The sequence below is a fragment of the Scyliorhinus canicula genome, chromosome 6, assembly GCF_902713615.1.
Source record: "Scyliorhinus canicula chromosome 6, sScyCan1.1, whole genome shotgun sequence".
NCBI lineage: Eukaryota > Metazoa > Chordata > Chondrichthyes > Carcharhiniformes > Scyliorhinidae > Scyliorhinus > Scyliorhinus canicula.
The window spans coordinates 88103430-88175518 of NC_052151.1; positions in this window are offsets into that span (position 1 = coordinate 88103430).

Here is a 72089-nt window from a genome sequence, read left to right on the forward strand (position 1 = left end):
GAAACATTGGCTTTTAAATCAGGCCACCAGCAGAGAGGTCTGAGGTGGGCTAGGGTGGCTTCTATGCCTTGATTTCCATGGTTGTCATGGAACTGACAAATAATCTGATTCCTGGCCTAGCTGGGGACGATATAAATTCCGTCTTTTAAAATAACACCGCCATGTGTGGTTAACTTGTTTTTGTATTTATCATAGGGGGCTGGGAAGTTGCCTTTTAAAACTTCCCTGAGCTTCTCATCTTCCTTTTGGGCCTTCTCTAGATCTTGAAGTTTGGTCTGTGGCACCTGAACCGCGTGTACTGGGACGCTCTCAGGGGGGTTCCAAAAGTGACCGGATCTGGAACCTGCCTTTGCTAGGGCGTCTGCCTTAAATTTACCAGGGGGGAAGAACGATGATGGCTGCGAACTTTGATAATGCCATATTTCTTGTCTTTGGCCGTTTTCAGACTATGCCTGAGTAATAGGGCTGAGGGTAGGGGTGTTCTGTCTGCGGAAACAAATCGTCTAGATTCCCACAGGGGTAGGAATTCAGTTCAACTGTTACAGACATATAAACAGTCAGAATATATGTCGGCTGGTGTCGGGAATGAGTCGGGGTGTTCTACAATGTACGCTATGGCTGCCAGTTCTGCTGCCTGCGAGCCTAAATGTCCTGGAAATTTTAACGAAATCTCTTCCTGGACGCATCCCTGCGTGTCCTTTACATAGATACTGCAACCAGTAATCCTTTTGCTGTTTAAAACTGTGGGGGAACCATCGATGTAGATTCTAAGGGGTGTGTCTGTGGGCTGGGGTCTCTAGGGTGAAGTACCTGGTTTCGGGGGAGTTGACTTAGGTATAAAAGTCCTGTATTGTGCTTAGTGGATATTATTTCACATTCATGTGGGGTGCCTGCATATTGTAAACTACCAGCGAGGAAAATGTGGGTCTTTATCCTCTTAACTGTAATGTCCCGTCCCTGTAAGAGAAAGTTCCAATGGGTTGCGCGGATTTGGTTGACTGTGTCATCCTTAAGTCTACCGTTGAGTAGGAGTTGTGTTGGGGTGTGTTCAGTTAGAATGGCGATGGGGTTGAGTCCTATAATGTATGAGAAGTACTGTACTGCCCAAAAAACTGCTAGCAGGTTCCTTTCGCAGGCAGAAAATCCTTACTCGACTGGATCTAATACACGTGAGGTGTATGCCAAGCTTTATCCAATGGATGGACCAAAAGCCGTTGCTAATGTCCAAAACCGAACAAAACCGTTTGAGCATGGTGTCGGGACCTGTGGCTACGGTGGGGGCTGCTACTGGGGTTACTTTGTTTAGTGCCCAATAATCAGTGGTCAGTCGCCATGATCCATCAGGTTTCCTGACAGGCCAAATTGGGGCATTGTTCGTGGAGGCTACTGATCGGAGTATGCCTTGATCAAGCAGACTTTGTATAACTTTTGTGATTTCTCCCTCTGCTTCTTGGGGAAAACTGTACTGCTTTTGGGGTCTGGGGTCGAGACCTGTAATGTTCACTAAGTCAGCTATCGTGCCACAGTCGTGTTTGTGCTGTGCTAATGCTGATTTGTGTCGCTGCAGGACTTACCTAACCTGTTTGGCCTGACTAATGGCTCGAGGGTCGAGCCAGAAGTCTCCAACTGCGCTAATCCTATTTTCATTGTCTCCAACTGTGAGTGTGGCGGGGGCTCGTGAGGCCTTTGCCATTTTCCACACACATCTATTTACCGGATCGAATGATAGATTGTGGGAGCTCATAAAGTCAATTCCTAAAATGTGTTCGGCTGTCTGGGGTAGATCGACTAGAACTATGGGGTGTTTGGTTTTAATGTTCCCTATCTGAATCGCTACATGGACTGTGACGTGTCCCTGCTGCAAGTGTCCTGTAAAACCGCTGAGAGTAATGGTGTCTGTGGTGGGCCATGTGTCTCGTTGAAACATTGTGGAGAAATTTATCGTGGTACTGGACCCTCCTGCGTCCCAAAGAAATTCCACGGGGTGTCCCCGGACTGTGCCTGCCATTACCGGTCTCCTGGACTTGTCCCAAAGGGTGTCGCAGACCCAAGTTGGGGAGGCCGAACACCATCAATCGGTGCCGTTCATATCTGGGGTATCAGAACGGGCGCTAACACTGTGAATTGGCTTTGCCCTATTCCTATTTAGGGTGCCTGTCTGCTGGTTTCTCTACTGCTTCTGGGGCGCATTGCACTCTCGTGCGAAGTGTCCTAATTGGCCGCAATTATAACACTCCTGGAATTTCGTCTGCTGTGGTCTGTTCCTTCCCTCATTTACCCATGCGGGGTTCTGGTGCTTCCTAACTGGGTGCATATCTGCCTGTTCTTCCTCTGCTCTACCGTCCGCTGATTTTCCCTGCATAGACTGCTCCCAAGCGTGGGACAATCTTTTCAAAACCCATTTCTCGTCGTGGGCCTCTTCTGAGGGGTCGTAATTTGCGCAAGTTCTCTGTCCTGCCTCTGTCGCATGAGAGACTAGGACGCGGGTCCATTTGGCCATATTATCTGGGGACAAATGGGCGCGTGCTAACTCTCCAAACACCGCAGTAAAATGTATCCACAAGCGACCGGCAAATGCTGTGGGGTGCTCTGTCTTCTTTTGCTTACATTTGTTTAGGCCTTCTACCTGGTCTCCTTTGTTATAGCCGATCACGTCCAGGATCGCTGTGTGCATTTCTTGGAGTGTGCCTCCTCCTACATTTCGTGGGTCGGGAAGGGCTGCCACGACTGAAGGGTCGAGGCTTAAAACTGTGAGCTTCATTTGCTCTCTTTCATCCAGGCCGTACATGGTCGCCTGCTGTTTCACTTATTGCAATGAACTGGTGGGGGTCCAATGTGGGTCGGAACGGTGTAATCTTCTCACACACGTCCCTTAATTGAGTGATGGTTAATGGGGTCGTGTACAGGAAATCGGGGTCTCCGTCTGTTGTGGCCCTGCGCTGTGTGGTGACAGGGTTCATGGGGTTGTGCTCTGCCTGTGCAGTCGGGGGTTGGGGTGCTTTTCGTTTCTGAGGTTTTTCCTGTGTACATGTGCCACATCATATCTATGGGCTGTCTCATTGAACTCCTGTCAGTTGGGGCCGTTTTCCTGGTCTAATTGGGGTCCAAACGTGCTCTGAAACCCATTCTGAACAGAAAGCAGGGATTGCTGTTCTGCAATTTGCTTCTGGCACTTTGTGTGGTCTACCGAGCTCTGCCTTTGTTCCGTCGTGAAAGTATGGAGTGCTCGTAGGGCTGCTTTTAAGTCGTTACACTGTTTCTGCAACTGCTCAACCTGTTGTTCGGTTTCCTGTCTTACCAAGACCGCGTGTTGCGTGTCTTGGTAGGCTTTGTCATATTGGGACTGAAAACAACTCAAATGGGCGAGACAAGATTGGTGTGCCCGCTTGGCATCATCCACACCTTTGTCCCTCGCCTCTAACTGCTCTCTCAGTTCCCTGTTCTATTTCTCATACTACCTCACATCTCCTTCAATATTCCTGTCTCTCTCCTCAATCTCTCTACGGAGCATCCTAACAACCTTCTCTGTGCCTTGCAATTGTGCCAAGCAGGACACGATTGCCATCGGCTTGCGAGCTTTCCTAAAGTTCTTCTTATGGATCTCTGTCAGGTTCTCCCACCAAGTATGCCCTACACTTCCGGGACCTGTTTCATCATTCGTGCAGAATTCGCTCCAAAGGGGCCATCCTTTCCCTTTGAGATACTTTCTGATATCCTCTTCCCGTACAGGACACTATCTACTTGACTGGTTGCTGCGACCTCGAATTCCTGGGGGTTCATAAAGCGTTCCATTGCCTTCATTGTCATTGTTCTCTCTATCTCTGGGGTCTCTACTGAATTTGGAACAGGGGGTGATAAAGTGGTAATGTAGACACGGGTACGGCTTACGCTAATTTCCGGCCTACAAAACTCCCGACAGTTTTACGCAACAAAATCTCTCATGTTTAACTTATATCCCTGTTAGTACGCATTCAAATAACACACTTCTGAATCTTGATGGTTTGTTCAGTATTGGTCTTACACGTGGTTTTTCTTTTCCAATTGGATATCTAATTCAAATTTTGGGTTCTCTCGGAGTGACTAGGTCACTTCTAGGTCGAGTCCCGTCAGATGTCGCCAGTAAATGTTGCTATATTTATCTGGTTATAAATACAGCGGTCAATATGGTCGCCTTCCTTAATCCTAATTCTGTTTGCTCTAGAGTCGTCAGGTATCTTTCGATACCGCCACAAGGTTCAAACCCGAATACTGATCAAAGAGCCAATACACCAGTTAGTTCAAAGTCAATACTATTTATTTACACACACAGTAATATCTACTCATGCACAAAATACCATAAACTAAACTATCTCTAATGCTGACGCCTATACTTAACTTCGGGTGCCCACTCAGTCAGAGGAACAATGGCCGTTGTTCGGATCTGAGGCTGTTGGGTACGAAGAGGTAACAGGAGAACAGCTAAGGTCGTCCGTCTGATGGCGAGTGTTGACTTTGGACTTACTTGCTTATGGTACAGCTGGTGGACGGGTCTCTCCGCTTCGAGAGCCGAGTCCAAGAGAGCGATTCTGTCTCGGGGCCTTCTTCTTATACCTGAAGGGGCTTCGCGCGCTTTTGGGTGGGCCTTGAACTTGGCCCCAATTAATTGGGCTGTCTCTTGATCACTCGTATTGATCTTGACCAATAAAGGGGCGGGTGCCCTGATTGCTGGGCGCGTCTTTGGTGGCCGTTGGCCTTGCTTTGTTTGTGTCTTTCTGGCGCCGGGATGTCTGGAATAGTATCGCTTACTTGAGTGTCATTCCTTTGTTCCCGGAGATGTGCCATAAATATGTTAATTGACCGACAGTTTCAGTCTTGTCTGGGAGTTGCCTTCTCAATACACATACAGGCTCTGTGCCTGTTTGTTTTCCTAACATTGTCCATATTTCCCTACAATCGTTGCAATCATCCATTTTGTATTCTGGAAGTGGCCATCCCAGATGGCTACACCCCCTAATCAGCGGCACAACTGTCAGTAAACTATGGCAATGTTGGACACTTTCCATTCCCCCTCACTTTCCCTCAGCAGCCACGAAACCGGTTTCCCAATTTTTAAAAGCACAAGTGAACCGTCGGGAACCCGGACCATCGAAGGCGGGGCATCGTGGAGACCCTGGAGAATACTTGGCGAGCCTGCTAATGACATGCAAATGATGTGTACTGTGTGTACTGGACTGCATTGTCGCCGCTGTCAAGGTGACGGAGAATTGCGATTTTGCGTCAAATCGGCGCCAGCTGCGATTTTGGCGTCGGAACCTATTATCCACCCAATCGTGCTTCCACACTCACTGACTCTCACTGGGTTAGAGCTTCCACACACACTGGGCGCGATTCTCCGCACCCGCGGAAAATCGCAATGTTGGCCGTGAAAAGGGCCGGGTTTTGCGACGGCCCGACATGACCCATTTCCTGAGGTATTCACGTCCGGGAAATGGGCTAGGATCGGGGCCGCGTCAATCACGTGCGCGATGACGCCGGAACGCGGCGACGATACAAACACGCCCACGTGACGCCGCCCGATGCCGTAAAAAGGCGCGGGCGAGCACAGAAACTGTAGGCCAAGATGTCGGATCTGAGGAGAGCAGCCCTGCGATTTGTGGAGGCTGACGTGGAGATGCTGCTCGATGGAATCGAGCAGAGGAGGGGCATCATCTGCCCGCGTAGAGGGCATCGCCACCCTGCCAGCGCGGTGCACCAGGCCTGGCGTGAGGTTGCTGCTGCCGTCAGTGCTGTGGGGCAGACCCCTCGCTCTGCTGACCAATGTCGGATAAAGATGCACAACCTCAGCAGGGCTGCCAGGGTAAGTGCCAAGAGGGTGCCCCCGGGTCACAACCATCCCTCCCCCCCTTTAGTTAATCACCCACCTCCCCCCCTGGCATAGGGGGTGGAGGGGGATTGTGGCAGAGTGAGTTGAGGGTGGTTCACAAAGCTGTCACAGACCCAGCGCTCTGGCCCCCGTGGAGAGATGCAATCATCTTATTACAACTTGACCCCCAAACTGTGCCAGTATCTGAATGGCCTGCTGATACCTGCCGTATTGTAATGATCTACCTATGCCCCCTCCCCCAACAGGACAAGACCGTTCACAACACCCGTGAGCGGAACAAGACGGGAGGGGTTCGCCCATCCTGCGGCCCCTCAACACTTTTGAGCAGAGGGCACTGGACCTTGTTGGTGGATCTGCTACTCGGGAGATCGCGCAATGCGAGGTTGGCGGAGCTGCAACAAGTGAGACAACCCTGCATGACAAACACCCCCCCTCCCCCATCCTCTGTCCCTTCACACACCCTGCCCACTTGGACACCTCCCCCATCCTCTGTCCCTTCACACACCCTGCCCACTTGGACACCTCCCCCATCCTCTGTCCCTTCACACACCCTGCCCACTTGGACACCTCCCCCATCCTCTGTCCCTTCACACACCCTGCCCACTGGGACACCTCCCCCATCCTCTGTCCCTTCACACTCTGCCCACTGGGACCGTCCAGGGCCCGGCTGAGCGTCTCTAAATAACCCGTTTCATTCTCTTCCCTAGGACGTGATGCCGAACAACCAGGGCCGTCTGGCTCCAGACGGACACAGGCATCTGCCCCCACCTCACCCGGGGCCGCACGACAGAGGGTGCCCGATCAGCGGGGAGTCCCATCCTCCCCAACCGAATCTGTGGAGCAGGACGCCCAGAGGGCGGCGACACCGCTAGATAAAGAAATGGCCCGCGAACGCCCTGCGGCCTCTCAGCGGGCCGATGACATCGAGGAGGCGTCCACCCAAGACGACCTCGAGATTGCGGCACAGCTTTCTCCCACACCATCCACCATCCCAGAGACTCTCACCCCGGCTGGCCTATTTAGTGATGAGGCTCCTGGGTCACAGTCTGGGTCGCACATCACAGCTGAGCAGGTACAGCAGGTGGAGGTCGGAGCAGCCAAGGGCCCGGACTGGCGGAGGCCAGGCCAGGCCCAGCATGCAGCTGGCTCCCAGACGTTTTCCGAGTTCCTGGACGTTCTCAACCCACCCGCACAGCCGATGCATCAAGAAACCCAGGGACACAATGACGGGATGAGGGCTGTCTTCCAGACTCTGCAGACGCAGTTAGAGGATCGAACCGCGTCCACGAGCAGGGAGTGGTGCCGCTCATGGCAGAAACCCAGGCCGACACCGCACGGGTGGCATCCGCGGTGGAGGCAATGGGTGAAACAGTTTCGGCCATGGGTTGCCCTCTCACAGGCAGCAATGCGCCAGACCCAAAACGACATTGCCGGCGCGCTGCGGGCCTTGGCCGAGTCTCAGCAGGTCATGGCCCAGTCGCAGCAGTCAGTCGCGGAGAGCATCAACCGCCTGACACACATGCTGGATGGCGTCGTGCACTCACAGGTTGAGGTCGCACAGTCCCTGGCGGGAATGTCTAACTCCCTGGACTCCGTCTCTGCAAACATTCGGATCTTGGTGAATACCGTTGCAGGCCTCCAGGACTGGCAGCGCCAGGTGTCAGTGGCGCGACGGGGCACCTCCCCGCTCGCACCTCTGTCCCAAAGTGAGGCCCGGGGGCCACCGGGCTCCTCGAGGGAGGAGGAGGTTTCAGGGCCCGTCCCATTAACTCCATCACGGGACGTCCCGGAATTCTCGGCCTCCCCCCCGTCCCATCCCTGGTGCATTGGGCAGCAGGCAGAGCAGGGTGGCACAACATCACCCGAGACGCCCGCAGAGCAGCCTGGCCCATCAAGGCCGGGTCGCCCCAGGAAACGCTTGCCGAAGGAGAAACTAGTCGAAGGGGGCGATTCGCAGCAGTCCTCCTCCACTCCTGCTGTATCATCTGGGGAATCACTTAGACGTAGTGGTAGGGCCCGTAAGGCAACAAAGATAGACACTGAGTAAGTTGGCACGGGTGAAGGGCACAGTTTAGTTGTAGGGGCTAGGGCACCTGTAAATTTTTGTTCACATTAAACGCACTGTTCCACCTTACTTGTAATACCGTGTGATTGTTCCACAGCCACAGGATTCGTGATGGTGACCGAGTGTCGCTGGGGTTGACGAGCGGTGAAACTTCAGTGCTGGGTGTGCAGTCCCTTCCCCCCCACCCCCTCCCACAGCTAGCCCACGCGGGCATGTGATAGAGTGTCCGTGACGATCTCAGCGGCCACCAAGGTGGATGGTTCAGCTATTGCCATGGGTCAGACTCTCTCTAACGATTCTGAGCTCGCAGATCTTCTCATCATTCCACATGGCACTGATCACACCCGCTGACACAGCCAGCGATGTTGTACCATACCGTCTGGACCCAGTGGTAAGAGTGATGTCTAAGTGGAGCAGTGTACACTGAGAGGGGGTGGGGGGGTTTGTGGTGGTGGAAGTTGTGTGTTGACCCTCTGCACCACTAGCGATGCAGGTGGTGGTTTGGTGTTCAGCGGGGACGTCACATGCGACGCGTGAACCGTGCTGTCACCAAGGCGTCGGGTGCCTGCCGTCCTCGCCGGGTCCGTCGTGCCGCCTCCTGGACATCACCAGCACCTGGGTCGTGTCTGCATGCTGCGCCCGCCACTCCACCAGCCTCCTCCTCCTCCTCCTCCTCCTCCTCCTCCTCCTCTGTTGCTGGCACCACTGCCACTGGCTTCTCCCTCTGCCTCCTGCAGCAGGGCATCTCCCCTCTGCATCGCGATATTGTGCAGCGCACAGCAGACCACAACAATGCGAGCGACCCTGTCGGGCTGGTACTGCATGGCCCCTCCGGAGCGGTCCAGGCACCTGAATCTCATCTTCAGGAGGCCAAGGCAGCGCTCCACCACACCCCTGGTTGCTGCATGGGCCTCGTTGTATCGTGTTTCCGCATTGGTCTGAGGCCTCCGTATAGGCGTCATCAGCCAAGACCTCAGCGGATAACCCCTGTCGCCTAGCAACCAGCCCCTCAGCCGGGGGGGGGACGTCCCTCAAACATCGCAGTGATGAACGACTGCGCCAGTATGTAGGAGTCATGCACACTCCCTGGGAACCTTGCAGAGACGTTCATGATCCTCATGTGGGGGTCGCATACCACCTGGATATTCATGGAGTATGTCCCCCTTCTGTTTGTGAACACCTCCCTGTCCCCTGCAGGCGGGCGCATGGGGACGTGAACACAATCGATTGCCCCCTGCACCATCGGTATCCCGGCCACGCTGGCAAATCCACGAGCTCGTGAGTCTTGACTTGCTTGGTCCTCGGGAAAGGTGATGTAGCGGTCCGCGATGGCATAGAGGGCGTCGGTCACATCCCGGATACACCTGTGGACCGATGACTGGGAGATCCCGGAGAGGTCCCCGCTCGGAGACTGGAAGGAGCCGGTCGTATAAAAGTTAAGAGCGACCGTCACCTTGATGGCAACCGGGATCGCGTGTCTTCCCCCGTTCCACGTGGGGCGAGGTGCGCCACGAGGTGACAGATATGTATCACCGTCTGCCTACGCACCCGGAGTCTCCTCCTGCAGGTGATGTCCGTCATTGTTAGGAAAGAGATCCGGGCACGGTACACACTCAGCCTTGGTCGTCGCCTCTGGTGCCGTGGCTGCACCCTCACTCTCTCCTCCTCCCCCTCCTCCTCCTCCTCCCCCCCATGCTGCTCGACGACTGGCAACTCCTCGGCCCTTCCCTCTGCTGCTGCAGCTGGCCCTGCATCCACTGCGGGTTGTGGCTGTGGATGCTGCTGCATCTCCAAAAGCACTGCAGCGGCCCCAACCACTGCGCAGAACATAGCCATTCTGTTCGCAGACATTGTGCTAACCTACAGAAGGGTGGTGGGGGGCAGAGAAACGGGACATGTTAGACGGAGGTTAATCGACACCTTGGCAGCTGCCTGCCACGGGATACCTGTGTGTCCCGGTGGCCTGGTCGCGCTGCTGACACGCGGGCAGCCTAACCCCGGTCACTTTCTGCATCCAACGGGCAGTTAACTACGTCCTCTTCACCGGTGCGTCAGTGGCCTGTGTCTGTAAGCCACAGGGCAACCAGCGGCCGTGTACTCGTGATCGGCACGCCATGGCATGGTGGCAGACATTTTGTAACCGGGGTTGGATGGGTCACTCGCTCACTCTCTCCCTACCCCCCCCCACTCCCACTCCCCCCCTCCGTCTCCCCCACTCCCCCCTCCATCTCCCCCACTCCCCCCTCCGTCTGCCCCACTCCCCCCTTATTAGTGGGGGGCCAATAAGTAGAGATTCTGGTCGTGTCGGGGGCGCGTTCGAGGCCTTTGCCGGGAATGCCGACATGTAGTTTGTCCGGGGTTCGGAGAATAGCGGGAGGGCGTCGGACCAGTGTCGCCGTGAAAATTTGCGCGACACGCTATTCTCCGAACTGGCGTGAGTGCAGAGAATCGCACCCACTGACTCTCACTGGGTTAGAGTTTCCACACGCACTGCCTCTCACTGGGTTAGAGCTTCCACACTCACTGACTCTCACTGGGTTAGAGCTTCCACACTCACTGACTCTCACTGGGTTAGAGCTTCCACACACACTGACTCTCACTGGGTTAGAGCTTCCACACACACTGACTCTCACTGGGTTAGAGCTTCCACACACACTGACTCTCACTGGGTTAGAGCTTCCACACACACTGACTCTCACTGGGTTAGAGTTTCCACACACACTGACTCTCACTGGGTTAGAGCTTCCACACACACTGACTCTCACTGGGTTAGAGCTTCCACACACACTGACTCTCACTGGGTTAGAGTTTCCACACTCACTGACTCTCACTGGGTTAGAGTTTCCACACACACTGACTCTCACTGGGTTAGAGCTTCCACACACACTGACTCTCACTGGGTTAGAGCTTCCACACGCACTGCCTCTCACTGGGTTAGAGCTTCCACACGCACTGCCTCTCACTGGGTTAGAGCTTCCCCACACACTGACTCTCACTGGGTTAGAGTTTCCACACGCACTGACTCTCACTGGGTTAGAGTTTCCACACACACTGACACTGGGTTAGAGCTTCCACACACACTGACTCTCACTGGGTTAGAGCATCCACACACACTGACTCTCACTGTGTTAGAGCTTCCACACACACTGACTCTCACTGGGTTAGAGCTTCCACACACACTGACTCTCACTGGGTTAGAGCTTCCACACCCACTGACTCTCACTGTGTTAGAGCTTCCACACTCACTGACTCTCACTGGGTTAGAGTTTCCACACACACTGTCTCTCACTGTTAGAGCTTCCACACTCACTGTCTCTCACTGTTAGAGCTTCCACACACACTGACTCTCACTGGGTTAGAGCTTCCCCACACACTGACTCTCACTGGGTTAGAGTTTCCACACACACTGACTCTCACTGGGTTAGAGCTTCCACACACACTGACTCTCACTGGGTTAGAGCTTCCCCACACACTGACTCTCACTGGGTTAGAGTTTCCACACACACTGACTCTCACTGGGTTAGAGCTTCCCCACACACTGACTCTCACTGGGTTAGAGCTTCCACACACACTGACTCTCACTGGGTTAGAGCTTCCACACCCACTGACTCTCATTGGGTTAGAGTTTCCACACACACTGACTCTCACTGTGTTAGAGTTTCCACACTCACTGACTCTCACTGGGTTAGAGTTTCCACACACACTGTCTCTCACTGTTAGAGCTTCCACACACACTGACTCTCACTGGGTTAGAGCTTCCCCACACACTGACTCTCACTGGGTTAGAGTTTCCACACACACTGACTCTCACTGGGTTAGAGCTTCCCCACACACTGACTCTCACTGGGTTAGAGCTTCCACACTCACTGACTCTCACTGGGTTAGAGCTTCCACACACACTGACTCTCACTGGGTTAGAGCTTCCACACCCACTGACTCTCATTGGGTTAGAGTTTCCACACACACTGACTCTCACTGTGTTAGAGTTTCCACACTCACTGACTCTCACTGGGTTAGAGCTTCCCCACACACTGACTCTCACTGGGCTAAAACAATAGTTCTTTGCCGTATATTTGGATGAAAGTAATAATTCATGGTGGAATTTGCATTCTGTGTTAATTTGAAGGATGCTATTTTGGTTACCTGCCCTTGACTGTATTGATGTGGCTAAATTACATCCAGCAACTTAACAAATTATGTAGGGAACTGGAATGTGAAGACTAAATAAAGCTTATGTTAAATTATACCTACGTGTATCTCAAATTTAATAGATCCTTAGCTGTCTGGAATTTAAACTGTGTTTAATACAATAGTAACATTACTGATGTGAAGGTTTAATTGGCATCTCCTCTACACTGTGGTAAAATAAAAAGAATATTTGCTGTTAAATGAAGTAAAATCCCACATTTCTAAAATGGCCTTCACCAGATTCTCACTGTCCAGGAAGCTGTTGATTAAAATGTACTACTCGTGTAAAAAATGTTCCAAGTTATTACTGTCAATTATTTTCAGGGTGTATAAATGATTTAATTGAGATTATGAACAAGAGTATATCAAACAAGTATATGATATATCAACACAATTTTCTCATTAGGAGAAATATCAGAAACGGTCTGAGGTGAATATAGACTCAGTTCTTTTCTGTATACCCCATCAATGCTGAATAGCAGTAAATGTCATGTAATTTCATCTTGTGACCCTTGAGCTGTACACGGTGTTTGCATCCACGATGATTTAAATTTTACATTATTATCCCACATATTGTAGGGCAGTATATACGCTCCCATACTATCAATATAGAACTTATGACGGGCACAGGATCTGCCTGTAATGAACTGCTCATTATTTTATTGTACCAGTGCAACCACAAACACCTTTAATAACCTCCTTTAAATGTAATGCTACCGGTTGTCAAATCAATTCAGAAGCCTGCAAAGACCTGAAATAAATCAGTGCTTGAAAAATTCAAGCAGTAAAAAAGGTTTTTCTTAGAAATGGAATCCATCTGTTCTTTTCTGCCGATTCTTATTTCACTAACAAGAGGGAAGATGTTTCTTTCCACCAGCAGGGGAACTGTAGCATCGCGAAAGCACAGGACAATAATTGAAGAAAATAATTATTTACCAGCGTGAAATGCAAGCACTGTTTTCTTACCTCGTACCGATTCCAGAGAGCACCCCTCAAAATGGGAAATCTTCTGAAAAATTTCACAATAACATAATTTTGAGACATTTTTGACAGAATGGAACCTCACTGTGCAGGAGTGTGGGTTCAGCATCGGCACAGCACTGCTTCTGTTACCATTGCTCTGAAAAATTACTCCTACGTTTTTACTAACACCAGATAAAAGGGGAAGAATTACAAGGGTGAAATGTAGTACTCAGGTTGAGATGGCATGCATAAATAACTTTAGGTTTGTTCCTCTGCTATATAAAATCACATAAAATCTCTTGATTAGATAAGAGCCTTGTGATTACACTATCAATTATACTCCATGGCCCTGAAATTGCACTTTGGGATACTGAGGTAAAAACACTTAACACAAAAAATCCTCTCACCACTATTTCAGCTTAAGAGCCAATCCACTTATTTTAAGCAGGGTGAGATTGGGGTGCTGTTTCACACCTCTGTTAAAATGGTGGAGAGAAAGATTTGTTAATGCATTAAGGATTCATAGACTGACATCCCACAGCATAATTTCAAGTTTTAATTATAAGATACCTGGGGGCAATTGTCAACCGCTGGCAGCCTGTTTCTCATTGACACTCTGACTTTACATTGCCACAGCAGGCCACACATTTCTGTTGCACTTCCACAGGTGCAGTTCAACCATCCCTATTATTCAAATGACCATGTCTCTGCAATTTACGGTAATTGTCATGGGGTGACCAAGGCAATAGATAACAGGACTCTCCACCCTGCCGCACTTCCAGTCAATCAGCAAGGTTCATGGAAATACTAGTTTTTATCTCTCACAGTGGGCTAATTTTGGGTGTGAACTGTGAAAAATCAAAATATTAATAAACATTGCACAATGAATAAAGAGGCTACTGAAATTTGGAGACCTACCTTTAAAAGCTTTATATCGAACACCTCCACTGTCTAACGCTTTACTGTTAATAAAAATAAATACGATATGGAAAATGATCCTGTGTATTCTAAAACTTATATTTTTCATATATCTGCATCAAATCTAATTTCAATTACAGTCAAACCACGGTCTGAGTACTAAGTGGTCGGAAATGACAAGTTTAATAGGATTTTATATGTTGATATCAGGAGTTCAATTTTCCATGGCTCCATGTACTCATGGAAAAGTGTCAATGCAAAACTGAGTTTCATCCTTTGTTAGACAGCCTAACATCAGATCAAGGTCCATAGTTATGTCAAATATCTACATACTGTTTCATCAGATGGGATTCTTTTCAATCAGGTAGCTAATTAACTTTTCAATGCTCAGCCAATGAGAAAATAACAGGCATAAAGCCAGAAATGAACTTTTAATTTGATCAAATTACAAGCACATGTTACAAGCGGATCGGTACCATCCGGTTCAAACAGCTTGCACATAGGATTGTGGAACGGTACAGCACAAAAGGTCTTTGAGGCCCTGTTTTTTTCCACATAGCTCCTAATGTTATCTTCAGTAAACTGTAAAAAGCAACCATCACATATCATTTCAGTTAACTTTATTTTTCAATTTCGAGGAACACATTGTTTTTGGAAGGTTGCAACTCATATAGAATTGCCTCCCCACCTGGCGCAGAGAAGATTTGTAAAGATGATACCAGAAATGCATGGGTACACACGACAGGGAATGATTGACTGGCTGGGTCCCTTTTCTCTTGAAAAAAAGAAGGCTGAGGAGTGACCAAATAGACGTCCTTAAAATTACTCAAGGGTTTTGGATACAAGAATGGATACAGAGAGAATGTTTCCCCTTGTGGGGAAGAGCTGAAATCAATATAATGTAGTCACCAAGAAACCCATTAGGGAATTTATCAGAAAGCTTTTCACCCAAAGGTTGGTAAGAGTATGGAACTTGCTGGCACGGGGAGTGGCTGAAGTGAATAATATCGATTAAAGTGAAACTAAACAAGCATACAAAGGGTAAGGGAATAGATGATGATGGTTGTCCTTCAAATTAAAAGAAGACAATGGATGCGCAAGCTCACCAATGCTGATCATGGAGATGGTTATGTAGTCCCAGTCTGGACGCGTCGGGTTGAAAAAAGTTGGGGCATTGGAGCTCATATGTTGTGACATGGACAGATGTTGTTCACAGGCAACAATAAAAAGTTGACCATCAATTTCAAAGATGACTCAAGTTCTATAGAGCAGGGCTCTCCAGTAAGTTCCTTCTCGTGCTGGTTCTACCAGCTCATTAGTCTTTATGCTGTACCATTTCAGATCTCCCTTAAGCCTGTCTTTGCAGCATCTGCGCGGATGACCTTGGTTCCTTATGCCAGGTGCTTGTTTCCATAGGGTAACTGTCATGGAATGCAATGTTCTTCCCTTCTAATTATATGCCCTAGCCAGCATAGTTGGGCTATCAGGAGAATTGCCTAGATGCTTGTTGTCTGGGCTTGGTCTAAGATTTCAGGGTTTAAGATCTGGTCTTGCCAATGGATGTCAAGAATAGGATGAAGATTGCGTGTGTAAATTGTGCCACCTGCCCTATGCCTTTTAAAGTCCAGGACTCACAGCCATTGTGGGGAGTGGTAATGATGAGAGGGTTATGCATTTTGATCTTCATGGGCAGTCTAAAGCTGTGGTTGTTTATAACTCTGGTTCAAAACCTTCCAAGGAACTGGCTTGCTTTGCTGATTTTAGCTGATATCTCATTATTAAGCAAACTATTGTTGGAGATAATGATTCCAAGGTAATAATAATAACCTTTATTAGTGTCACAAATAGGCATACATTAACACTGCAATAAAGGTACAGTGAAAATCCCCCAGTCACCACACTCCAGCGCCTGTTCGGGTAAACTGAGAGAGAATTCAGGATGTCAAATTCACCTAACAAGCACATCTTTTGGGACTTGTGGAAGGAAACCGCAGCACCCGGAAGAAACCCATGCCGGCATGGGAAGAACATGCAGATTTCATAGAATTTACAGTGCAGAAGGAGGCCATTCGGCCCATCGAGTCTACACCAGCTCTTGGAAAGAGCACCCTACCCAAGGTCAACACCTCCACCCTATCCCCATAACCCAGTAACCCCACCCAACACTAAGGGCAATTTATCATGGCCAATCCACCTAACCTGCACATCTTTGGACTGTGGGAGGAAACCGGTGCACCCGGAGGAAACCCACGCAAACACGGGGAGGATGTGCAGACTCCACACAGACAGTGACCCAAGCTGGAATCGAACCTGGGACCCTGGAGCTGTGAAGCAATTGTGCTATCCACAATGCTACCGTGCTGACCCAAAGATTGTCAACCATGATCTGCGAACCTCTTGTATGTGTGCCATTCTGGTGCAAGAAATGGCAAAGATAACTTGCTGGGTGGGTTTCTTTGAAGTTTTGGTTTTGGTTTTAGCTTTTATGTCAAAGAGTGAGCTACCAAGGCGATATCGGAGATAAACTCTCTCTTCAAGATCCTTGACAGCATGGCTAAGGTCACAGGTAAAGAACAAGTGAAAGAGCACTGGTACTAAAACTCAGCCCTGCTCCATTCCTTTTGAGATTTCAAAGGGAGTTGATGAAAGGAACAGACGGTTCTGGTAACAGATTTAGTTGAGGAAAGATTAAACAAACACAAACATCAGCATGCAATGGTTGGGCGAAATGGCTTATTTCTGTGGAGTATTTGTAATTCTATGTAGTTCTCACTTACATTTCTGTTATTCCGCTGCCTCTGCTGAGAAGGTTGTTAAGTCATCACCTCTCACCGTCATTGATGAGTCCATCAGATTTTTCTGTGATGTATTATTTTGTGGAATGGAAATGCTCCACCATGATTCTTGGTTTTGTTTTGTTCCAGCCAAGATGCGGAACTCTGCAGCTCACAAAGAGTAAGCATGTGTCTTAAAATCATTTGCATAATCAGAAAGCATAACATTTTTAATAATAATAATAATAATAATCTTTATTCTTGTCACAAGTAGGCTTACATTAACATTGCAATGAAGTTACTGTGAAAATCCCCGAGTTGCCACATTCCGGCACCTGTTCGGGTTAACAGAGGGAGAATTCAGAATGTCCAAATTACCTAATAGGTCTTTTGGAATTTGCGGGGGGAAAGCAGAGCACCCGGAGGAAACCCACACAGACACAGGGAGAACGTGCAGACTCCGCGCAGACAGTGACCCAAACCGGGAATTGAACCTGGGACCCTGGCGCTGTGAAGCAACAGTGCTAAACCACTGTGCTACTGTACCTTTTATGATTCAGTAACAAGCATTCTGTGATGTATTTAAGAGCCGCAGTAAACTGGTCAGGTTTAACCATCACCATGAAGCTGGATTTATTAGCAAAATTTCATGGGTTGGATTCTTCATTTTTGGGACTATGTCCCCACGCAGTAGTGAAAACTGTGGTCTTTTACGGCATGAAAACTGCCGTCAAAAGTCCACTGATTCCCCATTTTGCTGGGGGCTAGCAGGCAGCTGGCTTAGAGCTGATGGGGTGTTAGGGGTGGAATATGCGGGAATTGTGATATCCGATCATGCATCGCATTGGCTGGAGGTGAGGCTCAGTGAGATGCAGGTGCTGAGGCCGGGATGGAGGCTATATTTGGGTTTGTCGGTCAATAAGGGGTTGTGTGAAAAGTGAGGTTGGTGATTTGGGACTATGTGGAAATCAATCAGAATGGGACGGTGTTGGCAAGACATTGAAGGCAGTGGTCCAAGGGGATATTATCTCGTTCAAGGCACGCATGGACAGGAGGAGGAGGTGGGAAGAGAATGGATGGCTGTTGGATGAGGGGGTCCCCACGAGAGTTTCTGGCGGAGAGGAAGAGGGTGTTAGGGTAGTTCAATAGGTTGACGATGGGAAGGGCAGTGGGGCAGCTAAGGAGGGCAAACAGGGGGGTGCAAAATGAATATGGGGAGAGTTGAGCCACATTCTGGCCCACTAGTTGAGGAGACAGGCTGTGTCCATGGAAATTTCAAAGGTGCGAACGGAGAATGGGGAGGATAAATGTGGTGTTCCGGGTGTAATATGGGAAGCTATTCAGGGTGAAACCGGGTGGAGAGGAAGGGGATATGGGACAGTTCCTGGATGGATTGGAGTTTCCAAGGTTGGAGGAAGAGAGGAGGCAGGTATTGGAGGAGCTGCCGGGGCTGGGGAACTTGACTGATAGCATTAGGGAATGTATTCAGGGAACACTCCGGGGCCGGATGGCTTTCCGGCCGAGTTCTATAAGGTGATTGCAACGGAGTTGGCACCGCATTTGTTGGGTATGTTTCGTGAGTGAGGCATTGGAGAAGGGGAAGTTGGCAGATACACTAACGCAGGTGTCGATCTTGCTAATCCCGAAAAAGGGGATGGATCCGTTGGAGTGTGGGTCGTATACGTCCATTTCGTTGCTGAACACAGACGTGATGATGCTGTCTAAGTTGGTGGCGGGAAGGATGAAGGGATGTGTGCCAGGGGTGGCTGCTGAGGACCAAACAAGTTTTGTAAAGGACAGACGGCTCTCCAGTAACATTAGGAGGCTGTTAAATGTGGTTCTGACTCCATTGGCGGGGTGGCTGCCAGAGGTCATTGTCTCTACGGATGAAGAGGAGTGGAAGTATCTATAAGAGATCTTGGGTAGGTTTGGGTTTGGCCCGAAGTTTGTGGCATGGGTGTGCTTGTTATATGTAGCTCTGGTGGCAAGAGCATGCACAAATGGGAAGAGTTAGCAGTGTTTTGGGCTGCACAGAAATATGAGACAGGGGTGTCTGCTGCTACTGTTGCTCTTCGCGCTGGCAATTGCATGGTAGCACAGTGGTTAGCACTGTTGCTTCACACTGCCAGGGTCCTAGGTTCGATTCACGGCTTGGGTCACTGTCTTTGCGGAGTCTGCACGTTCTCCCTGTGCCTGCATGGGTTTCTCAAGGTGGTCCGGTTTCCTCTCACAAGTCCTGAAAGATGTGCTGTTAGGTAATTTGACATTCTGAATTCTCCCTCTGTATACCCGAAACAGGCGCCGGAGTCTGGCGACTAGGGGATTTTCACAGTAATTTCATTGCAGTGTTAATGTAAACCTACTTGTGACACTAATAAAGATTATTATTATTGCGCTCTTGATGACGGCTCTTAGGGGGTCAGAGGAGTGACAGGGGATTGTGAGAGGGAGCAGGGAGGATGGGGTGTTGTTCTTTACGGAAGACTTATTGTTTGTGTCCGACCCGTTGAGAGTATGGGTAGGATCATGGAAAAATTGGAGTGTTTTGGGTTCTTCTCTGGGTATAAGTTAAATGTCAGTGAATGCGGAGGGGCTGTGAGCCAACTTGGGGATGTGGCCATTTAAGAGAGCTAGGGAAAGGTTCAGGTACTTTCAGGTGACGAGAGAATGGGCGACGATGCACAAGTGGAATTTGACAACGTTGACGGAGGAGATGAGAGGGGATTGGACTGGTATTATTGGATTTGCTTATTGTCATGTGCACCGAGGTACAGTGATTTTAAGAGAGGGATACACTACACCTGACACTGGCAGGGAAGGTGCAGGTTGTAAAAATGAATGAGATGCCAAGGTTCCTGTTCGTTTTCCTGACATTCCTGATTTTTCTCTCGAAGGCCTTCTTCCGGAAATTGGAGACGGTGATTTTGGAGTTTATATGGCAGGGAAGGTGCCTAGGGTAAAGGGGGCTCTGCTACAGAGGCAGAGGCAGAAAGGGGCTTGGTGGTCCCAAACTTGCTGCATCACTATTGGGCAGCGAATATGGAGAAGGTGAGGTGGTGGTGGGGAAGAGGGGGCGGAGTGGGTTAGGATGGAGGAGGAAACCTGTAGGGGATCTAGTTTGGGGGCTATGGTGATGACTCCACTGCCGTTCGCTCTAGGGAAGTATACAGGGAGCCCAGTGGTACATTTGATGGTCAGGGTGTGGAATCAACTGAGGAGACACCTTAAGTTGTAGTTGACATCACTATGTGGGAATCATAGTTTTAAGCCAGAGGAGATGGCTGGGATGTACGGGAAGTGGAGGGAGGTGGGACTGGAGAGGGTGAGGGACTTGGACCTGGAAGGACAGTTGAGGGTCTGTATGAGTTGCGGGTGGTTTGAGTTGCCGAGGGGGAGTGAATTTAGATATATGCAGGTGGGAGACTTTGCCAGAAAGGAGTGGAAGGCGTTGCCCAGGTTACCAGAGTATAGTCTATTGGAGAAACTGATGCTCCCGTATGCATCAGGAGAGGGTAGGATTGGGGACATATATGGGTGGTTGGGGGAGCAGGGGCAGGCGCAAGTGGTGAGGATCAAGAGCAAGTGGGAGGAGGAGTTGTGGGGGGGGGGAATGAGCTGGGGTCTGTGGTGTGAGGCGATGTGTAGGGTGAATTCAACCTCTTCCTACGTGAGCACGAGCTTGATTCATCTTGAAGTAGTGCATAGGGTACATATGACTTGGGTGAGGATGAGTGAATTCTTTCAAGGGCTGGCCGACGAGTGCGGAAAGTGTGGGCGAGGGCCAGTGAATCATGCACACATGTTCTGGAGAGGTACTGGGAAGCGGTGTTTGGGACATTATCTAAAATTGTGGGTGTCGAGGTCAAGTGAACCCCTTGGTGGCAATCATTGGGGTATTGGTAATGCCAGAGCTGATGGAGGGGAAGGGGGCCTATGTCGTGGCCTTCACCTCTCTAATTGCCCACCGAAGGATGTTGCTGAATTGGAGATCGGATACACCGCCCGGGATGGCGGCCTGGCTGGGGGACCTGGTGATTCAAATTTTCATTGAGGGGGTCAAGGGGGGCTTTGAGACAGGTAGGGGTTGTTCATGACAATGTTTGAGGAACTATTCGTCGCAGGAGATGGGGAGGGGAAGGGGGAGGTGTAAAAAGGAGAAAAATTGTACAACCTCTAGACTGTGAGGTTGTGGACTGTGTTGTTGTATATGTTACTGTTTTTTCGCATGTTTGTAATAAAATACATTTTTTTAAAAAGGTCATCTGGTCCTTAGGCAGGCTTGGACAAGATGGGCCAATTGTGCTGTAACATTTTTATGATTCTATGACTGTCGTGGTTGTCTACAAAGTAGGCAGAATGCAAACTTGTTGTGGCCTCCTCATTTACTCTACTGAGAGCACTGTTGAGCCAAACAGGACTCATGCTGCTGGTTGTCTGAGTGATCAGCAGGGGATGCCAAGCAGCATGCACTGTATCTGCTCTTAAAGGTAGTCTGCCCCTTCTTAAAGGGGAACTGCACTCTGCAGATGGGAGCTGCTGCTGATTGCCTGCACTGACACTTGCTGCATGTAGGAGCTGTACAAGTGAAGAGAGAGGACTCCTATGTTTTCACAATGCAGCACTGTAGGCCTCGTCATTGAGGCGGCCAGGAGGAGAGACGTCATTCATGTTTCCACTGGCTGATCGTTCCACCAAGTTCTCATTCTGCTCAATGCAACACTCACCCATCACTTAACCATCAGCACACCCTGGTACTCAGGACCCATGCCTAACATCCAGAACTTAACCGTACACACATTCCATATATACCAGTCTCAAACACAGCTCCCACAGCCCCCACGTAGCTCCAGCAATTCAGTTCTGGCAGGCATATCACTGATGTTCTACCCACTTATTTGCTGATCAATGTCATCCTTTACTGCTGAGAAGGGATCTGCAAAGACATCTGTACCTCAGAGTCTTACAGAAGACATTGTTCCCTGTACCATGGTGCCAGCTGCAACTGAGCCCATGTCGTTCAGTGTTACCGAGAATATTGAGTAAGGTTTTCCTTTGTGCTGTTATCTAGTATGATGTGCAAACTGTGGCTGGTGTAGCCATTGACTCGTTGCTTTCACCTTAACCTACCCTTCTTCATGCCGCCATTCAGGTCTTTAATTTTTTTCCTATCAGGTCTCTAACAATTGTCACTTGTGCAGCCACAGTGCCCTCGGAGGGAGAGTGAGGGCAATGTCACTGCACTGATGAAGAAGCCTTGCCACTTGGACAGACTGAGTGAGTGGGCATATGCATGGCAGATGCAATCTAACGTGGGTAAATGTGACATTTTCCACTTTGGAAGCAAAAATAGGAAGGCAGATTTTTATTTGAAATGGGTGTAAATTGTGATAGGTGGAAACACAGCGACACTTTGGTGTCCACATGCATCAATTGCTGAAAGTAAGCATGCAGGTACAGCCGACAGTAAAAAATGCAAATGGTATGTTGGCCTTCATAGCGAGAGGATTTCAGTTTTGGAACAGTGATGTTTTACTACAATTGCATTGGTGAGGCCACACCTGGAGTATTATGTGCACTTTTGGTGTCCTTATCTGAGGAAGGATGAACTTGTTATGGAGGGAGTGCAGCAAAGGTTTGCCAGGCTGATTCCTTTTATGACTGGACTACATCAGTTAGGATTAGGAGTTTCGAAGAGTGAGGGGGGATTGTAATTGAAACTTATAAAATTCTAACATGATTAGACCAGCTCCATTCAGAAAGAATGGGCGCGATTCTCCCAAAACGGGAGAAATCGTAAGGCTGGCGTCAAACCCGGGCGGGTTTGACGCCAGCGCGCCCCTTCCCGACCGGGAACCGATTCTGGTCCCCGGTCGGGGCTAGCAGCCCGACGCCGTAAGCTCCGGCATCACGGGCTTAACGAATTTCGTTAAGCCCGCTTTCCGGAGTTAGCGCCGGCTGACGCGTCACATGACGTCAGCCGCGCATGCGCGGATTGGAAGACTCCAACCCGCGCATGCGCGGATGACGACATCGCGTATTTGCGCGAAACCCGCGCATGCGCGGGCCGGGATGCCCCTCAGCCGCCCCGCGAATGGATACTGCGGGGCGGCGGAAGGAGAAATAGTGCACGGGCATCGGGCCCGCTGCCCGCGATCGGTGCCCACCGATCGCGGGCCCATGGCACCCTTGGCACGGCCGTGGTACTGCCGTGCCAATCGGTGCCATGGTTATAAAAAGCGAGTTGTTCCCGCCGTTTTTACAAACGGCCAGACCAGGTGTGTTTGCCGTTCGTAAAAACAGAGTAAAGGGCTGGGACTGCGGCCCATCTATCAGCTGTGAATCGCTGCCGGCCGTAAAAAAACGGCGGCAGCGATTCGTGTCGGGAGTTGGGGGGGGGGGGGGGGGAGAATAGCGGGAGGGCGGGAAAAATGTCGGGAAGGCGCTCCCGCTATTCTCCGACCCGTCGTGGGGGGCGGAGAATCGCGCCCAATGTTCCCAATGCATATGCCCACTCAGTATGTCCAAATCCCGCTGAAGGATCTCTACATCCTCCTCACAGCTCACCCTCCTACCCAACTTTGCATCATCTGCAAATTTGGATACAGTACTACATTTAATTCCATTGTCCAAATCATTAATATATAATGTGAATTCTTGGGATTCTTGCACAGATTCCTGTGGTACCCCACTATTCACTGCCTGTCAATATGAAAAAGACCCATTTATTCCATGTAGCTGGGGGTTAGCATGCCAGCAGGGTAGAACACCCGGCTCTAGCTGCCGATACGGCCTGGAGAATTGCCGGGCCATTTGCCGTGCATGCGCATGCCGGCGGCCTGCAGCGGCCACGCCGTGCAAAATAGCGCTGGCCGCTCGTGGACCCAGCCTGTGAAATAGTGCCCAACCCCTTTGGCCGGCTTGTGCGCCCCAGACCACCCCCAACAGTGTCTCCAGCCTCTGATAAAGTCCCCCCTGCCGGCGGATCGGCCCTCCTCTGACTGGTGGTGCTGGACTGAGTCCGCAGCCGCCACGCCGAGTTCCCGACAAGTGAGACCATGAGAGACCCTGCCATTGGGAACTCGGCTGGTCGGGGGAGCAGCACCGGGCAGCAGGCCTCAAGCAACATCCCGAGGCTATCGATATGGCGCACAGCGTACTCTCCAAGTACGTCGCTTTGAGGGGGCGGGGCATTGCGAAAGCGGCGCTGCCCCCGACTTGGTCATGAACTTTGATTTTCTGGCCGATCGCTGAACGCGATTTCGCCGTCGGCGACTGGAGGATCCAGCCCAAGGTCTATGCTTCTAGATCATGCATGAAATCAGGTGCTACAGCAGTTTGGCATCAGAATCTGGACTGTTAGGATGTTTTAGTTGCGCATATGAAACGCGTACGCGAGTGCCCTTCCGAAAATGGACATCAATGGGCTGTGCCGGAAGTAGTCAGAAACATTGTGTATTCCATTCAGATGCCCTCTGTACCAGTAAGACAAATTCCACAATAAAATGGTTTTGGGATAGAGTCATAGAGGTTTACTGTACAGAAAAGGCTCTTTGGCCCATCCTGTCTGTGCCATTCAAATCAACCACCTAACTATTCTAATCCCATTTTCCAGCATTTGGCTCGTAGCCTTGAATGCCCTGGCATCGCAAATGCACATTTCAATATTTCTTCAATGTTATGAGGGTCTTTCCCTCCACCACTTTTCAGGCAATGAGTTCCAGACTCTCACCACCCTTTGGGTGAAAAAACTTCTTTGTCTCATTTTTTCTTTCCAGGCTACAACATTAGTCTGCAGTTCAGGTATGGATTAAACAGGTGACCAATACCATGCTTTTGTCAAAAAGTGGGCAACACGGAGGGCTACCATCGGGTGACGACCTTCAAACAGTTTATAAGGATGCTGCAGTTGGTGAAAAGGTAAGACGGTATCAACACTAGCCTGCAGCCCAAGCCTCTCAACAGTTGTTCACTACTTCAGCTGAACAAACTCAAATCTGCATTACTCAAGCCTAACAGCTGTCCCAGTTCTTCAAAACGTCCAATAAATAACTTTGAATTAAAAACCAACATTGATACTCATGCCATTTGACAATGCCAGGTCAAAAGCTACAAGAACATTCCACACACACACAGATTACAAAGGTTTGTAATATTACTGGCTCACGAAGCTCTAAGAATTAATTATTAACCGGAGTACCTTCCTTAAGTAATCTTTAGCTACTCTACTACTCCTGCAGCATGGCTGCTATCGCTCAGCTGAAGGCTTCTAAGTTGTTCATTCTTGGTGAACTCTGGCAGCTCATGGTTGAGAGGGTAGATTGCTGACTGTGGTATTCTAGTGTGGTCTCACCAATGCCTTGTGCAGTTATAGAAAGATTTCCCTGCTTTATACGCCCCTTGAAATAAAGGCCAGCATTCCATTTGCCATCCAAATTACTTGCTGTACCTGCAGTCTAACGTTCTAAGGTTCATGTACAAGGACACTCTCCTTCCAATTAAATATTTAGCTTTTTTATTCTTCCTACTAAAGTGGGCAACTTCACATTTTTCCAAATTCTACTACGACAGTCATATTTTTTTCCACTCAGTTAACCTATCTACATTGCTTTTCCGGCTGTTCAGCCAAGATTTTCATCCTTCAAGCAGGTATTCAGTGGCGGACAAATTCCTGGCTCAGCCCGCCTGCCTCATGAGAAAGTGTCAAAGAGGGGTGGGATCTTCATTGCTGATGAGCGAGTACCAGTTGAAGTCAGGCCAGCCAATCCAGGAAAAGTTTGGATGCAGCCAAAAGGGCTCTCGGGTGCCAAGGCATTTTTAAAAGGTCTGCCTTGGTGCTTGGAAATTTATTCCAGTTGAAGTGAAAACAACAAGACTGTCCAGCCCACAGCCTCATGCTGTCTCACCTTCCAAACACTCTCCATGTCCCTGTCCATCCCAATGGCCCCTCATGCCCCCTATGCCAAGTTCTGCTCTTCCACCCATCCCCTATGGCCCATCATGCCTCCTATGCCAAGCTCTTCCCTTCTACCCACTCGTATTCCCCTTATGCTCCTTATGATGAGCTGTAGCGCTTCCATGCCCATTGACCCACTGTAAATCTAGAACAAATATATTAATAACTTTCTCTCATGTTAAAAAATAATTTAACTGCAAGCTAATAAAAGTGTCAATCATCCGGACCATTTAAAATATCATTGACAAAAAATAAAATCATTTAACTTGTGTAAATAAACATTGTGAAATTGACAGCAAAGAGCTATTCATCAATGTTTTCTCTAGGGCACAGCTGTCTGGGCTCTCAGCCAGGCTTCATTATGTATGTTTGATTGAGAATCCAGATAACCATTAGAGTAGTAAAACACCTGTATCTCAGAAAACGCATTATTTGATTGGCAGCTCAGCCTCTATGCTTGCTGCCTCCATAATCTGCCAGTTCTATTTAAAAAACACAAGATAGACTTTAAGAAGTACTACTGTATTTCCTGTCTTTTTCAATGGAGAACTTCCTACAAGCAGCACGATCAGTGACAGCAGCTCACCATCTCTATTTTACTAAAATGACCATGAAACCTTCATGCCGACATCATAGAAACCCTACAGTGCAGAAGGAAGCCATTTGGCCCATTGAGTCTGGATCAATCCTCTGAAAGAGCACCCTACCTAGGTTAACCTCCCACCCTATCCTCGTAACCCCACCTAACCTGCACATTTGGTCACTAAATTGGGACAGTTTAGCATTGCCAACCCACCTAACCTTCTCATCTTTGGACTGTGGGAGGAAACCGAAGCATCCGGAGGAAAGCCACGGAGATACGGGGAGAGCGTGCAAACTCTACACAGTCACCCAAAGTTGGAATTGATCCTGGGTCCCTGGTGCTGTGAAGCAGCAGTGCTCACCACTGTGCATCTGCATCAGGTGGGATGGACACTCTGCCCTTTACCTTCATTTTTGTTGACCTGTGACAGATATCAAAATCACTGTTAGCCCTCGTTCACTGCAAAATACAATCATATAAACTAATTGCAATTCATTTATCTTTTCTGAGTCTTTTTATATTCCCCATATTTATGTGTTTCCTATCAAAATATTGGGAGTCAAACATTTCTCAAGCTTCCACCAGAGATGGCCTGCAATAATATTTGAATGAAGCATTGAAAGCAGTATTGACTGCCTCACTTCCAGAGAGAAGCAGCTCATTGTCAATCTCAAGAGTTGTACTGTATACTTTATGTGATCCGACATTCTATCAACTGGAATTCTCCACAACCCGGAATTACAAATGTTCCCCCATGTGAAACATTACTGCTTTAATACATTTTTATGAGATCTGGGCTTCACTGGTTAGGTCAGCATTTGTTGCCCATCCCTAATTGCTTTTGAGAACTTGGTGGCCAGCTGCATTCTTGAACCGCTGCAGTCCATATGGTGCAGGTGCACCCACTTTGCTATTAAGGAGGTAGTTCCAGGATTTTGACCCCAATATAGTTCCAAGTCATGACGATGATTGACTTTGAGGGGAACTGCAAGGTGGTAGTGTTGCATGTATCTGCTGCCCTTGCCCTTCTATATGGTTGTTGAAGGTACTGCCGAAGGAACCTTGGTAAGTTCATGCAGTGCATCTTGTAGGTGGTACACACTGCTGCAACTGTGCATTGATGGTGGAGGGATTTGATGTTAGTGGAAGGGGTGCCAATCAAGCGGGCTGCTTTGTCCTGAATGGTATTGAGTTTCTTGAGTGTTGATGCAGCTGCACTCAACCAGGCAAGTGGGAAGAATTTTATCACACTCCTGACTTGATCCTGGTAGATGGTGGACAGGCTTTGGGGGATCAGGAGGTTATTTACTTGCCACAGGATTCCTAGCCTCTGACCTGCCCTGGTAGCCACAGTATTTATATGGCTAGTCCAGTTCAGTTTCTCGTCAATGCTAATCCCCAGTGATGTGTTATCTGTGTTGGTCTAACATCAACTGCAACTGGATGCAGTGAAATGAGAAACAGGCTTCTGACACAAGAGATGGCCCAACACTGTTTTATTGACCTTGCTGATTGCTGTACATAATCTGCTGTGGATTGACACTCTATTAATCTAACTGATAACCTCCTACTGGCTTGACCAGACTAGCTGTCCACCACATGGTGATGATGTTCACTGGCTTGTGCATTGTGACTATCTCAGTAGCCGTGTCCTGTGAGAGAGAGGGAGAGTCTTAATGCCCTGTGGGCTTTATTGTGATGGTGTCCTGTCTGGTGATTGGTTGTTATGTGCCCTGTGTGTTCATTGGTTATCCAGTATGTCAATCACTGCCTGTCTTCATCTCATGATATACATGAGTGGATGTTATGACACCCAGGGTATTGATATTGAGGGATTCAGTGATGATAATGCCATTGACTGTCAAGGGGTGGTGGTTTTATTCTCTCTTATTGAATATGGTCATTGCCTGGCACTTGTGTTGCAATGGTACTTGCCACTTGTCAGCCCAAGCCTGGATATTTTCCAGGCCTTGCTGCATTTGCACATGGACTGCTTCAGTGTCTGAAAAGTTGCATGTGGTGCTGAACTATAGCAACTAGAAGTCATTCAGAAGTTATCCTGAACCCCAAGCTTTCCCAGGTCACCTCAGTATGCAAGGTAAGCATCCGGTAAAGACACAGGTTGTCCTTCTTGTTTGCAGCTGCCATTTTAATTTTAATTTTTGGTTTTGTGTGAATTATAAACATCATCTTGCAATTATGACATCAATAAACCAGAGAACAGCCTAGGCCAGAAACAAAGGAGTTCTGTTGACACAAAGCAGAAAATTGACATCGGGAGACATATTTTAAAAGGTAAGAATCAGCAGGTTCTAATGAAATAATGCAATATTGACTCCTCCACTATATAATATATCGAATCAAAAAGAACAATTGCTGAAGTTACATACAAGTTCCAAATTAAGTAAAGCTCCACTCTATATAAGCCTGCGTTAGAGCAGCTAGACAGTGTTTTACATGGATGGTTTTCATTGAAACCTTTGGAGAGTGCCCTTATTTCAGGCCCAATGCTCATTGAAAAGGCAAAACAATTTCATGAGGAAATGGAATTGACTGAATCATGTGCATTTTATGATGGATGACTTTTTTTATTTTAAACTTCGTCACGGCGTTAGCAGGTTAGATGGATCTGAGGCAGAAAAACCACCTGACCATGAAGCTGCAGAAAGATTCTGTGAATTGTTTAGAAAATTCATTGTTGAACATAATTCATCTCTCAATCAAATTGATGCTGCAGATGAAACTGGTTTGTGTTGGCGATATTTGCCAAGTTTTACCCTGGCAGCTGCGAATGAATGTGGTTCTACTGATTTTAAACACAATAAAAGTACAATTACAATGCTTATATGTGCAAATACTACAGGTTTGCATGAGGTAAGCTTCTGGTGGTTGGAAAATTTAAGCATTTTAGGTAATTTAAAGGTGTTGCATGTTACCTGTAATTTGCACTGTAATTTGCACTATAATTTACCTGTAATTTTCACTGTTACCTGTAATTTACAATGTATGAAGTAATGCATGGATGGGCAAATACATTTTTTCAGAATGCTTTCATCATATTATTTGCACCTGGAGTGAAAATCATTTTAGAAAAATCGGCAAGCCTGAAGAAAGTGCTAGAAAATTGTGGCACTTACCCTCATTTTAGTAAACAATAACATGTTTACCATTTTCATGCTACAATTATCGTACTGTATTACATTGATAAATGTAACTCACTGCTATCTGGCATTTCTGATTAACTAGCACTAACTACCTTGCCTTATGAAGAGAGATTGAGCAGTTTAGTCCTAAACTCTCCAGAGTTTATCAGAATAGAAGAATGAGATGTGATCTAAGTGTTATATAAGATGAGAAAAGGTATTGTGTTGCACTACCCTGGGCGAGTGTATGGTCAATTCCAGCCCACATGGCCTGGAGTCACAGGGCAAGTGAATTAACCATTAATTCTTTAAAAATTTTTTGAAATCTTTGGCTCTTGGCTGCCCAATATTTACAGTCACCAGGTTTGCAAGTTGGAAGACAATTATAGTGAAATTTGCAGCAGATACAGTTGGTTGAATATCTATGGGTACCTAATTCCTACTGTAACTTGTTTCCCCTCACTATATACACACACAAGATAGACAAACACAGGGACATGGGAGGGGGGGGTACCTTGGGAAGGGAAAAAGACAAATGTAAATGAAAAAGAAAAGTGTCTTTGCTTCAGATGTTAAGTCCTTTGTAGGCTTTCTCTGCAGTAGCTTGAGAATCACCGTCCTTGCTTTACAGACTTGACATGTGAACGTGCCTTTAAGAACTGGGTGTTTATCAAATAGCTGTAATGGATGTACCTTTAAGCAATGGGTGTTTATCAAATAGCTGCAATGATGTCAGAGTGTGGGTGGAGCTGGTCTGTCTGTCTGCTTTACTTTCCTCTTGGGCTGTCAGCTACATGTTCTGCTTGGATTCATTTTGCAGATTGGGAACTGCATCCAGGGAAACAAGGTGTAATTCTGATCTCTATGAAATGAATGTCTTCGAATCACTTGCTAATTTAAACGTGATAACTGCTCTCAGTAAAGAATTTAAACCTGATCTCTGTGTTAAATAGGGTATTTGTCTTATGGATGTTGCAAGGCAAGATTAAAGGTTACTTATAGAATACTATATTCTTTGGGGGGAGTATGTGAGTTGATAGTTGATAAGATGTTTACTGTATGTGTTGAAAAATGTTAACTGGATTCAGAGAATAAACATTGTGTTTTGATTAAAAATACTTTTAGCTCTCTGTTGCATCAAGCCTGTTAAGTGGGCTCTTGAGCTCTCCATAACCAAAATCTATTAAAAGTTATGGGTCAAGTGAATTCTTTGATATACTTTGGGATTCTCTAAACCCTGGCCCGCAACAGACTGCACTCACAAATTTCCTGGAGAGACAGAGTCGCTGATTCATCAGACTTTGCTCTCAGTTCATGGCCAGTCTTCAGGAATTCAATATTCACAAGTTTATCGGAGAGAGAGTTAACTGGGTCTTTTTTGAAGAAGCTATGCAGCCGTTATCTGGAGAGGTTTTTGTTAGAACTTTCACCTCCGCTGCCAGACCAAAAGTGAAACTAAAATGGAACCTTGTGGCTCTGAGAAACATCCAAGTGGGATAATGTCGAATCATCACATGTCAGCAGGCAGGGCAGTGCCCTCTGGGCCAATTCATTGGCTACCAGCTACATCAATCAAACTAAGTCATCACTGAGGCCCGCAAATCTCCAACCACCAGTCTAAAATAGCACAGTCTACTGGATGGATCCTGCTGTTTGAATTAAAGAAACAGGCCACGGCTTCCTTCTGCTTGAACTAAAATGAATGAAATGAAATGAAATGAAAATCGCTTATTGTCACGAGTAGGCTTCAAATGAAGATACCGTGAAAAGCCCCTAGTCGCCACATTCCGGCGCCTGTTCGGGGAGGCTGTTACGGGAATCGAACCGTGCTGCTGGCTTGCCTTGGTCTGCTTTCAAAGCCAGCGATTATCCCTGTGAGCTAAACAGCCCCTGGTAGGCAGGCTGCCTTAATACTACAGGTACACAAATCATCCATAGATCAAAAATGTAATTGCAACAATATAAGGGTAAAACAAGGGAATAGACAGGGAATAAGTAAGAAGGAACAGGATGGTCCTTTACAATTGACAAAGTAGATGTAGAGTGAATACTTCCTCTTCTTGTGCAATCCAGAATGGGAGGTCATAGTTTTAGGATAAGGGGTAGCAGATTTAAAACAGATGAGGTGATGTTACTTCTCTGATAGTGTTGTGAATCTGTGGAATTCACTACCCCAGAATGTGATGGATTCTGGGATATTGAGTAAATTTAAGGAGATAGACAGATTTTTAATTAGTAATGGGTTGAAGGGTTATGGACAATGGGCAGAAAAGTGGAGTTGAGGCTGAGGTGAGATCAGCCATGATTGTATTGCCTACTCCTACTAGTTCTTATGTAAATGTCGCAGTTGCTTTAGGTTAGTTGGTTGCTTGTATGTTGTCATGTGAGAGTACAAAGAACAATGAAAAGTACAGCACAGGAACAGGCCCTTCGGCCCTCCAAGCCTGTGCTGACCTTTAAGAAATGGGTGCTTTAAAGTAACTTCACGAAATGGGTGCTTAATAAATGTACCTTTAAGAAATGGGTGTTTATCAGTGATGTCAGAGTGTGGGTGGAGCTGGGCGGTCTGTCAGCTTTTTACTTTCGTTTTGGGCTGTTTGCTGCAGGGTGTGTTTTAGTTTTTTTTTTCAGTGTTGGAGTTGAAGCCAGACCAAGCAGGTGTACTGCTGTTCTCTCTGCCATCAAAAGACTATCTCTTGATCATTTGGTGAATTCAGAATTATAAATGTTCTCAGTAGTGAATATAAACCTAATGTACTTCTGTTAAAAGTTGTGGGTCAGATGAACTTCATGATATACTTTGGGGTTCTCTAAACCCTGGCCCATAACAAATGTGATCATATGTAGAAGACGTTTCCCATTGTTGACTTCTCGAACTGGATGATTGACACTTTTTCTAAAAGAAAGAGTGGGAGAGAGCACAGCTTTCAGCTAGTTTCCTCTGCCAGAAACTTTTTTGGCATTCCTTGTGTCACTTGCAATCTCTCTGCAGTGGTTGGCACTCTGGCTTGTTATAGTTCACTGACTAGGTATTCCTGTTTTCTGTTCATCTAAAGAGGCAGGCATACTCTCAGATATACTTCCATGGGTATCATTGATACTTCGTTATATGAGAGCCAAGGCAGTCAGGGAAATATCCATCACCATATCTTGGGTTTTAAACAGGCAGAGTGAATTGCTGGTCATTATTGATTCCAAAAGTATTGGAAGTGACAATCAGGAGGAACTTTTAATAGATGGGTGATTTCCTCTCCCAGCATACCAAACAAGGTAAATTTACCCATAGTGAGTACTGGCAGCCATTTTGACCTTCAGAGACATCATAGTAAAATGATAGGAGAGAAAATGGCAAATGACCTGGAGTTGTTTTGTGAAGCCAGGAAGAGCCTCCATGAAATGTCTAACATCGTTTGTGCTTCTGAACCTTTTTCTGAGTCCTCACCATAAGTCCTTTTACGAACTACTGCTTGGACTTTTCAAGGCCCAGAAATGCTGGCAGGAACTTGTTCAACACAATCTCCAACCAGGGTAAAACAATTTGAGAGTAGGAGTCTAAAACAACTACAGCAGCCTTATGAAAATATTGGCCTTTAGGCGCTTGAGGAAATGAAATGAAGATGCATAACTCCTGGGCAGACATATTGTGGAGGCGATGGAAGATGGAGAATCAAAGGTTAGGAATGAGATAGATTGGCTATTGCACAGTGAATGTTTACAGTCTTAAGACATTTTGATCAGAGGTATTCTATCATTATTCAGTCACTTCTTCTAATCACATGCTTGAGTGCAGCCAGCTAAAATGACCTTTGCATTTCTCACAGGTAGTGTCCATTTATAGTTAGAAGGACCAGACGAGCAGCCAAATTAACCTTCCTTCTTCTGATTTACTAACTCTATTGTTCTGACCAGGTGAGAAGGTGTGCAATAATTCCTCTCTTTTAGCACTCCTCATCTGGTTATAGCAGTTATAAATTCGGTATGTACATGACTGTGGGAAGTTTGTAAGAACTAAGCCAGACAGGTATTCATGCAAGGTATTATGCTAAAATCCACCCAGGTAAAAATACTAAAAATGTTATAAATGTACAAATACATATTAGTTTCCATTAACGGATGTAAACACACATCCAAACTTCAAAGCGTGCAGAGAAAAATACATCTTGAGAGAGTACCAGATGTTAAACTTGGCCAAGTTCAAGTGCGGATTAATAAATAAAGTTAATAAAGATTCACTGATTGTTCCAGAGACATTGGTTCTTCAGCTGACGCTATTGGTTTAAACCCTTTACTCCGAGAGACACTTTCGACAGAGAATCTCTGTCTGCTGCAGAAATGTAGACCACTTTTAACTCAGCAAAACAGGGTTCAAAGCTTAGGTGGAATAATTTAGAAAGAGAGCGAGCAAAAGTTTGCCTCTGTCTCCAGAAGCTGGAATATCTCTGCCCAGTCCAAAATTCAAGCATATGCACAAAAGGTTGTACCACATGACCTCCGTCCTGGTCACTTTTATAGTCTAAAAGGAAGTTGATCTGCTTATGCCTGGCACAGTTTCCCCTAGCCATTGTGGCAGCCGAGGTGATTATTTTTTAATGTCCAATCAATTAACTCCTGAATGGTTCATTCTTCAATTTGGATGAGATAGGGTGGAAACTTTACACATCTCCAGGGAGTTCATTATCTTTTCGGGCCTCAGAGACCTTAAAACTCCATAAAGTGGACTGTGGCTCTACCAATACACATTGGAAGCCATTTTAAGTCAGTGTCTTTGTGTGCCAGTGAAATGTTGCATTAAAACAATTTAATATGAGAAACCAGCTGACGAGATATCAGATTAATTCCATATAGTGCATCTTCATGACACTATCATGCCACCTTACATTTTCAATCAGCAAGCATGCACACAGGGCACCAGTCATCATGAGGAGCTGGCAGAAAATGATGAATAATGGCTTCTCTTGTGTAAAGGGAACAGAAAAAAGGAAACGTTTGTGATGGGAGATAAATTGGAGGGGTCCATGGTTCACCTCTGCAACACAATGCAGGAGATATGGCAAGCCATGAAGACGATTCAGGTGAACATGGCAGACAGATTTCCATTCCAACAAGATGTAAGGCGGAAGTTCCAAGAAAGAATCCCCCCCCCCCCCCATCCCCCGAGTGACATCCATAGCCACTTCCCTGGATTCCTGTTGAAGCATCCTGAACTCAGGGTTTTTGTGATATAATTGGGGGATAATTCAGTCTGTTCCCATGCAGGCAATTATGTTTTCACACTGGTTTATGGGGGTGTATAGTTTTCCTTTTGGAATGGTGTGAGCAGTCAAGTGAAACCCCAGTGAGAATAAGTAGCCCAGTCTTTGTATAACAATTATTATAGACTATTTATTAAATTAAAGAGAAATAAGATGAAGACAGGACTATGCTACATTGACCGTTTTTTAAATTCGGATATGGGATATGGGCTCTATCTGGGTCAAAATGTATTGCCCATCCTGAGGGCAATTAAAAATCAACCACACTGCTGCATGTAGGCCAGACCGGGTAAGGTTGGCAGATTTCCTTCCCTTAAGGACATTGGTGAACTAGATGAGATTTTACAAATACAAATAGCTTCTATTTTTTTAAAAATTCCAATTAAGCGGCAATTTAGTATGGCTAATCCACCTATCCTGCACATCTTTGGGTTCAACAATGGTTGACTATTTAACTTTTCAATTCCAGGTTTTTAAAAAATTCAAATTTCACCCTCTGCCATGGTGGGATTCGAACCGGAGTCCCCAGAGCATTAGCCTGGGTCTCTGAATTATGAGTCGAGCAAAATCACCACTACGCCACTGCCTCCCTCGCCACTGCCTCCCTTATTAGTTAAATATATGAATTACTAATTACACATACAGTTTATATGAAATGAATTGAAAATCGCTTATGGTCACGAGTAGGCTTCAATTAAGTTACTGTGAAAAGCCCCTAGTCACCACATTCCGGCGCCTGTTCAGGGAGGCTGGTACGGGCCTGCCTCGGTCTGCTTTAAAAGCCAGCGATTTAGCCCAGTGTGCTAAACCAACCAATATAGAATGTACCCCCGATCTAAAATATATCTATGATCACTCAAATCCTCAACTCCTCTCCATTCCCCAAACAACATCTGAAGGAAATAAATCTGGAAGTCAAGTCCAGTTTATAATTACCACACGGTACAGGGTTGGGGATCAAATCTGGGAAACGTCTTTTCCTGGTCCAGCGAAGATATTTAAACTCCCCAAATATTTAAACTTACAAAGTTTTCTGCATTGCCTTAGCTCTAAGACGTAGAGTCTGTTCAGATGTAAAACTGGTCCTCTCGGCTTTTAGATGTAACACTGATCTTCAGGCTGCTAGATGTAAATTGGCCTACCTTACTTCTGGCAATTAAACCACTGTTCCCATTTGATTCTGTATTCTCTGCATTTGGCTGTTTGCCCCCTCACGTTGCTTGACTCGAGAAATTAACATGTGTATACCTCACAGCATAGATTGGGTGGCACAGTAGCACAGTGGTTAGCACTGTTGCGCCACAGCGCCAGGGACCCGGGATCGATTCCCGGCTTGGGTCACTGTGCGGAGCTGCATGTTCTCCTCGTGTCCGCGTGGATTTCCTCCGGGTGCTCCGGTTTCCTCCCGAAAGATCTGCTTGTTAGGTGAATTGGACATTCTGAATTCTCCCTCAGTGTACCTGAACAGGTGCCAGAGTGTGACGACTAGAGGCTTTTCACAGTAACTTCATTGCAGTGTTAATGTAAGTCTACTTGCGACACTAATAAAGATTATTAAATCACTGATCTCCCAATGGTCTCGGTAAGCTGTTTCTACTAATAGGCGATTCACATCTGATTCTATCCCTGTGCTCCTAATCTCGTTACTGGGAAAGACGCATTCCATCCAGCCTTTTACATACTGACTACTGCTGTCGTGAGGCAGAGTTATACCTGTTGCTGGGTAGATTGCATTCTATTATGCCCTGTTAAATTCATTTTACTGCTGGTACTAGGCAAATCCATGATACTCATTGAATACACTGTGATAGCCTTGAACGGCCTTTACAATCTCTGATAGTCTGTTAGTTCATAGCATCTACCTAAGTATCTGGAGTAGTCTATCAATACTAAGATCTTTCTAACTGTATTATCGTAGTGTGCTAACGAAAATGTATGATTTCATAGTTGCACTATGACATCCTCTTTGATGATTACAGCAAGGTGCAGTTAAGTCAATACCCCAACAGGGGAATTTGTGGTATAAATATTGACAGAATCTGGATTTGTTCATGTCAGATGTTTCAAGTGAGCCACATTTTGGCATCTGGTACTTCTCTTCAACAACAACTTGTACTGATACAGCATCTTTAACAGAATGAAACTTCCCAGGTTTCTGCACAGTAGCGTTAATAATCAGGGTTTGACACTGAGCCACATTAGGAGATACTAAGGCAGATACCCTAAAGCTTAATCAAAGGAGTAGGTTTATTGTCTTAAAGGAATAAAATCGCGTAGAGAGGTTTAGGGAGGGAGCACAAGAACATAAGGCTTTGACACCTAAAGACATGGCCACCAATAGTGGAGTGATTAAAATCAAGGATATTCGAGATGAACACCGGGTCACCTGGCACAAACTGTCGCATCAGCCGATGCTGAAAAAGGCCGTGCCCCTGCCATTCTTGAGTGCGGTGTACTTTTACACCAATATCTGGGAAAACCATGCTAAGGCGGGTACAAAGTCTCTGGCCCATTTGGAGTTAGCCCATTAGCGGGAGCTACCCAGTCACTGCATGTGGAGTGGTCCTGTGCGAAAACAAAAACGAGCCAGTCTAGTGTCCATAGACCCGGAAGACTGTTTGCTTAGGCCTCGTTGAAGATGGATACAGAACTGGCTAGGTCATAGAAAACAGAGAGTAGCAATGGAAGGGTGCTTTTCTGATTGGAGGGCTGTGACTAGTGGTGTTCCGCAGGGTTCGGTGCTGAGACCTTTGCTGTTTGTAGTATATATAAATGATTTGGAGGAAAATGTAACTGGTCTGATTAGTAAATTTGCGGACGACACAAAGGTTGGTGGACTTACGGATAGCGCTGAGGACTGTCAGAGGATACAGCAGGATTTAAATCATTTGGAGACTTGGGCGGAGAGATGGTAAATGTGAGGTAATGCATTTTGGAAGGTCTAACAGACGTAGGGAATATACAGTGAATGGTAGAACCCTCGAGAGTATTGACAGTCAGAGAGGTCTTGGTGTACAGGTCCACAGATCATTGAAAGGGGCATGCTTGCCTTCATTGGCCGGGGCAAGTCATGTTGCAGCTGTATAGAACCTTAGGCCACACTTGGAGTATAGTTTTCAATTCTGGTCACCACACTACCAGAAGGATGTGGAGGCTTTAGAGAGGGTGCAAAAGAGATCTACCAGGATGTCGCCTGGTTATGGAGCGCATTCGCTATGAGGAGAGGTTGAATAAACTTGGCTTGTTCTCACTGGAATGAAGGAGGTTGAGGGGCGACCTGACAGATATAAACAAAATTATGAGGGTCATAGACAGAGTGAATAGTCAGAGACTTTTTCCCAGGGTAGAGTGGTCAGTTACTAGGGGGCATAGGTTTAAGGTGCGAGGGGCAAGGTTTAGAGGAGATATACGAGGCAAGTTTTTTACACAGAGGGTAGTGGGTGCCTGGAACTCACTGCTGGAGGAGGTGGTGGAAGCAGGGACAATAGTGATGTTTAAGGGGCATCTTGACAAATACATGAATAGAATGGGAATAAAGGGATATGGACCCCCAAAGTGTCGAAGATTTTAGTTTATACGGGCAGCATGGTTGGTGCAGGCTTAGAGGGCCGAAGGTCCTGTTCCTGTGCTGTACTTTTCTTTGTTCTTTGTTTGTTCAAATCCTTTAGTATCAGCTCCTGTCCTTTTTGCGGGACAATCACACACGTCCCCCACAAGAGGATTCCGTCTTCCACGCTAAATTCTGACAGCTTGGAGGACAATGGCCGCAACCCGCCTGGAAGCTGTCTATGCTGCCCACGATACAGGACTATGTGCCAAACCTTTGACAGGACTGGATCCACCTGGGTCCACTCACGAATCTGTGATGCTGTGACAGGCAAAGAGTCCATAAAATTTAGGGTTGCAACCATCTCACTGGTCGTGGGAGTCGACATGGGGCCGGTCGACAAAGGCAATCGGCTCAGTACGTCGGCATTCCCTATCTGGGTCCCTGGTTTATGCTCCAGAGAATACTCATAGGCAGCGAGCAACGAAGCCCAGCGCTGGATCCGTGCAGAAGCAATGGGTGGAATTGGCTTATCCTCTCGGTAAAGTCCAAGCAGAGACTTATGATCAGTCACGATAGTGAAGTGGCGGCCATAAACATACTGGTGGAAGCGTTTCACCGCAAAGACCACCACCAAGCTCTCCTTCTCGATCTGCACGCACTTGTTTTCCGCTGCAGTCAATGTGCGGGAGGCGAAAGCTATCGGCCACTCGGCTCTGTTCTCCATCTTGCGGGACAGGACGGCGCCAATACCATTTGGGGATGCATCACACATTGTAGCCATCTGGGATGGCCACTCACAAAGGGAAATATGGCCACTTGCAAAGAATCAAGGGAAATATGGCCAATGCAGGATCCAGACGAACTCAGGGCTTAAGTGCATATTTGCCGCCACTAGAGAACCAGACACTATCGAAACCCCCAGCCGATTTACATTCTAACGGCCATTTCTCAGGACAAAAAGACTTGTACTCAGGTATCAGATACAGATCCAGACACATCGACGCCACTCCCTTCACCCAGGAAGCCCAAACAGTCTGTGGTAGTCACCACTGATGCATATATTGTATATATAGGTGCTTTACGGTAAGGCCCCTGTACTACAGGTACGGGGTTAGATCCCTGCCTGCTGGCTCCGCCCAGTAGGCAGAGTATAAATATGTGTGCTCCCCGTACAGCAGCCATTTCGTCAGCTGCTGTAGGAGGCCACACATCTCTGTGTAATAAAGCCTCGATTACATCCTACTCTTGTCTTTGCGTAATTGATAGTGCATCAATTTATAACACTGAGATGGACATCCGCATCAAGCCGGATCGCCTGTGATGTGTTAAGTGAATTAGTTCAACGTTGACTGCAACTGGATGCAGTGAAACTAGAATCAGGCTTCCGACACAGGAGATGGTCAAACACAGTTTTATTGAACTTGCTGATTGCTGTCCATAATCTGCTGTGGATTGACACTCTATTAATCTAACTGATAACCTCCTACTGGTTTGACCAGACTAGCTCTCTACCACATGGAGATAATGCTCACTGGCTTGAGCACTCTAACTATCTCAGTAGCTGTGTCCTGTGAGAGAGAGGGAGAGTCTTAATGCCCTGTGGGCTTTATAATGGTGGTGTCTGGTGATTGGTTGTTCTGTGTCGTATGTGTTCATTGGTCATCCTGTGTGTCAATCACTGCCTGTCTGCATCTCATTATATACATGAATGGATATTATGACAACCTGCAGCTGAATCCTCAAGCAGACAACGCCAAAAAGGACTTTGAACATTGGCTAGCCTGTTTTGAAGCGTATATCGGGTCTGCGCCAGACACAATCCCAGAAGCACAGAAGCTCCAGATCCTTCACACGCGGCTGAGCTCCAACGTCTTTCCACTTGTCCAGGACGTACCGACTTACGCAGAGGCCATGGCGCTACTTACTGAAGGAAAACTGCACTCAGCGGACCAACAAAATCTACGGCAGGCACCTCCTCTCCACGCGGCACCAACTTCCTGGAGAGTCGGTGGAAGATTTCTGGTGTGCCCTGCTAGCCCTAGTTAGTGACTGTGACTGTCAGGCCGTTTCGGCCACGGAACACGCAAATTTGCTAATGAGAGACGCATTTGTTACAGGCATAGGGTCTGACTACATCCGCCAACGCCTCTTAGAAGGGGCTACGCTCGACCTCTAACACTCTCACTTACGGTCGCATCATGCAACATTCAGGCTTATGCCCCAAACCACGCGGCCCACCCCCCCCCCATGCATCATGGACTCCGCAGACGGCCGCCCCATCCTGGACCCCATCAGTGACCGCCCTCAGCCAACCCCACGCCCGTACCGCACAGCAGCCAACCAACCCCAGGGGGCACAAATGCTACTTCTGTGAGCTGTTAAAACACCCCGACAGTGCTGCCCGGCACGGAGCACCCTCTGCAAGGCCTGAGGCAAGAAGGAACATTTTGCTGCAGTGTGCCAGGCCCGCTCAATCGCCGCTATTGTCCCAGCACCCCCCACGTGCGGCCAGTGGGTGCCACCATCTTCCCCTCCTTGGACCACGTGCGGCCAGTGGGCGCCACCATCTCGTCCCTCCCAGGACCAACGGGCGCCACCATCTTGCCTTCCTCACCACACATACAGCCCCAGGGCGCCGCCATCTTGCATCCCCCCACGACATGTGAGACCCGTGGGTGCCGCCATCTTACCCGACTCAGGAACCCTGCCCGTCGGGCACCTCATCAGGCCGCTCATCGCCTGCAACCGCCGCCGACCAGCCGCGTCTTGCCTTGGTCACGATTGACCAGTCTCGACCACACAACCTCGCGACCGCTTCAACTAAAGTGAAGGTCAAGTGAAGGTTATGTTGCAATTGTATAAGGTGTTAGTGAGGCCACACCTGGAGTATTGTGTTCAGTTTTGGTCTCCTTACTTGAGAAAGGACGTACTGGCGCTGGAGGGTGTGCAGAGGAGATTCACTAGGTTAATCCCAGAGCTGAAGGGGTTGGATTATGAGGAGAGGTTGAGTAGACTGGGACTGTACTCGTTGGAATTTAGAAGGATGAGGGGGGATCTTATAGAAACATTTAAAATTATGAAGGGAATAGATAGGATAGATGCGGGCAGGTTGTTTCCACTGGCGGGTGAAAGCAGAGGTAGGGGACATAGCCTCAAAATAAGGGGAAGTAGATTTAGGACTGAGTTTAGGAGGAACTTCTTCACCCAAAGGGTTGTGAATCTATGGAATTCCTTGCCCAGTGAAGCAGTTGAGGCTCCTTCATTACATGTTTTTAAGGTAAAGCTAGGTAGTTTTTTGAAGAATAAAGGGATTAAGGGTTATGGTGTTCGGGCCGGAAAGTGGAGCTGAGTCCACAAAAGATCAGCCATGATCTCATTGAATGGCGGAGCAGGCTCGAGGGGCCAGATGGCCTACTCCTGCTCCTAGTTCTTATGTTCTTATGTTCAACGGGCACGAGGTCTCCTGCCTGCTGGTCTCTGGGAGCATTGAGAGCTTCATTTACCCCGATACGGTAAGGCGCTGCTCCCTCGCGGTACACCCCGCTAACCAGAGAATCTCCCTGGCCTCCAGATCCCAATCCGTGGCGATCCGGGGGTACTGCATCACCACACTCACTGTCAGGGCGTGGAGTTCAGCGACTTCCGCCTCTACGTCCTCCCCAACCTCTGCGCTGCCTTGCTACTCGGCCTGGACTTCCAGTGCAACCTCCAGAGCCTAACCCTGAAATTCGGCAGGCCCCGATCACCCCTTACCATGTGCGGCCTCGCGACCCTTAAGGTTGACCCGCCATCTCTTTTTGCAAATCTGACCCCGGATTGCAAACCCATCGCCACCAGGAGTAGACGGTACAGCGCCCAGGACAGGACCTTCATCAGGTCTGAGGTCCAGCGGCTGCTTCGGGAAGGCATCATCGAAGCCAGCAACAGCCCCTGGAGAGCCCGAGTGGTAGTGGTTAAAACTGGGGAGAAAAACAGGATGGTCGTTGACTACCGTCAGACCATCAATTGGTAGACGCAGCTCGACGCGTACCGCCTCCCAAGAATATCTGATATGGTCAATCAGGTTGCACAGTACCGGGTCTTCTCGACAGTGGACCTGAAATCTGCCTACCACCGGCTCCTCATCCGTAAGACGGACCAACCATACACTGCGTTCAAAGCAGACGGCTGCCTTTATCATTTCTTTAGGGTCCGCTTCGGCATCACCAATGGGGTCTTGGTCTTCCAATGGGAGATGGACCGAATGGTTGACTGGTAAGGACTGCGGGCCACCATCCCATACCTGGACAATGTCACCATCTGCGGCCACGATCAGCAGGACCATGACGCCAACCTCCAAATTTCTCCACACCACCACTCTCGTCAACCTCACGTATAACAAGGAGAAGTGTGTATTCAGCACGATCCGCTTAGCCATCCTCGGCTATGTGGTCCAGAATGGAGTTCTGGGGCCCGACCCAGATCGCATGGGACCCCTCATGGAATTCCCCCTTCCCCACTGCCCCAAGGCCCTCAAACGATGCCTGGGGTGCTTTTTGTATTACGCCCTGTGGGTCCCAAACTATGCGGACAAGGCCCGCCCACTCATTCAATCCACTGTTTTTCCCCTGATGGCCGAGGCTCACCAGGCCTTCAACCATATCGAGGCCGACATCGCCAAGGCCGCGATGCACGCGATTCATCAGATGTCGCTCTGGCCGCCACCCTCAACCAGGCAGGCAAGCCCATGGCATTCTTTTCTTGCACCCTCCATGCCTCCGAAATTCTGCACTCCTCTGTCGAAAAGGAGGCCCAAGCCATCGTTGAAGCTGTGCGGCATTGGAGGCATTATCTGGCCGGAAGGTGATTCACTCTCCTCACAGACCAATGGTCGGTTGCCTTCATGTTTAACAACACACAGCGGGGCAAGATCGAAAACGATAAAATCTTGAGGTGGAGGATCGAGCTCCCCACCTACAACTACGAGATTTTGCATCACCCCAGTAAGCTCAACGAGCCCCCCGATGCCATATCCCGAGGTACATGTGCCAGCGCACAAGTGGACCAACTCCGGCCCCTGTACGACAACCTCTGTCACCCAGGGGCCACCCGTTTTTACCATTTCATCAAGACCCGCAACCTGCCCTACTCCATCGAGGAAGTCAGGGCGATCACCAAAGACTGCCAGGTCTGTGCGGAGTGCAAGCCGCACTTCTACCGGCCAGACCGTGCGCACCTGGTGAAGGCCTCCCGCCCCTTTGAATGCCTCAGCATGGATTTCAAAGAGCCCCTCCCCTCCACCGACTGGAACACGTACTTTCTCAGTGTGGTTGATGAATATCCCCGATTCCCCTTTGCCGCCCCATGCCCCAACATGACGTCTGCCACCGTCATCAAAGCCCTCAACACCATCTTCGCTCTGTTCGGCTTCCCTGCCTACGTCCACAGTGACCGGGGTTCCTCATTCATGAGCGATGAGCTGCGCCAGTACCTGCTCAACAGGGGCATTGCCTCGAGCAGGACGACCAGCTACAATCCCAGGGGAAACGGGCAGGTGGAACTGGAGAATGGGACGGTCTGGAGGGCCGTCCAGCTGGCTCTACGGTCCAGAAATCTCCCGGCCTCCCGCTGGCAGGAGATCCTCCCCGATGCACTTCACTCCATTTGGTCGATCCTGTGCACCGCGACTAATGAATCCCCCATGAACATCTCTTTGTCTTCCCTAGGAAGTCCACCTCCGGGAATTCGCTCCCGACATGGCTGGCAGCTCCAGGACCCGTTCTCCTCCGTAGACACGTTCAACTCCACAAGGCGGACCCATTGGTTGAGAGGGTACAGCTACTTCACGCCAACCCGCAGTACGCTTACGTAGCGTACCCCGACGGCCGCCAAGACACAGTCTCCCTCAGGGACCTGGCACCAGCTGGTTCCACACAACCCCCCCCCTCTGCCCCAGCGCCACCCTCCCTTCCCCAGGCACACCCCACCGCAGCGCCCATTCCGGAACAATCCGTCCACCCCTTGCTCCCACCCGGGGATGAAGAGGATTTCGACACGCTCCCGGAATCACCGAAGACCAAGCCGTCACCTGAGTCCCCACCAGCACTGCGGCGCTCTCGACAACAGATCAAGGCACCGGACCACCTGAATTTGTAATATTATCTGTAATTTTAAACGCAACTTTCTGTATATAGTTCTCCACCACCCCCGCTGGACTAATTTTTTTAACAGGGGGTGAATGTGGTAGTCGCCACTGATGTATATATTGTGTATATAGATGCTTTATGGTAAGGCTCCTGTACTACAGGTACGGGGTTAGATCCCTGCCTGCTGGCTCCGCCCAGTAGGTGAAGTATAAATATGTGTGCTCCCTGTACAGTTGCCATTTCGTCAGCTGCTGTAGGAGGCCACACATCTCTGTGTAATAATTCCTTGATTACATCCTACTCTCGTCTTTGCATTACAGTCAAGGTCAATGAACATTCAGGACACCCCCAGCCATCAAGGCACCCGTCCCTTTATTGGCTCAAATCGAAGGCAGTAATCGAAGCTTGCCAAATTATTGGGTCCATGGCTAAGGACCGCCCAAAAGAGCGTGAAACCCCCAAAGGATAAAGAGTGACACTGCCATGTGCTCGATCTCTTTTAGCCCTGGCACACTGGCACTCTTCGTCCCGGCCTTTACCTGAAGCCAACTGCAGCACCACGACCAGGAACAAGTTCAATATCAACGATCGCTACCAGATGGATAAGCCCATCAGAACCGAAGTTACTTCTCCTGACCCAACCACTCCAGATCCGAACAAAGGCCTTGTTCCTCTGCCAAAGCCTGGTGCCTGAAGTTAAGCACAGGTTGCTGCAGTGTTAGGTAGAATTTAGCTCGTCGTGTTTTAATGTTGCATGTGTGAGTTGGGTACGTAAGCCTCCTAATCACCCCAATCACCCCAAAAAGGCCCACAGGCGGTGTGCAAAATGATCACCTGCAATTCGTTTTCAGTGATGTTATTTGCCGGAAGTAGTAGCATCCGTTGTGCGTACTGGTTCCAACTCTCCAGCATCAAAGACATCCAAATGTCCATAAAGAGGCATGGTACAACAGAAAATAAACTTCCAACCAGTATCTAACAAAAACCCAGGGAGGTGGCTTCAGCAGCGTAGACAGCTATCCACTTTAACCTCGTCGCCAGTTTTGTGACAGTTCTATTCATGCAGGTGACTGCTAATGATTTCTCCACCCTCATTCATTGGGGAAGCTCATACACACTAAGGATTGTGGGATTGCCATTAGTCACCAGCCAATAGCAATCAGGCAGGTTATAACGTTTCTAGAATCCCCTCCCTCAGCCATTCGTCCTTTTCTAACCTCTCGCTCCTGTTATAGAACATAGAACATAGAACGTACAGTGCAGAAGGAGGCCATTCGGCCCATCGATTCTGCAGTGACCCACTTACGCCCTCACTTCCACCCTATCCCTGGCACCCAATAACCCCTCCTAACTTTTTTGGTCACTAAGGGCAATTTATCATGGCCAATCCGCCTAACCTGCACGTCTTTGGACAGTGGGAGGAAACCAGAGCACACGGAGGAAACCCACGCACACACGGGGAGAACGTGCAAACTCCGCACAGACAATGACCCAGCGGGGAATCAAACCTGCAATCCTAGCTCTGTGAAGCCACACTTCTACCCACTTGTGCTACCATGCTGCCCTTGAAATCATTCCTTTAAAACTGCCCAATGTTTTGTTCACTTACTTATTACACGGTTCAATGTCAAATTTTGTTTGGCAATTCTTTGGCCAAGCACTTAGGGGTGCTTTATGATGCTGAAGGGCCCGGATAAACACATGTGTTGTGTGAGTCAGGAACCTCATTAGTATTTTGTTTGAGGCTTTAATGAGCATAGTGCAGGCTTGGTTTGCATGTCCTCAGCATCTCCTATCCTGTATTATACATTATGTTCAACAAGCTTCAACTGCTGCACCCAATGTGCATCAGCAGTGATGCACTCAGACAACAAGCAGCAAATTATCCTGTTCCGTGATGTAGAAAAAAATAACTAGTTGCAGCACACCAGAAAAAGAAATTGGTCAAAATAGGATAGGTTATATTTATAATACATCACACAGTGAGTTTAGCACTATAAATAATTTGTGAATTGTAAATTATTTAAACAAGTATTGAAAAATAATGACATATGAAATATACTCAAAGATTGCTCCTTATTTCAATCTGATGCCCTCCAACCATATCAGAAATGAAGTGCTGATGTCCTCAAGGATTTTGACCAGTTAGACCGATTCTGCAACTGCCTCATTAGAGCCAGAGCATCTGATATGAATACACCTTGTACAAGTCAGCATGGATTGTGGCTGCTGAAATAAGCCGTATGGGACCATGAGCGGGAGACTTGTATGTTCCACAATCTAAAAATAATTCCCTGCTGGCTAGCTGTGGCAATTTATATTAAATGCAATTATTTTTTGTGTAACTTTAGCAAATTAGACTTTGTGGTGGCATTTTCATTCTGATACTTGGCTGGAGAGATATTCTCACTTGGGTATTGACCTAAGGAAAATTGGGGCCACTTGAGATTCATTAAGACAACATACTGCATTTTAATTAATTCTAGAATAATTAAAATTAGTTGCAAGTATCTTCAGGCCAGTGTCCTATTCAATGGATTAGAGGCAAACATTGATTGTATAAATATCTAACGGTGCAGAGCATGATAGTTCTAGCACGTGGAATTTAGAAGGATCTATTCTAAGGGAAACTTATCAAGAAGGTTGGGGATCATTACCCTGTCCTCCCAAGATATTCAGCCTGGAAAACCTGACTAATAGCTGACAAAATAAGGAGAAAGGCAATGTGTTGCCTCTGCTTAACCAATTGTTTTTTTTGTTGTTTGTTGCGTTCTGTGATACCATATGACAAATATTATTTAACACCGTTTGTTTCATTGTTAAACTGACATGACACTATTCATGCTGGAGGGATTATCCATTGCAATGATCAATCTTTTATTTTCTAATTCAGTGACTTGCAGCAATGCCAATGCATATTTTATTCATTACTACAAAAAATCTGTCAGTTGCTCAGTAGCATTTTATTTACAAAATGCCATATATTTTCTGCTGCTCTAATGTTAAAGTGCATACAAATATCCAAAGTGTATTAGATTGAAAATATTGGGTAAAATCCTTGCTATCTTTCAAATCTGTTGGAGCAATTTTGTACTGTCATGTGAGGGTACCTTTATGTCATGTGAGAGTACCTTTAAGAAATGCATGCTTAAGAAATGTACCTTTAAGAAATGGGTGTTTATCAGTGATGTAGGAGTGTGGGTGGAGCTGGGCTGTCTGCCAGCTTTTGTACTTTTGTTTTAGGCTGTTTGCTGCAGGGTGTGTTTTAGTTTCATTTTCAATGTTGGAGCTAAAGCCAGACCAAGCAGGTGTACTGCTGTTCTCTCTGCCATCAAAAGACTATCTCTTGATCATTTGGTGAATTCAGAATTATAAATGTTTTCAGTAGTGACTAACCTGATGTGCTTCTGTTAAAGGTTTTATTTTTAAGTCATAAGGATGTTAAAGGGAAAGCGTAAAGGATTATTTAGTGTTGTAGTCTTTGGGGGGTTGTATTTGAATTAATGGTTGCTAAGTTGTTCACTGTATGTTTTAAAAAGGTTAACTTGAGTTCATGCAATAAACATTGTTTTGCTTGAAAAAATACTTTTCCATTTCTGTTCTACCACACCTGTAGAGTGGGCCATGTACTCCCCATACTACAATCTACTAAAAGTCGTGGGTCAGGTGAACTCCATGATACACTTTGGGGTTCTCTAAAACCTGGCCCTTAACAGTGTGCACTGCGATTTTAATGACATACCAATGAAGAGTAAAGGTTTTTGTTTGAAATTCTTTTACCTGCACCGTAAAAATATGGTTGGGGTTTATTGAACCAGTTCTACAATAAGCCTACGATTCTTTCACAGTCCTCCTAATGTCCTTTAATAATCCCCAGATGCTTAACACAGTTAAATGAGCCAATAGCTGTGAACATATCTATGACAACAACATGTACAATGGCTTGCATTCAAATAACAGCACAAAACTAAAGAAATGTCCCAAGGCACTTCACAAATTGGCATAAAAGTAGATAACAAATCATGAAGGATGAATTCATGAGGATGGCCGAAAACATGCCCAAAGAATCTAATTTTGAGGAGGTCTTAAAAGGTGGACAGAAAGGTGGAGAGGTTTAAGGGCAGAATTCCAGAGAGTTGGGGTAAGGCAGTTGTGTATTTTTCATAGAATTTACAGTGCAGAAGGAGGCCATTTGGCCCATCGAGTCTACACCGGCTCCTGGAAAGAGCAGCCTACCCAAGGTTAACACCTCCACCCTATCCCCATAACCCAGTAACCCCACCCAACACTAAGGGCAATTTTGGACACTAAGGGCAATTTATCATGTCCAATCCACCTAACTTGCACATCTTTTGGACTGTGGGAGGAAACCAGAGCACCCGGAGGAAACCCACGCACACACGGGGAGGATGTGCAGACTCCGCACAGACAGTGACCCAAGCCAGAATCGAACCTGCGACCCTGGAGCTGTGAAGCGATTGTGCTATCCACAATGCTACCGTATTCTGCCAGTAATGTTGAGGAGAAGGGAAAGGGATGTTGAATAGCTCTGGCTCTGGCTGAGAATTGGATATTCAGAGCTGGAAAATTGCACACTGAGACAGGGGTGGAATCAGCTTGAAAGTGATGATCTGTAACCAAGGCTGAGTGTGGGATAGGAAAAATGCATCCAGGCACAGTAATCACTAGATAACATTTAGGAGTAAAAAGTCTTGCCTAATTTCCCTCCTCCCTTCCTCAGGCATGCAACGGCTGACTTTTACGCCAGCTGCTTTTGCAGCTGAGGTCAATTCAGCACAAGAGCAGGTATCAAATGTGGGACGTGATGTGGCTTAGCGCACCCAGAAATCTATTTTCCCACAAAACCATCAGAGCATTGTTAATTAATAAAATGTGTTGAAACATTCCTGCGATTCAATCTGCCAAAGTCAATATGGGTCACAATGTCAAGTGATTCTGTGCGAAATCAGGATGGATGACTGCAGGCTTAGATTTGGAGAAGGTAGCTGAAGTCAAGTAATTGTCCATAACTCAGTTTAATGGAAATGCAAATATCTTGCCTTTAAATTCTCATTTAGCACCAAATCACTCTCGGCTTTTCATTTTCATGAGCTGCTGCCATGTATCGACTGTCTGTCGTAGTCGGGAGCAAGAACTAGGTTAGCCCTTGAAAACAGGTGCAAGCATTGTGAGGCATGGTTAATATGCACTCATGGAGAGGAATGCAGGCAGCACATCAACTTCATGCTGCCTACTAATTGTAATAATTTCTTCATTCGCCAGTATGTCCCACGCTGCGCATTGCAAATATAAGCACAAGACTGAATAGTGTTACAAATCTGCACTCCTCAAAGACCTGCGGCATGAAAAGCTAAGATGCTCCTCTTAAAGAATATGTGCACTGTGGCGCTGTTCAGCAATGGAATTTGACCTGGAAAATAGAGAACAATGGCTCAGCATGGGAGAGCGTGGGACTCCAGGTTTTCAGATGCAATCCTGGAAGTCTTTGGGGAGGAAATGGAAAGGAGGAGAAGCCATGTATCATTAAGGGCCAGGAACTCTCCAGACATAATAATAATAATAATAATCACTTATTGTCACGACTAGGCTTCAATGAAGTTACTGTGAAAAGCCCCTGGACGCCCCATTTCAGCGTCTGTTTGGGGAGGCTTGTAAGGGAATTGAACCCGCGCTGCTGCCCTTGTTCTGTATTACAAACCAGCTGTTTAGCCCACTGTGCTAAACTAGCCCCTTGATGAGAAGGCAGTGGGAGGAATAGATAGCCATGGAGGTCAATCCACGACCCTTTTTCCAAGTACCTGGATCTAATGCCTGAAGAAGTTTGATGATTTTGCAAGAATAGTCAAGGTCAGTGAATGCATCTTTAAATGGCATATCCTACCAACTACCAGAGTCCAAAGATGTGCGGGTTAGGTGGATTAGCCATGGTAAATTGCCCTTAGGTTAGGTGGGATTACTGGGTTACAGGGAGAGGGTGGAGGCGTCGGCTTAAGTAGGGTGCTCTTTCCAAGAGCCAGTGCAGACTCGATGGGCCAAATGGCCTCCTTCTGTACTGTAAATTCTATGATTCTATGCCAGCCTTAGGATTTCATTTTACAGGGGGAGGAGGAGCGGTTGGCTCGTGCAACCAGAAAGAAGGTTGGCTGAAAGCCATTTCGCTGCTTGCAAGTCCACCCCAAAACTATAATATGTTGCAGGTGTTCTAAGTTGGCTCACTGTGGAACTTGCTGGGCAGGAGGTCCCACCTTGGGGATCTATTAACCGGTGTGATTTTGGAGAGTACCTGCATGTCCAAATTGCCATGGAGAAGATGGTGCTCACCATTATTGTGAGGGCCCTATTTGAGGGAGGGTGTAGGGGGATATCTTTGGAGAGTAGCCCAATGTGCAAAAAGGCATCCCCTGAAAATAGTATCCTGCCCTTCCTTCATGACTTTTTAAAAACTTTAAAAAAAGTAGCCTACTCTCCTGCCCATGCCAACCGTGATATGTTGTGGGCAGTAAATTGTTTACAAGCCAATTGACCCTTATTTTAAAGTATGGCAGGTGGACTGCCGATTTTGGCACTCACCAACTACCATGTTATGGGGTGGAGGGGAGGGATGAGAAGGTGGATGGCTGGGTATCTACCCTATTATATGTGCCCACCTGCTGTAAACACATCCAGAGGGGGCAGGTAAAATCCAGCTCTTAGACACTGCTCAATGCATCTCACCTCCATTGCTCACCTACCAGCAATCTTCATCAATCACTTAAAATCAAATGCTTCACTTCACCCTCGCACAGCTTGCATTATTGCAAGCCTCAAACCTGCATCTCAGCTTGCATACATTGGCAATATTCACGCATGGCAGCCATATTTGCCAGTAACTTACACAGATTTTTCCTCTTGCAGGAGAAGGTGGTGCACAGCTGGATGAAGCAAGAACTAACCCGAGGGAGAGAGGAGCTTCTGCATGTCCAAACTGCCAGAGAGGAGATGGTGCTGACCGTTATTGTGAGGGCCATTGTTGAAGCCATGACCACTGGGGGCATTGAATCCATCGAAGAAGAATGTGTGTGTACACTTAAACCTCCTTGCCACATCCCATTTAAGCCATCCTTCCAGGGTTTCTGCCAATTATCTTTCACGATGATGGCAGTAGGTTGGTAGAACTATGGAAATATCAAGCAGAATTGTTTGCATTTAATATTTTTTTCCGACAAGTTAAATCTGCAGGTATAGACACAGAATCGTTTTCTTAACATGGGAGAAAAACAATTAAATTTTTATATATTGTAAACATATCCACATCAGCAGATCATCTTAATAATAGGTCCATCCATTGCTGTAAATAATTGAATAAATATAACTCTTGTGTACATCACTGATTTTCTGCTCTCTCCCTCTAACCCTGACCAGAGCATTCAGGATCCAATCAGTTACCTAATTACCACATTTTCAAATACTGATTGCTCAAACAAGTTACATACGGAAAAGGAACATCTATATATGCTCATACATCATCATTATAGATCATTGCTGAGAATTTTACTGCAAACTAGTGGCAATGTTGTTCCATTCAATTTTGTGGTTAGGGAACCGTGCAGTGAAATATAGACAAGGTGAACCATCTACGATTATTGTGGGTTCCACTCAATGAATTTTATATCCATAACAAAAGCCATGATAAAAATTACAGCCTAAAATTCTTGACTTTGAAAAGACACTAATATTAAACTGAAAATTTAGCCTTTGAGGGACCAAGGGTTTCTGAGGGGCCAGGATTCCAGTTGGAGATGTGTGCTGGCATACACTCTGCCCTGCTTCAACCAGTGCATGCCCACACACTGGCAGGCTCCAGGAAATGACAGAGTTAGAATGGGATGATGTCACCTGCCCTAAATATTATGTCTTGAGCCTTTATACTCACTACAGAGATTAAGCTTAAACGGGATGATGTGCCAAGGCCAACTCCTCAAGGTGGAAATGCTTGGTTAAAGCGATACTGCTGAATGGCGATTGTTTTGGAGAATTTTGGTGACTTGGGATTCACACTGTAGGTATTACAAAATGTTTTTACACTTGTTTTGGGAAGCCTTTGCCTACATTATACATTGCCTTTGGCATGTGTGCTATTTCAAGAGAATTACTGAGCTAGGATCTGAGGGGAGCAAATCATTCTTTCTGCACAGTCTTAAAATAAACTAAAATATTGGGGCTTCAGTCCAGTATCCGAGCCACTGTTAGGGTCTCGTCTGAGATTGTGATACCATGGGCTGGGTTCTCCCAAAATGGGGCTGTGTCCCCACGCCGGCGTGAAAACACTGGCATTTCACTCCAGAATATCCTGAAAAAAAATAAAGAGCAATTCACTTACCTGCAGAGGGCTGGCAGGGACCCTGGGAGCTTCACGCAGATTTGGCTGTGGACACGGGCCTCAGCACTTCCGGTTCCTAGTCCACCCCGAACGTGATGGCGGACTCGGACCGCGGACCAGGACCAAGAAACAAGGTCCCACCGATTTGTCCGGCACCGCTTAATCTGACCCGCCCGATCACTGCCCTGGCCCCCCACAAAGCCTCCTCGGTGCTGGATATCCCCGCCCCCCACCAGGGCAGTCGTGGACTGAGTCCCGACTGGCCAGACGTGGGTAGAACCATGGCGTTGGGAACTTGGTCGGTCGGGACTGTAGTATCACTGGGAGGGCCTCCGGCTATAACCCACCAGCTGCGCGCCATGATTCGCGGGGGAGCGATTCTCCAGGGACCGGAGAATCATGGTAGCGGTGCAGGGCCTGATTTTCGTGTAAAGGTCGATTCTCCGCCCCCGCGCCAAACGTGATTTTGGCGTGAAGCTGCCGAGAATCCAGCCCCATGTATCTGCTACTCTTGTCCTTAAAGAGGGTCGAGGCCATGGGCGTGAGGGTGCTATCAAAGGAACCTTGGTGGGTTTCTGTAATGAAGGGTTTTTGCTTTTGGCCAGTGGGCTTCTCCTTGCCCCCGCCCCGTCCCCCACCTCCACTTGAACCCACCACTCTGCCAGTTTCACATGACACCTTTGCAGACTCCGGCTATGCTCAAGTGCTCTGGACACTGAGAACTGATCACCGCTAGTTATCTTCCCACTGCTTGCTGCTCATCCGTTCACAGGCTGTTTTCTCCCCACATTTGCTGTGGTTATACTTTTACCAGTGAGCCTCTTTCAAATCCACTGATCTATTATTGTTATTATTCTGTCACATATCTTGAACAATGCTTGACAAACAGCATACACAGGCAGGCCCAACAGGTTTCTGGCATGTGGGCTGTCAATGGGACAACCATGCAGTAATGCATCTAGTAGATGGTACACACTGCTGCTATTATGAGTTGGTGATAGAGGGAATGATGAATGTGATGGATTGGCTGCTTTATTGTCTTGGAGGGGGCTGAGCTTCTGGAGTATTGTTGGAGCTGCACTAATCCAGGCAAATGGAGAGTATTCCATCACACTCGTGGATGGTTGACTGGCTGAGGGGAGTCAGGAGGTGAGTTAGTCACTACAGAATTCCCAGCCTCTGACCTGCTCTTGTAGCCACATTATTTATGTGGCTGTTCCAGTTCAGTTTCTGGTCAATGGTGATGGTGGGGGATTCAGTGATGGTAATTCCATTGAATGTCACGGGGAGATGGTTAGATTCTCTCTTGTTGGAGATGGTCATTGCTTGGCACTTGCGTGGCCTGAATATAATTTGCCAGCTCTTCCTCCCCTCAACTTGTGTTGTTTCTATCATAAACAAATTCCCATTGCTCAAGACACAAATCTTTTACGTACTTTTAATACTCTTCACTGCCAACAGTGATGCTGCCACTATGTGATAACATCTCTAAATGCAAAGAAATAAATGTAATTTCAATTGATTTTGAAGAACATTTTGAACCATTAAATAGAATTGGATTTCTGCCATATGCCTAGTTTTAACACAATTTTCTATTTCACTGCCTGTTGATAATCGGAAAGATGCCAACAGCACAAGCTAAAATATCTATTTCCAATGGTCAAGGATGAAGTTTGAATAAATGGAATAACTGCATCTTGCATGTGCTAATTTAGTATGCTGAGTGCATTTTACCCTTCCAAAGGAGCCTAAAAATCTATACAAAAGGAATTTCTTGCCAGCCAATGAAGCATAACTCTTAATGTCCCAGACATTTCAAATAAATGGGTTGGTGATGTGGTTCTGGTGAAGAGCTACGGGGATTTTGCCCTATAGACACACCATATGCTTGCGTGTAAATGAGCTGAATCTGATAGCACGGTGGCACAGTGTCTCACAGCTCCAGATTCGATTCCGACCTCGGGTAATTGTGTGGAATTTGCACATTCTCGCCTTGCCTGCATGGGTTTCCTCTGGGTGCTCCAGTTTCGTCTACAGTCCAAAAATGTGCAGGTAATGGGAATAGGGTGGAGGCTTGGCTTAGGTAGAGTGCTCTTGCAAAGGGTTGGTACAGACTTGATGGACTGAATGGCCTCCTTATGCACTGTAGGGATTCTATGATTCTAACATTGTGAAACTGTTTCATTTCAATATTTCAATGATGGTCTTGATGTATAGTGTATGATCCATTATGTACACAATGCCAGTTTGAGGCCAGAATGTCAAATTAGCCAGTGAGAGGAAAGTAGTTACCCACTGATTTTACTGATTGTGCATGTCGTCCACACAACAGAAAAGGCTAGACATAAACAGTCGAGGGGATCCCTCCTGGGTGCAGAGGATAGTATAGCCCCACAAGGGGAGGGGTTGGTGGAATGCCGCCAATGAATGTCGAGGAGGTGCTTGGAATGCCAGTGAGGATAGTCAGCGGTGGTGGGGGGAGCTGGATATAATGTCAATAATTGTTGTAGTGGGGAGGCCCCTGAAATCTCCATGATGGAGTTTGGGTGCCCATAAGCTGCAGCCTTTTAAAGATGGCATCTTAATCTCTGTGGAACTGCTTGCTAAGCGACCCAGCCCCACCAGAGTGACATTGCAGACCACGCACATGTACTTTTTTCTAAGAGGCTCAATATTTGGTAAGGAAACCGGTTTGTGCAACTAATGAGTTACACACCAGTTTTCAGTCTGAACCTGAGTTTGCCAAATTCTGGTAAGATTCCGCCCAGCAGGCCTTATGTAAAGGAGAGGATCAATCTGGATCACCATCTTTTCCTGCTCTCACAGGCATTACCTGATAAGTTTGAAATGCTGTTCAGATACTCCAGATTCAATATTTTATTTTACTGGGCTCTACAGGATACTCTACTTGCAATATGCAGAAGCTCTTTAACTTAATTGTTTTCTCGAGCCTTAATAACCATTGTGCATCTCATGAGCACAGATTCCAAGTATTACAATTGCTGGCAAACTGCGTTGAGTTCTAGAGGGTATTTTAGGGCATGCTAGATTCATCAGTTGCAGAGGAAGCTGAAGGCTTCATAGTTGTGCTTTCTAACTGCTTCCACACAGAGTATTAGGTGGCATTCTGTTGTTTTAGTAACAGCTGTGCTCATCTATCATCAGTTCAAAGGCCGCAAGACTATTAGCAGTATTAAAATGTTTATTTCCATCTGGAACTTTATGCTGCAGAATGTAAGGGTGAGCTTTAATGTGCAGTGGGTTTCTGATGAGTTGATTTCCTGCCCATTGCAGATGGCAGCAGTCCACACTGATTTTTAACCACTGGCTGTCTTCAACTGTACAGTATAGGGGGCACGGTAGTGTATTGGTTATATTATTGGAATAGTAATAGTAATCCAGAAGTCAAAAGATGTGCAGGTTAGGTGGATTGGCCAGGCTAAATTACCCCTGAGTGTCCAAAGTTTAGGTGAGGTTACAGGGTTAAGGCGATAGGGCGGCGGAGTGGGCCGAGCTAAGATGGGGTATGGTACAGGCTTGATGGGCCAAATGGCCTCTTTCAGCACTATAGGGATTTATGATTCTATGAAAGCCTGAGCCAATACTCCAAAGAACAAAAGTACAAAAACTTGTACCCTGTTTTAAAATTTGGAAATTAATAAATATAACACCTTTTGAAACCTCAGGCCATTTTCAAGCACTTTATGGCCAGTGAAGTACTTTCCCCACTGCACCAAGTGTCACATAATTTTAATGCAGGCAATGCAGCCACCAATTTACATAAAGCAAGTTCCACAGTAACCAAATAATTTGTTGATATGATGTTGATTAAAAGATAAACATTGATTTGATTTGATTTGATTTATTATTGTCACATGTATTAGTATACAGTGAAAAGTATTGTTTCTTGAATGCTGTACAAACAATGCATACCGTACATCGGGAAGGAAGGAGAGACTGCAGAATATAATGTTACAGTTATAGCAAGGTGTAGAGAAAATATCAACTTCATACAAGGTAGGTCCATTCAAAAGTCTGATGACAGTAGGGAAGAAGCTGTTCTTGAGTCAGTTGGTACCTGACCTCAAACTTTGGTATCTTTCTCCTGGCGGAAGAAGGTGGAAGAGAGTATGTCCGGGGTGCGTGGAGGCCTTAATTATGCTGCCTGCCTTTCCGAGGCAGCTGGAATTGTAGACAGAGTCGATGTATGGGAGGCTGGTTTGCATGATGGATTGGTCTACATTCACGATCTTTAGTAATTTCCTGCGGTCTTGGGTAGAGCAGGCTCCATACCAAGCTGTGATACAACCAGAAAGAATGCTTTCTCTGGTGCATCTGTAAAAGTTGGTGCGAGTCGTAGGTGACATGCCAAATTTCCTTAGTCTTCTGAGAAAGTAGAATCGTTGGTGGGCTTCCTTAACTATAGTGTCGGCATGGGGGGACCAGGACAGGTTGTTGGTGATCTGGACACCTAAAAACTTGAAGCTCTCGACCCTTTCTACTTAGTTCCCATTGATGAAAACAGGGACATGTTCTCCACTACGCTTCCTGAAGTCGATGACAATCTCCTTCGTTTTGTTGACATTGAGGGAGAGATTATTGTTGTTGCACCAGTTCACCAGATTAGAGTGAAGGCCCTGGATTCTAGGGCATTTTCCTGGTCTCTGGCAGCCACTGTCGAGGAATCTCCAGGCCTGGGACTGCAGCTCAGGCAGCTGCTCACACGTGGTTGGCTGGTCCGGATCGATTTCAAGTAGTCAGTTTCAGGCGTCTCTGGGGTCCTAAAGATCACTAAATCTGTAAGTAATTGAACAAGAACATTGTTAGAGAGTTTAAAAGAGTTAGAATGAAGTTTTAGAAGCATAGAACAAGAGTAAAAGATAGAATTAGAGGGTATGCTGCGCACAGATTGCAAGAAGTCGCCTCGCTCCAGTGCCATCTTGGAAAAATGACAGAACTGGACAGGACACCAGGGATAACGTCCCTGCTTTGCCTCTAAACACTATGTTAATGATGAGACCATCAATTCACTAGACACATGCTTTGAGATATGAACAGTGGTTTTAATCTACTTAATACAGAGCCAGCCTGTTACACGTTGAACTCTGGATGAACTGGTCGGCTGGCTCTGGGCATCGATATTTATAAAGCAGTCCAGGGGGAGGAGCCATGGGCGGAGCCAAGGGTGAAGCCCTGTACAAACTCCTAAGCATTCCCAGAGCTACTCCCCCTCGTGGTCGGGCAACGCAACTGCGCTTACAATCGTACGGTCTCATATATATATCACACTGTGAATTACAGTTACATTCACCACATTTACCCCCGTCAAAAAAATCAAGTCCGGCGGTGGTGGTGGTTCATAAATTGAGTCGAGTCGTCCGCTCCGATCTGCGGAGCACTGGGGTGCAGCCTCTTGTGGTGGCTGGATGGGTGTTGTGGGTTGGGGTACGATGGTGGCCTCTGGGGGTGATTCCATCCAAGCTCTATACCTGTCTGGTTCGACTGGGGACTGGGGGCGCTGGGGGTTAGCCGGTGCGGGTGCGCAAAAAAAATGTAGCGAGCTAGTGGGCTCAGGAGCGCGAGGGGGCGGCTGGGTGGGGTGCAGAGTGAGGGGTACCTCTGCAGTGATAGTGGGGATGCTGGATCCAGCGGGTGTTAGGTCCCGGAGGGATACGGTGTCCTGACGGCCGTCAGGAAACTCTACGAAGGCGTACTGGGGGTTTGAGTGAAGCAGGCGCACCTTCTCTACAAGGGGGTCAGTTTTATGCGTCCTGACATGCTTCCTCAGGCGTACAGGGCCCGGTGTCTTCAGCCATGCCGGGAGAGAGACCCCCGTGGTAGTGTCCCTGGAAAAGATAAAGAGCCTCTCGTGAGGGGTCTGGTTGATAGTGGTGCATAAGAGTGACCTAATAGCGTGGAGCGCGTCTGGGAGGACATCATGCCAATGGAAGACTGGGAGATTCCTGGACCGGAGGGTCAGTAGGACTGTCTTCCAGACCGTCGCATTCTCCCTCTCCACCTGCCCTTTCCCCCTGGGGTTATAGCTGGTAGTCCTGCTCAAGGCGATGCCCTTGTCGAGCAGGTACTGACGCAACTCGTCGCTCATGAAGGACGAACCCCGGTTGCTGTGTACGTAGCTGGGGAAACCAAACAGGGTAAAGATACTATGCAGGGGACTAATGACTGTGTGGGAGGTCATATCGGGGCACGGGATAGCAAAGGGGAAGCAGGAGAACTCATCTATGACGTTTAGGAAGTAAACATTCCTGTTAGTTGAGGGGAGCGGCCCTTTGAAATCGATCGCGAGGCGTTCAAAGGGCCTAGAAGCCTTGACCAGGTGGGCCCTATCTGGTCTATAGAAGTGTGGTTTGCACTCTGCGCAGATTGGGCAGTCTCTGGTGACAGCTTTTACCTCCTCAGTGGAGAAAGGCAGATTTCAGGCTTTGATGTAGTGGGCGAGCCGGGTGACCCCCGGGTGACAGAGGTCGTTGTGGATGACTTTTAGGCATTCGTTCTGCACGCTGGCACATGTCCCGCGGGATAGGGCATCTGGGGGCTCGTTAAGCTTCCCCGGTCGATACTTAATATCGTAGCTATAGGTGGAGAGTTCGATCCTCCACCACAGAATTTTATCATTTTTAATTTTGCCCCTTTGCGAGTTGTCAAACATGAAGGCAACCGATCTTTGGTCGGTGATGAGGGTGAACCTCCTACCTGTGAGGTAGTGCCTCCAGTGACAAATAGCCTCCAGCTTGTGCTTCTTTTTCGACTGCCGAGTGTCAGAGTTCCGAAGCGGAGAGGGTACGGGAGAAGAATGCGACTGGTCGCCCTGCCTGATTTAATGTGGCTGCTAGAGCTACCTCTGAGGCGTCATTATCAACCTGAAAGGGAGTGGATTCATCCACCGCCCGCATGGCCGCTTTGGCGATGTCCTCCTTGATGCAGTTGAAGGCCTGGCGCGCCTCAGCTGACAGGGGTAATAGTGTGGCCTTAAAGAGTGGGCGGGCTTTGTCCACATATTGAGGGACCCACTGGGCGTAATACGAAAAGAATCCCAAGCACTATTTGAGGGCCTTGGGACAATAAGGGAGAGGGAGTTCTAAGAGGGGGCGCATACGGTCCGGGTCGGGACCCAGGACTCCGTTTTCCACGACATAGCCGAGGATGGCTAGTCTGGTCGTGCGGAAAACGCATTTCTCCTTGTTATAGGTGAGGTTTAGTTTCTGAGCCGTCTGGAGAAAACGGTAGAGGTTGGCGTCGTGGTCCTGCTGATCATAGCCGCAAATGGTAACGTTGTCCAAGTACGGGAACGTGGCCCGCAGCCCGTACTGGTCCACCATTCGGTCCATTGCTCGTTGGAACACCGAAATCCCATTAGTGACGCCGAAGGGAACCCGGAGGAAATGGAAGAGGCGGCCATCGGCCTCGAATGCCATGTAGTGGCGGTCCTCCGGGTGGATTGGGAGCGGATTCAGATCCACCGTGGAAAAGAACCGATACTGGGCGATCTGATTTATCATGTCTGCAATCCTGGGGAGGGGGTACGCGTCGAGGAGCGTAAACCTATTAATGGTCTGACTATAGTCTACGACTATGCAGAATTTTTCCCCGGTCTTGACGACCACCACCTGAGCTTTCCAGGGGCTGTTGCTGGCCTCTATGATCCCCTCACTGAGAAGCCTTCTGACCTCTGATCTGATGAACACCCTATCCTGCAGTCTGTACCGCCTCCTGCGAGTGGCTACGGGTTTACAGTCCGGGGTGAGTTTGGCAAAGAGAGGAGGGAGGAGATTCACAGCGTGGCTAGGCTGCAGATAATGAGTGGGGGTAGGGGCCCGCCGAAACTGAGGGTGAGACTCTTGAGGTTAGACTGAAAAATCTAGGCCCAATAAGAGTGGGGCGCAGAGTTCGGGCAGGACGTAGAGCTGGAATTTGGCATAGTTAGAGCCTTGGATTGTGAGCGTCGCGGCGGTGCGCCCTTGGATCTGGACAGTGTGGGAGCCCGAAGCGAGGGAGATAGTTTGCTGCGCGGGGAAAACGGGGAGTGAACAGCGTCTTACCAGATCTGGGTGTACGAAGCTCTCAGTGCTCCCGGAGTCGAAAAGTCACGGCGTGCTGTACCCGTCAATTTGGACCGTCGCCATCGAGTTTCGCAGATGCTTCGGGCGCGATTGGTCCAGAGTGACTGCGCTGAGTTGCGGGTAGTCAGCGGCTCGATCAGCTGTGCTGGAGTGGCCCCGTGATGACTGCCCTCTGAGTTCGTAGTCGTCGAGGTGAGTTTCAGAGTTTGAAGGGGATAGATCCCAAGACGTCCTCCACCATGAGTTGCACATGGCCGGCCGCATGGAGGAGGATTGCCAAGATTGCTGCCCCCATGAGTCGTACATGGCCGGCCGCATGGAGGAGGATTGCCAAGATGGCTGCCCCCATGAGTCGCACATGTCGGGTGGGGGGCGGAGTCGGCATACAGGCTGCAGCATTTCGGGGCCTACAGGCCTGTGAATTCAGGGAACGAGTGCTTTGAGCCGTGGGAGGGTTAGGGGCTGGGGCGGAACGAGTGCTTTGAGCCGTGGGAGGGTCAGAGGCTGGGGCTTTCTTCGCCAGACACATTCTGGCATAGTGTCCTTTTCGCCCGCAGCTGCTGCAGGTCGCGTTGTGGGCCGGGCAGTGCTGCCGCGAGGGCTGATTCTGGCCGCAAAAGTGGCAGGCTGGTGCAGCATTGTGACTGGGCAGCCGCGCGGCGCAGGCCTGGGGGAGTCGCTGGTCGGGGGCCCATGACGGGGTCGCGGGGTCCGCGGGGAACGAGGTGAGGCTGCGGAAGGAGACCTCCATAGTGGTAGCAAGTTCAACAGTCGCTTCAAGATTTACAGCCCCCTTTTCCAGCAGTCGTGGCGCACGTAATTTGACTTAAGGCCCGCAACAAAGGCATCGCGTACAGCAAGTTCTCTATCTTCTGCCGTGGTAACCGCCTGGTAATTACAGTCACTAGATAAAGTTTTAAGCTCCCTCAGGAATTCTGCGAGCGATTCCGTAGGCCACTGGCGGCGAGTAGTGAACATGTGTCGTGCATAGACTTCATTAACAGGCCTCACATACATTTTGTCGAGTAGCGCTAGTGCTTCAGTATACGAACCGGCGCAGTTTAGTTGAGTAGAGATTCTGTGGCTCACCTTCGCGTGCAGTGGGCTCAGTTTCTGCTCCTCCGTTGTTTCGGCTGTGCTTGCTTCCGCCAGGTAGGCTTTATAACACCGGAGCCAATGAGAAAAAATTTCTTTTGCCTCTTTATCCTGTGGGTCGAGTTCCAGTCGCTCAGGCTTGAGGGCAAATTCCATGATTGATCCTGACTGTTTCTTCAGTAGATTAAATTGATGAGACCATCAATTCACTAGACACATGCTTTGAGATATGAACAGTGGTTTCAATCTACTTACTACAGAGCCAGCCTGTTACACGTTGAACTCTCGATGAACTGGTCGGCTGGCTCTGGGCATCGATAATTATACAGCAGTCCAGGGGGAGGAGCTGTGGGCGGAGCCAAGGGTGGAGCCCTGTACAAACTCCTAAGCATTCCCAGAGCTACTCCCCCTCGTGGTCGGGCAACGCAACTGCACTTACAATCGTACGGTCTCATATATATATCACAGTGTGAATTACAGAGTTACATTCACCAAAGTTAAGATCTTTTGCAACTAACTTTAAAAGTAGACATGACCTCAATTCAACATCTCATCTGAAACAGCACCTCTAACAGTGCAGAACTCTCTCAATACGATGCTGGAGCATCAGCCTAGAGTTTGGTGCTCAATGTCTGAGGTGTTGCAACAACTACTTATATTTATATTGAACCTTTTAATGTAATAACATTCCCAAAGGCAATTCAAAGGAGTGTTATCAAACAAAATTTAACACCAATCCACAAAGAACAAATTGGGTCGGCTGACAAAAGCTTGGGAAAGAGGAGTTTCTTGGAGGAGAAAATGGAGGTCGAGATGCAGAGGGGTTTTGGAAGGAATTTGAGAGAATAGGTCCCAGGTAGCTAAAAATACAACTGCTAAATGTTGTGCAAGAGGCTAGATTATAGAGGAGTGCAGATATTTCAGAGGGTTATGGGCTGGAGACTTCAGCAATAGGAAAAGGTAAAGTCCAGGAGAGATTTGTAAAATGGAGGCGATGCTTAACTAGGAGTCAATGTCGGTGAATGAGTAGAGAGATGGGACTTGGTGTTAGTAAGATATATTTAGATTATGTCACAGAAGGGCATCACACAGATAAGAAACAGAATGGGGTGAAAAGTAGATCTCTTGGGGACACCAGGTAATGGTGTAATGTGGACTGAAAAACATGAATTAACAATAACTGATCAATAAATGATTACAGTTATGCCTGTTATGCTGCGAAAATATACATAAGATAAAATTAATAAAGTCAAATTGGCCACTATAGAATTTGCTTGCTTGATCTTTGTGGGAATACAAAGGTTAAGGGAGTGAAATAAAGGTTAATTCTTCTGTGAAGCAAGCACTTCGCAGAAAATCAGTATGAAATGTTTTGTGTGCAGCATTCCTACAGGCAGGATATAGGCAATAAAATGACTAAGAATCTGTAATTATAAGGGTAAGGAAATATTCCAATTGTACAATGCCTATACTTATCAAGACACTAACATGATGGACCTCGTTATGGGAATCTTAAAACTTCTGGGCCGGGATGCGTGCGCCGGCTGTCTCTGCGCCGGTGCATGAGCGTGGTTGCCATCTCTGCACCGGCCCCCGCACAACATGGTGTCGCCCTACAGGGACCCGGCGTGGAAGAACATAGGCCATCCCCGGAATGAGCGTGCTCGCTGATCCGTAGCCCCTGATTGCGGGCCTGGAAACCAGGAGGCCCTCCGGATTCAGATACCACCACCTCCCCACCAGGACGACCCCCGCAGCCAGAACGCTGAGGTCCCGCCGGGCGGGACCACATGTCAACCACGCTGGCGGGACTGGGCGGGCACTTGGCCTGTCGAGCGCGGAGAATCGGGCTGCTTTCAACGGCCCCGACTGGTGGCGCGCTGACCGCGTGGACGCGATTGGCGCCGGAGCGGATGGTGGGATTCTTGCCCCCCACCCCGCTCGCGATTCTCCGACCCAGCGTGGGATCGGAGAATCCCGGCCCTGATTTCATAGGTTTATCACTTTGTTCAAGGGAGCCACAAGTCTTGAAACAGTATGAAGATCTAACTTTATGATGCTTAACAATCATGTGGAATGTTTGAGGGTCTAGTAACAGTCAAAAACGGCATTTTAAAAGAGTTTGTCGGGACTCTATCCATTAGGGGTGACATCACCTTTGCCCGTTCAGAACTGACCATGCTTTGAGTAAACAATCCCTGATTGCCCTGTGTACATACAGGGAAATGTAAAAAAGGAGTACCTTTTCTTTATCCCCTGCTGTACAGTCTACGGACATGATTTACCTGAAAAATGACATTTTGGGCGGATTTGGCAGCGTGATTCGTGCCGGCTATAACGGTGAGATTGCGACTTGTATTCAACCTCATTTAGTGCAAAAAATGAGCCCCAGGTGAATCTCACCATGCCTGCCTTCTTCACCATCTGATTCGTCTAACCCGTGCGCCAGCTGCTTGCTTCGAACAAGTAGGAGCTTCTTTTCAATGCTCCCTCGGCGATCACTCCCAGACACGACATGAGGATGGCATTGCGGAGACCTGCTCCTCGCTTTGGGGGTGCCGATCTGGCCAGGCTTCTTGATGCAGTGGATGAGAGGTGGTGTACCTTCTTGTCACGAGAGGATCGGAGAATGAGCAGCAGGGGCAGCAACGCCACCTGGGAGGCAGTGGCAGCGGCTGTGTGTTCCGGCAGCATGACAGGAGGACCGCTGTACAATGTAGGAAGAAGGTGAATGTCCTCTTCCGAGCTGCAGGGTAAGTTACCACCTCTCTCCTAGCGTGAGCCCCACCTGCCAGCCAAAGCACTGCTCAATGTCAGCACAGGTGGCAAGATGGGTCTCATTGTAGTGGGTCTCTGCCCCAGTGTCAGGCCTCCACACTGGCGTCAGCAGCCATGACAGTGGTATCCTTTGTCCCCCATGAGCCAATCCATCATCCTGGGGTGGTCCTCGAAGACACCCAAGATTTCCTGGTGCTCCAGGATGTAGCTGTCATAGAGTTTTACAGCACGGAAAGAGGCCCTTCGGCCCATCTTGTCTGCACCGATCATCAAGCACCTATCTATTCTAATCCTATTTTTCAGCACTTCGTCCATCGCCTTGTATGCTGTGGCATTTCAAGTGCTCATCTAAATACTAAAAAGTTGTGTGGCTTCCTGCTTCTTCCACCCTTTCAGGCAGAGTTCCAGATTGCAACCACCCTCTGAGTGAAAAATCTTTCCCTCACATCCTGTCCATTACCTTAAATCTATGCCTCTGATTATTGACCCTTCTACTAAGGGGAAAAGTACCTTCCTGGCCACTCTATGTCCTCATAATTTTACACACATTAATCAGCTTTATCTGCTCCAGGGAGAACAACCCCAGCCTATTCAGCCCCTCTTGCTGGCTGCAACACTCCAGCCCAGGCAACGTCCTGGTGAATCTCCTCTGCACCCTCTCCAATGCAATCACTTATTTTTTGCAGTGTAGTGACCAGAACTGTACTCAAGTACTCCAGCTGGGGCTTAACCAGCGTTTTATACAGATGTCATGCACGCTCCCAGGATAGCGGGCACACACGTAAATTAAAAGAAAAAAGCAAACTACCGCGGATGCTGGAATCTGGAACAAAAATAGAAACTACTGAACAATCTCAGCAGGTGTTGACAGCATCTGTGGAGAGAGAAGAGCGAACATTTTGAATCTGGATTGCTCGTTGTCATTCACACACCTGAGATGGTGGTCGCACGTAATCTGAACATTCAGGGAGTAGAACCCCTTCCTGTTAATATAGGGCACTCCCTGATGCCCCGATGCTCACAAGGTGACATGCGTGCCATTGATAGCCCCCTGGAGTTGGAGCATCTCGGCGATGGTGACGGGACCTGCAGACAGGGCATCTTGTTGGGCGTGGTCCAGGTTGATAATGATATAGTCGAATGCCCAGGCATGCGGAACAGCCAGATGCACCTGTGAACTGATAACTGTGAAATGCTGCACAGGTCCCTGCTCGAGCCCTGGAGTGATTCGATGGCACAGACATTTAGTGCTGCAGTGACCTTCCCGGATACCAGGAGCAGGTGTCCTTCTCCTCAGTGATGACGTGGCATAGGTGCTGCGATGGTGCGGACTATGGGGTAGTGTCAGGGCTGGCAGAGCCAGATGATGCAGGGGCAGCTGGGGCTTGAACCAGCTGCCGCTCTGGCCCAAGGTGAACCCCATGGGCACCGACTGGGAGGAAGGGGTACTGAGTGCCAACCTGCCCATGGGACAGCGAGGGTGACCACCAGCACTCCCGATTTCCACCCCACTGATGAGGCCGTGACTCGAGGTCAGCACAAGGGACAGGGTGGCACAGCTGTGTGTGTGCGGCCGACAAGTGAGCCGGGGCCCTCCAGCCCCAGAGCCCCCACAGGACGCCCACCAGGGGCATCGAAGACCATATGGCGAGGTAAGCAGCTGGCTTCCCCCATCTCAGATGTGCATCCTGGTGACACACCAAGATCTGTGGTGATAGAGCTAGGAAGGCCAGGCACATTGAGGGCACTGTGGTAGGGGTTAGATAGGAAGTCAGGAGGGATTGTATAGCACATTAAAAAACTCTTTGCACAAACATTATGATGCGTCTGTCACTTTCTTCCGCAATGCGGGATGACCCCCGGACCCTTTGCCTGTCTCTCCAGGCATTCCCTCCTCCCCGTTGCACAAACCCACCCTCTGGCCGTTGTCGTGTCCCAGGAGCTGTGCTCCATCCCCTGGGTGTTCAGATATTGGCTGTTGCATGCATGGTGCTGACCCCCATACAGTGTCCAGGCATCAAGATTTGATTGGAATGCTAGGCAATGACTCCCACATGCTATATGGCCCGCCTACTCACGGGAACCCACTTGTCACGTGTCAAGTGCTCACTTAACCACAATTGCCAATTCCCTATTAGCGATAGACTTCAGTCGTACAACATGAGGCCTCAGCAGCCAGTGGGGGTTATGGTGATCTGTGGGGCAGACGGGCAGGGACACAAATTGGCCACAGCATGAACCTGGGATCCAAGGGTTGGCATGGTGGTGTCATGAGTGTTTGCCCCCCCTTCCCCCCCCCCAGTTGCCCCTCCAAGCGCCTTCCCCCCACCCTCTTATGGCGGCCCACCCCAGCCGAGGGTTCCCCACCCCCTGCTGGGCACTGGGGTGGCAAGGCCAGCACCCCCGGTCTCTTTGCCTGTGAGCAGAGATGGTTATGCCCCTCCTTGGCTCACCACAGAAGCCGTTCCGCCAGGTTCAAGTTTTTAAAAAGGAGTACCAATCTGTACCAGCGTGAGCACTTGTTCGGGAGACAGGTGAATGACAGGAGGCTGTTGGATGATGGGTGGCTCATATTAACTGTATGGAAATGGGCCTTAAGTGGTGATAATTGGTTTCTGGCCACGCTACGACAGGATTCCGAATTCGCCTATGGGAGCGGGTCGGTCGCATCGCAAACTGTTTGGCGCCTGACGCGGTTCCTGGTTTTGGTATCTCCCTCTATTCACCGGCCTCATTACGCTTGAGTATGAGCGTAACGAGGCTGGAAAATCACACCCTATAACTTGTGGTCTAACAGAGGGGGGGCAAACCATGCGAGAGAGGGTGGCAAACTAGATTCAGGCAAATGATGCGACAACAAAAGCCTTGGTGGTCTCGTCTGTCCTGATTAAATCAGCTTGAAAAAAAAACTGAAACTTCTTCCTCCCGCTAGTTTCTTACTAGCCTTGACTTACCTTGAATTTGGACCTCCTCAGGTTCTCGCAGCAGAATGCTTTTTGTTTTCAATGACCACTGGAAGTTATCCTTTAAATTGTAGTACAAAATGTTCATACATGCACGATTCACCAGCTTTGAAATAGAGTCTACTTTGCTCAAGAAATGAGTACTCTTTCTCTGAAACCTCTATCAAAAGCAAATGAAGCTACTCACTTAAAACAAATGAAAGTCAGGAACCGACACTAACTGCCTTAAGAGAGGGAGAAGAAAGCAGCCATATCTCAGCTCCAGAAATAATCACTTCTCACCAGAACTAAAAAAAAGCCTAATTGCAACTTCAAATTATGCTAATTCTTCCTCATTGTATTCAAACTACAAACCTTTGTATGTTACCATATATATATTGCATATGGGGAACAGGTAGGGAGGTAGATTTGAGACCGGGAAGCGATCAGCCATGATCTGTTTGAATGGCGGAGCAGGCTCGAAGGGCTGAATTGCCTACTTCTGCCCCTAATTCCTATGGGGAGCAAGACATTGATGCACTATCAATTATGATGAGACGAGAGTAGAGTGTAATTGAGGTTTTATTAAGCAGAAATGTGTAGCCTCCCGCAGCTGCTGCCGAAATGGCTGCAGCTTGGAGAGCCCACACATTTATACTCTGCCTACTGGGTGGAGCCAGCAGGCAGGGATATACCCCCGTACCTGTAGTAATACACCTTATCGTAATACACCACATCTGCAATATATGTATACAACAATGGTGACTACCACATTCACCCTCTGTTAAAAAAGAGTTCAGCGGGGGTGGTGGAAGACTAGTTACAGGTATAGGTTAACATTTTAGGAAAAGTTTACAAATTCAGCCGATTGGGTGCCTTGATCCTCCGTTGTGAGCGCCGCAGTCTCGATGGCGATGCAGGTGTTGGTTTGGTCGCCGGTCACTCCGGGAGCGTGTCAATCTCATCTTCATCCTGGGGCGGGACCAAGGGGAGGTCAAATCGTCCTGGAGCGGGGGCTGTGGTGGGGTGTGCTAGGGGGAGGAAGGGGGATGCTGGGGCGGGGGAGGGGCTGTGGGGACCCAGCTGGCGGCAGGTCCCTGAGGGAGACTGTGTCTTGGCGGCCGTCGGGGTACACCACATAGGTGTACTGCCGTTTTGCATGGAGTAGCTGTACCCTCTCAACCAACGGATCCGCCTTGTGGAGCCACACGTGCTTGCAGAGAAGAACGGGTCCTGGAGCTGCCAGCGATGTTGGTAGCGAAACCCCGGAGGTGAACCTCTTGGGGAAGGCAACGAGACGTTCATGGGTGGTTTCATTAGTCGCGGTGCAAAGGAGCGACCGAATGGAGTGAAGGGCGTCGGGGAGGACCTCTTGCCAGTGGGAGGCCGGGAGATTCTTGGACCGGAGGGCAGCTGTACAGCCTTCCAGACTGTTCCATTCTCCCGCTCCACTTGCCCGTTTCCACGGGGGTTGTAACTGGTCGTCCTGCTCTAGGTGATGCCCTTGCTGAGCAGGGACTGGTGCAGCTCATCGCTCATAAATGAGGATCCCTGGTTACTGTGGATGTAGGCGGGGAAACCAAACAGAGCGAAGATTGTGTTGAGGGCTTTGACGATGGTGGCAGACGTCATATCGGGGCATGGGACGACGAAGTGCGTGTTTCGGTTGGCGGAGGGGTGGGGCCCTTTGAAATCCACGCTGAGGCGTTCAAAGGGACGGGAGGCCTTCACTAGGTGCGCTCGGTGTGGCCGGTAGAAGTGCGGTTTACACTCTGCACAGACTTGGCAGTCTCTAGTGCTAGCCCTGACCTCCTCGATGGAGGAGGCCTTTATGAAGTGAAAAAAACCCTGGGTGACAGAAATCGTCGCGCAGGGTGCGGAGCTGGTCCACTTGTGCGCTGGCACATGTACCTCGGGATAGGACATCGGGGGGGGCTCGTTGAGCTTACCGGGGCGATACAAAATCTCGTAATTGTAGGTGGAGGGCTCGATCCACCGCTATGTGTTGTTGAACATGAAGGCAACCAACTGTTGGTCAGTGAGGAGAGTGAATCACCTGCCGGCCAGGTAATGTCTCCAATGTCGCACAGCTTCAACGATGGCTTGGGCCTCCTTCTCGATGGAGGGGTGCCGAATTTCGGAGGCATGGAGGGTGCGGGAAAAGAATGCCACGGGCCTGCCTGCCTGGTTGAGGGTGGCGGCCAGAGTGGCGTCTGATGCATCGCTTTCGACTTGGAAGGGAAGCGTCCCGTCGACTGCGGGCATTGCGGCCTTGGCGATGTCGGCCTTAATACGGTTGAAGGCCTAGTGAGCCTCGGCCGTCAGTGGGAAAACAGTGAAGTGAATGAGTGGGCGTGCTTTGTCCGCATAGTTAGGGACCCACTGGGCGTAGTATGAAATGAAATGAAAATCACTTATTGTCACGAGTAGGCTTCAATGAAGTTACTGTGAAAAGCTCCTAGTCGCCACATTCCGGCGCCTGTCCGGAGAGGCTGGTACGGTAATCGAACCGTGCTGCTGGCATGCTTGGTCTGCTTTAAAAGCCAGCGATTTAGCCTGGTGAGCTAAACCAGCCCATGAGAAGAACCCGAGGCATCGTTTGAGGGCCTTGGGGCAGTAGGGGAGGGGGAGTTCCATGAGGGGGCGCATGCAGTCGGGGCCAGGCCCTAGAACTCCATTTTGAACCACATAGCCGAGGATGGCTGATTGGTTAGTGCTGAACAGGCACTTCTCCTTGTTGTATGTTAGGTTGAGGAGTTTGGCGGTGTGGAGGAATTTGGAAAGGTTTGCGTCGTGGTCCTGTTGGTTGTGGTCCTGCTGGTCATGGCCGCAGATGGTGATGTTATCCAGGTATGGGAAGGTGGCCCACAATCCGTACCCGTCAACCATTCGGTCCATCTCCCGTTGGAAGACCGAGACCCCATTAGCGACGTTGAAGGGAATCCTAAGGAAGTGGTAAAGGCAGCCGTCTGCTTCAAACGCGGTGTACGGGTGGTCCGCATTGCGAATGGGGAGCTAGTGGTAGGCAGATTTCAATTCCACTGTCGGGAAGACTGTGGCGCTAACAATTGCACTCAAAGACGAGAGATAAGTACAATCGAGGCTTTATTGCTGTGTGATGCTATTCCTCCGGCTGCAACTGTAGACTAGGGTCTGAGTGACTCACACGCTATTTTATACACAAGTTCCCTATGGGCGGAGCTAGCCGGCAGGCTCGTACCGGAGGAACCTGTATTACAGATACAGCCATATATCCCCCTACTGTAAGTATGCATATCTACAGTGGTTATCACCACATTCACCCCCTGTAAAAATGAGTCCGGCGGGGATGACGTGTAACTATAATACAAAGGATAAAATATGTACAAAAGGGTTCAAACAAAGAAAACCAAGAGTCCATCCGGTTAGCAGGTTACAGGTTGAGCCGAACCGGCGGTCGAACGTTCAGCTGTGATCGGCGTAGCTGTGGTGGCGACGTCGGTGCAGGTGCTGGCGGCGTTGGTGCTGGCTGCTGGCGGGGTGACTCCGCGAGCGAGCCGAAATCTGCCGTGTCCTCCAGTGTGGGCAGGGGGACGAGGAATGGACCTGGTGGGGACGAATAGGGGGACGCCGGGGAAAAGGAGGGTGGCGCGGGGGGGGAAAGGGGCATGGGCATGGGATCGGCACCTGAGGGAGCCAGGTCCCAGAGTGAGACTGTGTCCTGGCGGCCGTCGGGGAACTCCACGTAGGCATACTGAGGGTTGGCGTGGAGAAGGCGTACTCTGTCCACCAGGGGTTCCGTCTTGTGGTGCCGGACATGCCTACGGAGAAGGACTGGTCCCGGAGTCGTGAGCCACGTCGGGAGCGACACCCCGGATGTAGACTTCCTAGGGAAGGCAAAAACACGTTCATGGGGTGTACTTTTAGTTGCGGTGCACAGTAGTGACCGAATGGAATGGAGCGCGTCAGGGAGGACCTGCTGCCAGCGAGTGGCTGGGAGGTTCCTGGACCATAGGGCCAGCTGGACAGCCCTCCATACCGTCCCGTTCTCCCTCTCTACCTGCCCATTTCCCCGGGGTTTGTAGCTGGTCGTCCTGCTGGAGGCGATACCTCTGCTGAGCAGGAAATGACGCAGCTGAACGAGGATCCCCTGTCACTGTGGATGTAGTCGGGGAAACCGAACAGGGCGAAAATGGAATCCAGGGCCTTGATGATGGTGGCAGATGTTATATCCAGGCAAGGGATGGCGAAGGGGAACCTAGGAATTCATCGACCACACTAAGGATGTAGGTGTTGCGGTCGGTGGAGGGCAGGGGCCCTTTGACGTCCACGCTGAGGCGGCGGGATGCTTTCACCAGGCGCGCGCGATCTGGCCTTTAGAAGTGCGGCTTGCACTCGGCACAGACCTGGCAGTCTCTGGTGACTGTCCATACTTCCTCGACGGAGTAGGGCAGATT